Raw genomic sequence first — 72089 nt, forward strand, 5'->3', positions numbered from 1 at the left:
GAATACCGGACACGTCCGGTATTGCCAGACCAGCAAGAAATCAGTTAGCTCTTTTGTGGCTCAAATACTCAAAACTCACATGGGTTGGCTTGAGCACTTATGAAACATTATCTATCAACATGATGCATCCCTCTTAATAGTACAGCATACCTATTAAACTCAAGATCAAAGGAAAAAATGAATTTATACCACTTGAGTTGATCTCTTTTGAATTGATGCCATCCCTTCTAATCTTTATCAAGTAAGGGTGCTAACATGTTGATGTTGATCTTTTCACTTGAGCATAGCCATCTTGAGCATGTGACTTGATTCCATTCATCAAATTTGAATAATCCCAAATGTATCAAGTCACTTCCATCAAACACTCCAATAGTGATTTGATCCTTCACATCAATATGACAATCTTAGCTTGATTAGTACCTCAACTAAATGCAAGTACTTTCTTCTTCACCCTAGCTAGGTTCTTCGGCCACCAAGCCATCGCTTTCCCTTCACCCTTGCTTAGTACCTCGAAGCCTTTCCTTGCTATCTTCACCATCTCAAGCCATCAAGTCACATCTTATGTTGAATCATCCATTCATGTATTGTTATCTTTTTCATTTTAATTTAGCAAGCTTTAAATATGAGACCAATCCATATGCAATCCCTTATGCCTCATTAATTAATTCTTACAAGCTTTCTTTCACATAGAACATGGAAATCCCACAATAATTAAGTCTTTGCATGAATTCCATTTGTATTGTTGTCTTATGCTTGAACTAGATTGTTTACACAACAACACATCATTTTGGCTTTCATTAAGTACCTGTGAGATAACCTATTACCTGTCCACACTTAGCAAACGGGTTAGTCCTTTAATCATGTTGTCATTCAATCATCCAAAACCCACTAAAGGGCTAGATGCACTTTCAATCTCCCCATTTTTGGTGATTGATGACAACTTGATTAAAGCTTACACAAGGATATAAACATTTAAACTTTTGGGTTCAATGATTTATGAGAGGCTTCCCCTTAATATGTTCTTATGATTAGAATTCACAAGATGACCTCAAATGTCAATTGCACATACTAAAACATATAGGAGACTCCCCCCCCTAAATCATTGCATCCATGGGGTGCATGTGTGTGTGGCAAGGTGAAACCATGATGCATATGACAAGATATATCACACAAGAATAATTAGAAAGGCATCACATCAAATATTTTCATTCTAGCATACATAGTCCTTATGAAAATAAATATAACACATGTAATTCACATATAGCACTCATTACAAATTTTCTCAAGTCCAGAAACCATTGATATATAAATAAAGATCATGTCTCAAGAGATACATAGATAAAGCATAAGTGAGCCTCATCTCTCACAGGATACAATCTATCTCAAATCCAAGATACATCAATGAAGCTCAAAAATAAGAAACTACAGCCTGTAGTACATATCTTCAGGTACAAAGATAAGCAAATAAAACTATCCTGAAGCTTTAATCAGTCTCTCTCCCCCTTTGTCATCTATCACCACAAAGGTCCAACAATGACATACTAAGGACAAAGGGGCTACAAGCTATCACTGAAAGCTAAGATCACTCATCATCATCATCGTCATCGTCATCTGAGCGTGCAACACTAGCTGGACGAGAACCACCCACACTAGACGGGTCATAGCCACCGGAGCCATAGTAGCCACCACCACCAGTGAGGTCACTCCACCAGTTAGTAGCATAGTCATCTGCAGTGCTAGGACATGGCTGAGAGTGAATAGGCACATGAGCCTAAAGTGGTAGAGTGTCAGGGTGCTCAGGTGCCTGCTGCTGCTGCTGTCTCTGAAGGAACTCAACATACTCTCTATCATATCTGGCCTATTGCTGCTCCTCTGTCTCAGGCTCACTAGCTACCTCATCTAATAGTGGAGACCTAGGAGGATCAAGCTCAAGCCTAGAAGCAATTTGCTTCAAGGTTTGAGTATCCTTCCTCCTAGCCTCCCTCTCCTTCTATTATTGGGTCTAGATATCCCAGCACATCCCAAATATGGAGCTGAAGAGCCTACGGATAGGCGAGGGAGGACTGCCATGGCGTGAAGTAGAATGCGAAGGAGCACGTGGTGAAGGTGAAGCTCCTGCTGGTGCACCACTCTCAGGTGCATCTGCCTCTGGTGCTGCTGCTACTCCTCCTAGTCCTGCTAGAGATAACCCTGTCTCAGGCAGATCTGCAACAATCTTTAGGGCCTTGTGAATCTTGTCATACTCGAACATGTGCCCTGTCACCTGCTCAATCGTATGCATGATATAAGGAGCAAAACCACAGCCCTTGAGGGGCCTCTCTCCCACACTCCTAATCTCAGACCAAATAAAATCAAACACGCTGAAGGGCCGAGCATCAGGTGCCATCCTATGGAGTAGATTCCTAGAATAATCAACAATGTTGCCCTTGTCTCCACCCTTGTAGTCAATAGTATTCCTGAACATCCTGTCTAGGTATCTATAGGTAGGGTGAAGACCTAGAACCTTCCCCACTGCTCCTCTCTCACCACTAGGAGGATACATATATGCGAGCTACTCAGGAGGTAACACCTACTCAGTGTGGATCCTATCCCTCTGGAGATCATCCTCTGAGAAGCCAAGTTGGGCGGCAAAAACATCATAGTCAACACTATACCACTGGCCCTCAAGCATCCAGTGCATCCGCCTCTCATCCTCCTTAACGAACAGAGTAGCATAGAACTGAGCTACTACCTCTGTGTTCCAGTCATGCTGGAACTCCATGATCTCATAAACTCCTGTGCTCGGGCATATGGCAATGGCATGATCAACTGAGGCCTTCTGCAACTCTTTAATATATTGCCAGCCAATCCACTAAGACCTGGCAATCACTGGGTTCCTAGTGAGAATCACACTAGAGTAGAAGTCTAGGTGAAAGGCTATCTAGAAGCAGTGATCGTACTAAACCTTAGGTAAGCCCCTCGGATCAACCCTTCGCTCATCTCTAGCTCTTCTGGTCATACCCTTTCCCCTATAGTCAACTCTGGGAACATAAGAGGGCACATTGGGTAGACGTGTCTCTAGGAGACCATAATGCATCCCCTGACTAGGCTGGTGCTTAACTAGAGGAACTAGCTCCTCCTCCTCAATCTCCTGCTCCTCATCTGAGCTATCACCATCTGATCCTCTGTCAGTGCTCTTCCTCTTTCTTTCTTCTCTAGACTCCACTCTGAACTCATTAGTGTCAGTGTCAGAAGAAGAGCTCCATGACCCCTCTACATACTGAGCTGCTGCACTAGAGGTAGCCCTGGTAGACCTCCTACTGGTTGGTTTGAATCCAGGATGCATCTCCTGTCTCGCCTTCTTGTACTTCTCAAGTACTGGATCATGCCTATGCTTGGACCTCGGCTCCTATCGTCCACTCATGGCTGCTATCCTGTATCCAAAGATTTTCATAGAATTTTAGATACATACCCATAGCTTATTCTCGAATTGCGATTAGACATAGAATCTTTTATCCATGGTTTTACAATCATCTTGACATACAACTGCCAAAAAGTTTGCAAAACATAGATATAAAAGAAGCTAAGCCTAACAAACAATTCTAGGATAGGATTGAATAAAAGGAGAGCAGAGAGCCTGCTCTGCTGGGCCGTACCGGACACGTCTGATAGCATATCGGACACGTCCGGTAGCATATCGGACACGTCCGGTAGCATACCGGACACGTTCGGTATGGGCAACCAGCAACCCTAACTAGGGTTCCTTGATTCAAACCATCATGGATCGATTCCAAACTTTGGGCATTGCTTCTATATCACCAATGCAGCATATTGACCGAAGGAATTTCAAAATCATGCATTGACCATATAGATCAGACGAGGTCCATGATTAGGGTACCTTGAGAGAAGAGATGAGGAGGCATGAGAAATCCAAATCCCCGGGCCTTCAATCTTGATGCAAGCCTTCTCCAATGCGATCTCCTTCTCTCCTTCTACTTGGTGAAGTTCTCGGTCGCCCTAGGTGAGGAATAAGGGCGTTGGCTGGGTTGATTTGGAGAAGACAAGTCTATTTGGGCCGAAGGGGTATGCTTGGTTTTATAGCCCCACTCATACCGGACACGTCCGGTATATGCGGGCTCGCCCAATTTATTCCAAAATGTTTTTTCTCTCTTCCAATCCCCTTTTCTGTTATTTCTCAGTCCAAAAAGGTATATAATCTTGACCCAACTGAGTATCATTACTTTTCTTATCCAATGCCATAAATTGATTTTCTCTTTTCTAAATATTTGGCATATACAAGATTTCGCTTACTTGAGAGAGATAGAGTGAGACATAGTAGATTGTGGACTTAAGAAAGCCATGTCATGTGTGATTAGCCAATCAAACAATCAAGGAGAGCTATAATCATCACATGGCAAGGCTAGGTCACAAAGACCAAGATTCAAATAATTTTTCAAATTCACACCACCTACACATGCTAGTTATGGGTTTTGAAAAATATCTCTCCTATGTCACACAAATGCACATTCTAACATATAAAGGGCCTTAGATGCACTTACAATGTATGTATATAAACACATACCTTTGCCTTGAGCCCACAAGAATACCACTAAGAAGATAAATAGCATGATGATCTTTATGTTGACCTCAATTGTCAAATAATCATGCTAGATACTTTTTCATCCAAAGAACTACAAAGAATGCTAGATAAATTTGATAGCCCACAATGGTGCAAAATAGAAATTTAGCTCCCCCTAAATAAGTGCTTCAAGTAATTTGAATGACTTTCAACAAGCACTTTTATTATATTAAGAAATTGAGAGCCAATTTTCCATTTTGACCATAAACCTAATAAAATTGCCATATTTACAATTGAGTTCAAGAGATGCTCACAATCCACTTATTTTTGATAAACAACAAGCTTCTGAGTAAATTGAGGATATATGAAAATATATGGATCAAAGACTCAGTTGTAATCTTATTAGTGTTCTGGTTCTTACAATACCGGACACGTCCGGAATACTTAGAACAGAAGCACTATCTTTCTGTTCATGGCCATACCGGACAATTACGGTAGGTGCAGGACAGACACAATTAATTTACTGCTTGTGATTCTTTGTTTAGCTTTATTATTTATTGTATACTAGCATCTCAACAAATAAATTACTCTACTAGAGAGTGATCAAAAGCATCATATGGCAAAGTAAAATTTCTTTTAATTGAATCTAATTAGCCACTTTCATTATTTCACAAATGTACCTTTTTGTGAACTATAGAACATGAAATGAACAAGGTGACTATCCTAAAAGGTTTAGGTACTTGTTACCAATGGTGAGGATGAAATATATGATATGTTCATTTAATTATGTTTGGGTCAACCATATAAGGGATTATGATAAGAATTAGTTGATAGATTAAGTGAATATTGTCAAATTGCTTGCTCAACCACCCCAAAGGTTTCATCTCATCACCAAGTACCTACATTATTAACTTAGGCATGCTTTGGTACCCAACTCTTGTTGGGTCCTTTTGAGTTAGTCAACAAGTGCTTAGGCACCCAAATGGCTTTAGCACTAGTTTGTGGTGAACACATCACCTTACTAATGCTAACTCCATTTGTGGTCTTCCTAAGCATATCATGATAAACAAATGTGTTCGGCTTAGGTGAGTTACCATTTGGGCATTCATAGCTTGGATGCCCTTTTCTTTTACAAGCATAGCATATGCGGTCTTTGTTTGCTCTATGCTTGTTTTGCTTGTATGGACAACCTTGTGGCCCATCTCATTGCATTCATAGCATCTTCTTGCTGCAACTTGGGCTTCCTTTCTTGCCTCTTTATACATTGGGCATTTCTTGGTAGAAGCCTTTAGATTTGTGGCTTCAACCTTGTTGGCCCAACTCTTGTGTGGACACATAGCCCACTCATGTCCATACAATCCACAACCATAGCACATCCTTTTTCCATATTTCTTGCTCTTGGTTGGGTTGGCCTTGCTTGAGATGTGATTCTTTTGTTGGGCTTTGGAGGAAGCAAGGTTTGAACCCTTCTCAAGCTTCTTCACCATGTTATCACGGTTATCTTGAGAAGGTTGTGCTTTCTCCTTACCCTTCAACCGAATCACATCTTTCTTTAATCTTTTCACCTCTTCTTTGAGCTCTATGTTTTCTATGAGATTTGGCTCAATCAAAGATTGGCTTGCTTGAGGAGCACACTCATTAGTACAAGAAATATTTAATTGAGATGGTGTACTAGTGAGTGAATGTGTGAGAGGTTGAGAGAATTTTACCGATGTGATCACAACCTCATGAGCTAACTCCATTTGTGGTCTTCCTAAGCATATCATGATAAACAAATGTGTTCGGCTTAGGTGAGTTACCATTTGGGCATTCATAGCTTGGATGCCCTTTTCTTTTACAAGCATAGCATATGCGGCCTTTGTTTGCTCTATGCTTGTTTTGTTTGTATGGACAACCTTGTGGCCCATCTCATTGCATCCATAGCATCTTCCTGTTGTAACTTGGGCTTCCTTTCTTGCCTCTTTGTATATTGGGCATTTCTTGGTAAAAGCCTTTAGATTTGTGGCTTCAACCTTGTCGGCCCAACTCTTGTGTGGACACATAGCCCACTCATGTCCATACAATCCACAACCATAGCATATCCTTTTTCCATGTTTCTTGCTCTTGGTTGGGTTGGCCTTGCTTGAGATGTGATTCTTTTGTTGGGCTTTGGAGGAAGCAAGGTTTGAACCCTTCTCAAGCTTCTTCACCATGTTATCATGGTTATCTTGAGAAGGTTGTGCTTTCTCCTTACCCTTCAACCGAATCACATCTTTCTTTAATCTTTTCACCTCTTCTTTGAGCTCTATGTTTTCTATGAGATTTGGCTCAATCAAAGATTGGCTTCCTTGAGAAGCACACTCATTAGTACAAGAAATATTTAATTGAGATGGTGTACTAGTGAGTGAATGTGTGAGAGGTTGAGAGAATTTTACCGATGTGATCACAACCTCATGAGCTAACTCCATTTGTGGTCTTCCTAAGCATATCATGATAAACAAATGTGTTCGGCTTAGGTGAGTTACCATTTGGGCATTCATAGCTTGGAAGCCCTTTTCTTTTACAAGCATAGCATATGCAGCCTTTGTTTGCTCTATGCTTGTTTTGCTTGTATGGACAACCTTGTGGCCCATCTCATTGCATCCATAGCATCTTCTTGTTGTAACTTGGGCTTCCTTTCTTGCCTCTTTGTACATTGGGCATTTCTTGGTAGAAGCCTTTAGATTTGTGGCTTCAACCTTATCGGCCCAACTCTTGTGTGGACACATAGCCCACTCATGTCCATACAATCCACAACCATAGCACATCCTTTTTCCATGTTTCTTGCTCTTGGTTGGGTTGGCCTTGCTTGAGATGTGATTCTTTTGTTGGGCTTTGGAGGAAGCAAGGTTTGAACCCTTCTCAAGCTTCTTCACCATGTTATCACGGTTATCTTGAGAAGGTTATGCTTTCTCCTTACCCTTCAACCGAATCACATCTTTCTTTAATCTTTTCACCTCTTCTTTGAGCTCTATGTTTTCTATGAGATTTGGCTCAATCAAAGATTGGCTTGCTTGAGGAGCACACTCATTAGTACAAGAAATATTTAATTGAGATGGTGTACTAGTGAGTGAATGTGTGAGAGGTTGAGAGAATTTTACCGATGTGATCACAACCTCATGAGCTAACTCCATTTGTGGTCTTCCTAAGCATATCATGATAAACAAATGTGTTTGGCTTAGGTGAGTTACCATTTGGGCATTCATAGCTTGGATGCCCTTTTCTTTTACAAGCATAGCATATGCGGCCTTTGTTTGCTCTATGCTTGTTTTGCTTGTATGGACAACCTTGTGGCCCATCTCATTGCATCCATAGCATCTTCTTGTTGTAACTTGGGCTTCCTTTCTTGCCTCTTTGTACATTGGGCATTTCTTGGTAGAAGCCTTTAGATTTGCGGCTTCAACCTTGTCGGCCCAACTCTTGTGTGGACACATAGCCCACTCATATCCATACAATCCACAACCATAGCACATCCTTTTTCCATGTTTCTTGCTCTTGGTTGGGTTGGCCTTGCTTGAGATGTGATTCTTTTGTTGGGCTTTGGAGGAAGCAAGGTTTGAACCCTTCTCAAGTTTCTTCACCATATTATCACGGTTATCTTGAGAAGGTTATGCTTTCTCCTTACCCTTCAACCGAATCACATCTTTCTTTAATCTTTTCACCTCTTCTTTGAGCTCTATGTTTTCTATGAGATTTGGCTCAATCAAAGATTGGCTTGCTTGAGGAGCACACTCATTAGTACAAGAAATATTTAATTGAGATGGTGTACTAGTGAGTGAATGTGTGAGAGGTTGAGAGAATTTTACCGATGTGATCACAACCTCATGAGCTACCTCAAGCATGATGCTTGATTCTACTACTTCATCATGAGAGCACTTTAGATGAACATAGTTTGCTTATAGCACATTATACTTGCTTGATAGTTCATCTAGCCTTGCCTTGAGCTCAAAGTTTTCCTTCTCTAGTTGTGAAACACTAGAAGAGGAGTTAGTAACTAAAGCATGCTCAATTGACAGTTTTTCATACCTTTCACTTAGAGCCTTTAGTTCTTCCATCTTAGAGATGAGAAACAATTCTTGCTTTTGAAGTGATTGCTCTTGCTTCTCAATCTCTTCTTCAAGCTCATCATTCTTTTCAACTATCTTCATGATGATGAACTTGTCTTTGCGGTTGAGATGATCAAGGTTGTAGTTGTCTTCAACTTCAACATCACTCTCATCTTGATCATCTACTTGTGCTTTCTCCTTTTCTTGATCTTTCTTGTTACTCTTTTTCTTGCTTTTCTTAGCCATGAGACACAAGTGATGAGTATCATGAGATACTGAGGTTGACTCATCACTTGGTCGCCATCGGGCTTGAGCATCGTTGCAAACAGCTGCTTGCTGGTCTGCTGCCTCGGCCATACCGGACATGTCCGGTAGGCATATCGGACACGTCTGGTACATGCGGGCAGACAGTAGGTCATGCGCTGCTTGCACTTCTTGCTCTAGCTTGGCGCTCTTGAGGTCTTGTGAGGCTTCTTCGCTGTATGATGACATAATGGATATACTTTCCATTGACTCGATCTCAAGTGCATCATCACATTTGGATTTTCCATATAAATCAAAAGGTCTAGTCCAAATGAGATGAGCACTCTCCGGAGGTGGTTGTCCATTGAAGATTGCCTCATCTTGAACCTCTACACTCATTGTACTCAAAATAATATTAATAGCTTGAGCATTGAGTTGCACACATATCTCTTCTTCTTTTGACAAATTTTTGTAGTTGCTCCAATCAACTATAGAAAGAGGTATGCTTGCATCCACAATATGCTCAACAATAGGACTAATATCTCTAAAAGCATTGAGTACATGTATTGACCAAGTTAGAAAGTTTGAACCATCATTTTGGAGAAGCACCGGCTCCAACTTGATAGGCGTCGACATCATTTTCTCATTGCGGTGAAGCTTTAGGTGAGAACCTCGCTCTGATACCAATTGAATGGACCTAGGATGCCGCCTAGAGGGGGTTGAATAGGCATTTCTGAAAATTAACACCTTTAAATATAGAAATAATTAGGAAAGGGAGTTTCCAAATTGGAAACTTCAAATTAGAGTAATACCACCCTCACAAGTTAGCCACACAGTGTACAAGGTATAAAGAATATATCTAGAAGCTACAACCCTACAACACAAAGTTAGAACTATGAATAAATATTTTCAGCACAGAGCTCTAATATCGGACGTGTTCAGTATGAATACTGGACATGTCCGGTATGCACGGTTTCTGCAGAATAGCCCCGAACTTGCTCCTTTCAATTTCTATCTTCAAACCAAACTGTAGGTACCTACTAGAGATATCAATAAACACAGAAAACCTACACAAGAGCTAGAGCAACACAAATATCGAATGAAATACAAATTGAGAAACGATATTTGTTTTACCGAAGTTCGGACTCGTACGAGTCCTACTCTCCGTTGAGGGGGCTACGGGCGACCCAGCAAAGGTTAGCCCTAGAGGGTACCATGAAGGTCACTCTAGCTAGAGTCTTTTCTAACTCCTTTTTCTCCTTCCACTAGATGATTCCGAGGCGGCGGAATCGACCATTACAAACTTTTCGAGGCACACAATAAGCTCTCGGGTGCTCTCCGGCGATGCCTAACCATCTAGGACTAAAGAGTCCAAGAGTAACAAATGCGGATCATGGGATTGACAATATGCACAAGTGCTTAGGTGGTGGCTTGCTCTCTTTTTCAAATTTTCTCTTAACCCACAAATGGATTTTGCAATTTGTATCACACACTCACTAAGAGAGGGTTTAGGAGAGTTGGCAAGGCTCAAAGACGTGTGTGTATGTCAGCAGAATCAGCAGCCTCCAGAGGTGGAGGCTTAGGTGTATTTATAGCCCCCATGAAAAAACTAGCCGTTGCAATACCGGACACGTCCGGAATGCATACCACTGTTCGCCTAAACGGCCGTTTAGCCCGTTTACATACTGTTTAAACGCTACACGGTGGTACACCGTTTCTGTTTAATCAGTTGTTTTGACCATTTAAATGATTGTTTTCCCGTTTAAACACCCGTTTTGCCCGAATAATGGGCTAAACGGTAGGTGACCGACTGTTTACCGTTTAGCGTTTAGGATAACACTGATGCATATCGGACACGTCCGGTATGACTCACACTGCATCAATGGTAACTAAGTTACAATGAAGTTGTGAGGCGTCGGAACTCCTGATGAATGTCGGAACTCCCGACCGTTGGAACTCCCGACCCTCAGCAAATTTGAAAAACATGTAACTGAATTAAAGTTTGTGAGGTGTCAGAACTCCTGACATATGTCGGAACTCCCAATCGTCGGAACTCCCGACATATGTCAGAACTCCCGACCGTCAGAACTCCCGACCCTCAAGGCTTTTGAAAACTAGCCATTGGCCTCTGGTCATGCATACCGGACACGTCCGGTATGACCAGGACAGTGAACCCTCCAAGTCAGTTAAAGTGCAAGACGTCAGAACTCCCGACCCATGCCGGGACTCCCGACCCATGCCGGGACTCCCGACCATCGGAACTCCTAACTTACGTCGGAACTCTCGACGAACCAACCCGAGAACAATAATTTTACAGCTGCTGGACAAATACCGGACACGTCCGGTATTGCCAGACCAGCAAGAAATCAGTTAGCTCTTTTGTCGCTCAAATACTCAAAACTCACATGGGTTGGCTTGAGCACTTATAAAACATTATCTATCAACATGATGCATCCCTCTTAATAGTACAGCATACCTATTAAACTCAAGATCAAAGGAAAAATGAATTTATACCACTTGAGTTGATCTCTTTTGAATTGATGCCATCCCTTCCAATCTTCATCAATTAAGGGTGCTAACATATTGATGTTGATCTTTTCACTTGAGCATAGCCATCTTGAGCATGTGACTTGATTCTATTCATCAAATTTGAATAATCCCAAATATATCAAGTCACTTCCATCAAACACTCCAATAGTGATTTGATCATTCACATCAATATGACTATCTTAGCTTGATTAGTACCTCAACTAAATACAAGTACTTTCTTCTTCACCATAGCTAGGTTCTTCAGCCGCCAAGCCGTCGCTTGCCCTTCACCCTTGCTTAGTACCTCGAAGCCTTTCCTTGCTATCTTCACCGTCTTAAGCCATCAAGTCACATCTTATGTTGAATCATCGATTCATGTATTGTTATCTTTTTCATTTTAATTTAGCAAGCTTTAAATATGAGACCAATCCATATGCAATCCCTTATGCCTCATTAATTAATTCTTACAAGCTTGCTTTCACATAGAACATGGAAATCCCACAATAATTAAGCCTTTGCATGAATTCTATTTGTATTGTTGTCTTGTAGTTGAACTAGATTGTTTACACAACAACATATCATTTTGGCTTTTATTAAGTACCTGTGAGATAACCTATTACCTATCCACACTTAGCAAACTAGTTAGTCCTTTAATCATGTTGTCATTTAATCATCCAAAACCCACTAAAGGGCTAGATGCACTTTCAACGACGCTTACTCCTTTCAGCATCTTCTGAAGACACTCAAGCACCTCCTCATCAGTCAACTCAAGGGCAGGGACCATACGAGAAGGGTCCTCCGCCCTAGAGTACTCGAAACCATAATGTTCGCGCTTCTTCAAAGGTTGAACTCGGCGGTGAAGAAAACTTGAAATAATCCCGAAGCCAGTCAAGCCTTGCTGTTTTAGAGTGCAAATCCTCTCGAGAAAAGGCTTGATCATCTGGAGCTCGGCAGTTGTCACAGGGTTCTTTTCCCATCGGTCATTAACCAAGGGACCAGATCTAGAATGAATAGAAAGAGGGGGAATCAAGTTGGCAGCATAAAACTAGTCAGCACGACAATCCCTTACAGAATCAACTAGGTCATAGTCAAAGAACTTGCTCTTAAGACCTTGGCGAAACTAAATCCCGCAGCCACCAAGAACATTGGTGTCATCGCGGCGGGGTTGGGGCTTCAGGCGAAAAAAGTAGCGAAAGAGGGAAATAGAAGGAGGAATTCCAAGGAAGGTTTCATAAAGATGAACGAAAATGGAAAGGTGAAGAACAGCATTGGGAGCAAGGTGGTTCAGGCTAATCCCAAAATAGTTAAGAAATCGGTGAAGAAAGGCAGAAGCAAGAAGGCATAGACCGGCATGGATAAAGGAGACAAAAAGAATGATCTCACCAGGACTTAGAGCAGGGACCCGATGCTCGCTTGGAGCTCTCCAATCAGCAATACCCTTGCTCTAAATCAGGCCATCGCCGACGAGCTCGCGAAGCTGGTCTTCAGTTGTTGTTGGAGCTGGCCAGATCTTCTGAGCGGCCCTCATCGCCATGAATTCTTGATTTTCGATGACGAAGAGCGATGCTTCCTCGTCGACGAAGGTCACCTGGGACTTACCCATTGACTTCTTCCAACCCATATATTAGCAAAGGCAATGGGGCACTAAGAATGGAGAAGGCTAAGATGGAAGCGCTCAGACGACGATAGTAATGGCGGCGGTGAATTTCAAAGGCTAGGGTTTTAAGGCAAAGGCAGGGTACCAAAGAAAAGGAAGACAAAAGCCTTTAAATAGATTTTACACCGGTAAAAACGTGGCCCACTAGGCCCGTTTTAACACGGCATGAGGACGCAACGGTCCATTTACCGACGTAGCTAAAATGATGGACGGCTCAAATCCACACAATGGTACAGTTCAACAGGCAGATTTTAGACTTATCCATCCAGCACCACGGTGGAGTTATCATATTACTACAAAAAGAACTTATCAACATTAAAGCAAAGAAGGGTTACCTCACAAGGAGCGCAACAACCCGATCCTTACAGAAAGAACTCAGAAATCTTATCAATAACCGGGACATTAGGAGAATAAAGAATGACAACTCAGAAGGCAAGATTCTTTCCATTATAAATAGTTTCAAAAAATAGAAGATTACACATCTTACAAGACCCAACGAACTCGGTACCACGACAAGCAAAGTAGCAAAGAGGAACCCAGACACGACTAGGCTCTGGAACGACTACGTGTTCCAAATTGCTACTCGGTAGAACAAACCGCCCTCGGCTACACTGTTTTCTTCAAAGGATGAACGCAGTGCATCCAAGGCAGAAATCAACAGCACGGCGGGACAACGTGGAGTAGAAAAGGCCAGCAAGCATCTGTCTACCCAAGTCCGATGTGATGCTAGATATGGTGTTGATCTGCACCGGACAGTCTCAGAGCAAGCGACGAGGATCAACCCAGAACTACCAGATGAAGGATCGCATCCGACATCATAAGACTCCCTCCAACTACCATCACGTACTTCCAAGTACAATGCTGCTGCGGGATTAGCCTACCTCTAATTCCTATCACAAGACTCCCTCCAGCTATGGCAAGATATGCAAGAACTGTAAAATACGCCCGGAGGGCTGTTCTACTTCACAAACTAACATATTCATGACTACGGAGACTTTAGACCACGCAACAAAAATGCTCGATGAATCAAACAACACAGGAGGAGGATATTTATAGGCCAAAGAAGCAGTGCACATGGACCAGGAGCACCAGTGGAACAAACCTAACAAAGGACACAGTGAAAAGACAGAATTCAATGAAAGAGGACTCAGGCATGAAGGAACAGTACTCAAGGACAAATATATTCGAAAGGATATACCAACACTGTACAACTCGTGAACAAACAGCATTTACACTCAACCACTACCATACAACTACATCTGACAACAGCAGACTACCAGTGAATATGCCAAAACCCTGCATCTGAGCTCTTCCTGAACAAAACAACCCGGATATATGCTTGGGGGCTGCAACAGGAGAGGTTTTCAGTTCTTTCGAACAACCCAGATTCAAGATCCTCTAACTTTTTATTCCAAATAGGAAGAGGCTCAGGGGCTACACTCAGTGAGTACATTTTTTCCTTCAAAAAAGCGTACGTCACCAAGAGGACTACTTCAAGACAATAGTTTTTCAAACGACATAAGATTCAAGACCCTCCAACTTTTTGTTCTAAATAGCAAGAGGCTCGGGGGCTATACTCATTGAGTGTACTTTTTTCTTTAAAAAAGCGCACATCACTCAAAAGACTTCTTCAAGATAGACCACTTCAAGGCCACACGACAAAAAGAACCCGGACATAGATATATCTGAGCTCTTTTCGACAAAAGAACCCGGACATAGCTATATCCAAGCTCTTTTCGACAAAGAACCTGAGTATATGCTCGGGAGCCTTTCGACGAAGAATCAGGGCGATTTCAAGAAAAGACCCTCAAGCTCCTTGTGCCAAACAGCAAGAGGCTCGGGGTTACATCCAAATGAGAGTACTTTTTTCTTTAAAAAGGTACACACCACGCGAAGATCTCATGAAGCGCTACACGGTTTCGCTCAAGAAAGCACTCGGACGGCGCTGGTTCCTGCTCGACAAGACTTGAAGGAGCAAGACGAGGCTTCCAGAACTCAACCATGAAGTGCTCGAGGGCTTGTCGGTGCGGGACCCACGGGATACCCCGCAAGGAAGGGAGAAGATCTAGTCTAACTAGGATTCTTCCCCTGTAATCTTAGTAATAGTATTATTCTGTAATCCTACTAGGAACTCTCATTGTAAACCGACTAGGATTCTGACCTCCTGAGTATATAAAGGAGGGCAGGGATCCTAAGGACGGGGACTTTTTAGAACACAACACTTGACAATCAATCCAACGCAAAGGTTAACGTCGACTGGACGTAGGGTTGTTATTCGATCACGGTCGAGGGCCCGAACCAGGATAAATCGACTGTCTCTTGCGTTTAGCATCGAGTTCTACATACGCCGAAGCCCGAACAAACTGCCCCGAGTACCCCCGTGACAGGCTATCGGTAATCCAACATCGACACTATGCAGACAGATCAGATCAAGTTGGACGGTTACTGCCCTACGAAAAATATATGAATATATATCCTTTTTATAGTATAGGTACTGCAAGTGCAAACAATGATGGTAGACACGACATATACAAAAGCTAATGCCAGAGTACTCCTGTATCGGTAACATGCCAATGCTCCACCTGTAGCGAGCGCGCAAGAGGCCAACCATGCAATAATAATTTGGCCCGATCCACAGCTAGCAACAGTTCGATCGGGTCCAGGGATTGACGTTCTATACTCTATACTCTATACGCACGTGCAGTAGTTCCCGATTGAGCTCAGAAAATTCAGTACGAAGAGACATGTATAGGACCCAACGCATACCGGCACCTTAAAAATGAGCAGCCACGGAGCGTCCACGTCGTCTCCGCGGCCGTCGTTGCGTGCGCAAAACTGCAAATTACACCTTTTTCTTATCCGTTCCGTCATCCATGTACATACACGACGTAAAACCGATTTTTAAAACTTATTATTATTATAGTATATAAAGGCCGACATAATGCCCCTGGGCCCCTGCCGGACTGGGAACCAGAGAAGTGCTAATAAGCGCACGACATGGCGACGTACTGGAGGGTCCGACCCACCAGTCGTGCGTGCGACCAGCAAAAGGCCTATGCCGAGTGCTGTGCATCCATCAGTGCATCGCCCCTAGCACTTCATTTTCTGCGGCCGGTGCTACTGCGGTTCTTCCCTGTTACGGCAGAGATTCTCCCTCCGTGTGAAAAGGTGGTGGTGCGTACGCGAGTACCTGCCCCGTATCTCTATGTCCACTGTTCTGCTCCCAAGTCTCGTTAATTAGCTCGACCCCATGTCATGTATGAGCACGACCGTCAAGAAAACCGGCGGAGCGCGCATGCATGCCCCATGCCGGCGCCATGGCATCCAGCCGGCGCCCCGGAGGTACAAGTCGGCCGGGAGCCCCCCGTTTCCGGCGGATTATATTCGTTGCACGCAGTAAGCCGCGTGGAAGGCTGGAGGCCTGTGCTGTGCGAGGTGATGCGCCGATTGCTCCTCCACGCCTCCACACGCACGCACGGCCTCCAGCTGCTTGCTCCGCGGAGGCGTCACGTTGTAGCCTGCCGCTGGACTTGACGCCGACTGATCTGACGCGCGCGCATCCAATCCATCGCGCAGCGCCGCCACAGTCCCTGCTCGCGACTCGTGTAGCCACACGGACGCTGCTTTACACCTTTTAGAGTGACTGATCGGCCCGGCGCCCCGGTGTCTTTCGGGCTCCTTGACACGGTTCGGAATCACTGCCAGGCAGGCTGATCCAGGACTGCGTCCCTGCGACCATCAAGTGTCGCAACAACCGTTCGTGGAAGGTGATGTGTCCTTACAGCCGCTCACAGTACGAAAACAGGGGGGAGAAAGAGAGAGAGCGAGCAGCGCGAACTGTCCGGGTCGCTGATGAAATGTCACGGCTGTTGGTACAGGAGTAGGAGCCGCGTTCACAGCGTGGAAAGGAAGGGAACAGCAAGTAGTAGTCAACACAGGAGCAAGTTTTAGAATTTCGCATGGAAAGTGAAGCTGCAAATCATCAGGAGAAAACAACAGTGCATGCATTTATTTCATCCCCGAGCCTTTAGGGTGATTGGAACAGGGGAACAGCGAGAACACGAGATGTGTTCGAGAAATCACCTCACCTAGAAATGAAACTTGGAGTCATGAGTGATCCAATGTTAAGCTTTCTATAAAAGCCGGACCAAGGTCTTTGGTGTAAAAAAAATGAGCCATCCAATGAATTTTGCTGGGATGAACCCATGCCTTATTATTAAATTAACCCGTTCCATTCCCAAACCAGAACAAATATGTGGAGTGCTTAGTGAGAAGGTGATAGCCCTCACATAACAACCCACCTAGGGGATGAAGCGGTTTCCACAGGTTCAAGAGCCAAAATGCTCCCATGAGCACTGCCAATTTATTGGCGAGCGGAGCCGCTGCAAATATTTTTGCAGCTCCAAATCTGAACAGTATATTTCTTTACAGAATACAATGGCAACACGTCAAAAAGAAAACCCAGAGACAGGTACCCAAATTGCGAAATGCAACCGCTAATCTACAGCTCCAAATGTACAAAGAATGCCTAGACACCAGGCCCATTCTGTACCCAACAACTACTGTGCTGCAGGACGAACAGCCCAAGCATGGTTTCTGCAATGGCAGATCCTTCCTTTTGACGCCCGGCAGGAAGAGTATAGCTTCACCAATTTCAACCCTTGTATCCCTCATTGTCTTTGTGGCTGGATTTCAATGATCACCTCTAATGATTCCTGTGAGGTTGGACTGTTTTGTCTACCTCCAGCACGATCACGATGAATAGGAAGTATCCAATGAGGCGATCTATTGACAGAGCTCTCGGCATGTCCCAATATTTGAGGGAGGGTATGGAGGGGGGATGCTGTAGATTTTGCACCAGGTTGGTCCTTCAATGAGATCCGACATATCGGGCAAGTAGTTTGTTTCTGTAACCATACATCTATACATTCCAGATGGAAGTTATGTCGGCATGTAGGCATTATACGCAGTATCTCTTTATCATTGTATTCACCTAAACATATGGAGCACCTGTCAAAGGAAAATAAGGAACATATTATTTTCTTTTGAGTTACAAGTAAACATACCACATAAAGGTAACCTATGCAATTCCTTAATTTCCATGATGCTCATCAACAATCATCAAGTGGCAATATAGTTTTATCAGAAATATTTCTCTCTTAACTTGCTAAATTATCATATAGGATATATCTAATATAATAAGTCATGTGCTAAATTATCATATAGGATATATCTATTATAATAAGCCATGTGCTAAATTATCATATAGGATATATTAATATAATAAGTCATGTCTCATTTTAGATATCTCATTTCTTTCAATAACAGAAAAAAAGTTTGCACTACAACTACAAGCAATATCTGCTGGGCAAGAAATTAGGTGCTCGCCATGAAACTGCTAATATCTGCTAGTTGTGGCTGTTTACAAAATGATGCTAGTCAACTATTTGATGAATATATTCATCAATAAATGTCTTCCTCTGCAGGTACATAAATTTCTGTTATGGAAATAAAAAGTAGTGCATGTAGATGTAAATAATCAAGATTCTTTTTCTATCACAACTATGCAGTTGATTACTTATATGTCATGCACAATCATGAAAGATTACTGAATGCCATGTCAAGGATCAATTATCAGCCCTGCCCACCTTCCCATATTTATAAGAGACAAAATACAGACAAGGGGTAGCTGTACTTCTTGTTCAAGAAAATATGGTTCTACATTAGATAATTTATAAATACAACTAAAAATCGGTTGGTCGAAAAAATACAACTAGAAATCTGTCCATTTAAGTGCTTCACTCAGTTATAGCATCTTTACTGATATAAACCATGTAGCAGCTATATGCAGACAGTAATTTAGAACTTGTAAGTCACCCGGTAACAAAGACTAGAAATTCTGGAGGCTTTGATGATCAAGCTATATCACCATTTTAACTCATTGGTATACACGCTGATATCTTTTTTGAAAATAACAGGAGGGGGTTTCCCCTTACTTGTTAAATATTAAAATAAATAGAAAGAAGAGTGTGTGGAAAAGAGAAAGAAACACTGATATCTTGTGAACACTAACTGATATGTCACATGTTCTTTGCATCAAATTTCATCAGCAATCATACAAAATGGAATCGTACAAGTAATCCCCTCTGCCTCTGAGAATAGACAATTTGGGGAGCGATGGTACATTTGCAAACATGGAAGTAAATTAACTATAGAGCATGCAGTATGTACTTACTGGGCATCATCTTTTGAATGGAAGGCCTCAGAACTATAATTCATTGTAGGAATTGCAGCAACGGCAAAAGGATCCAACCCACAGCGGGAGCGTTCAATCTATTGAACAAAGCAAAAGGAACCATGTCATCTTTTAACACAAAGTCTTGTCTGGATTGCTGTAAGTAAACTGACACCAATGATCACCTAGCATAAACATAATGCTTGCGACACATACCATTTAGTAACCAACGATCACATAGCAGAAACATAATGCTTGCGAGTAGCGACACATACAATAACAACAACAAAGCCTTTTAGTCCCAAGCAAGTTGGGGTAGGTTAGAGTTGAAACCCAACATGAGCCCCTAATCACGGTTCAGACACGTCAATAGCTGCTTTCCAAGCACTCCTATCCAAACAAAGATCTCTAGGTATATCCCAACCTTTCAAATCTCTTTTTATTGCCTCCCCCATGTCAGCTTCGGTCTTCCTCTACCTCTCATCACATTGATATCTCGACTTATGACTCCACAATGCACTGGTGCCTTTGAAGATCTCCTTTAGACATAGCCAAACCACCTCAACCGATGTTGGACAGGCTTTTCTTCAATTGGTGCTACCCCTAGACGATCACGTATATCATCGTTCCGAACTCGGTCCATCCTTGTGTGACCACAAATCCAGCGCAACATACGCATTTCCGCAACATTAGTTGCAGGAGTTGCGACACATACCATCTAGTAATTTAATCCCTGAATTGTTTAGTCATCTCAAGCATCTCTTTGAAAACAATGAAACAAGCAAAGTAAAATCAACTTAATCTGAATGTGCAGGAGCATGTTAGAGTGGCTTCCTAGAGGTTCAAACTTTCAGATACCCAAGTTAAGCATTGATCGAAGTACATTCCTTGGTCATAGATAAATTTGTATAAAGATTTTGTTTATCGGTATTCTCGCAGATAAAGAAAGGAGCATATATAACGTGCATATCATGCCCTTTAGCTATGCACATCCATACGAATGCATGGGATTTTTTTTTAGAAGAGGGGACTTTTATTCTGGCTTCTGCACGAGTTATTCACTCAACCACTAATGCATGGGATATGAAAGAAAGCATAGAACATTGAGAAATAGTCAAATGGAAAACCTAATGTGCATGCTTAGTTAGTTATTTTTTTCAAAAGAAAAAACCCTTGCATCTGTCCACTTTCAATTACCAATGGAAGGTAGCACAATCGTAAACAGACTGATAGGACAAAATTCTGGCAGAATATGGACCTAAGTCCTAACTTATCACTAAAAAGACTTAAGATAATTTTGTATACATCATATTCACAGTTGAGAGAGATGATGCACATACATACCAGCCTATCAATTGAAACGACAGAATAATAATATGCTTGATAGTATTGTCCATGGTTCAGACAAATCAGAAGATAGGATAGAACCATATATGATGCCTAAATTTAGAGGGTGAAAATACTGCCAGATATTCAAATGTACAGTGTACCTAATCAAATCATCTTTGATAACCACACTGCCAGTCCAAATGCCATAACTTACAGGGCTAAAAATAACATTTTTCAATCTGACAATCTTATCACCTCCTGTGAATGTTCTCGATACGGACATCATGAATATAATAGTAAGTAACATGGTATTACCATGACTAATCAAATCGACATGGCCCATCTCAGGCTGAAATATTAGGTAAGATGGACTGTTTTCATATTCTGGAGATAGAGATGAATTAGACATCTGTGGTTATGTTTTTCATGTCAATGTAGAGACTAAAAGAGCTGACACAATATGGGACATAACTAATAACTGAAGGGAACGCATAGGAACAACTAAAGATGGCACAGTAGCTAGAAGGAACTCTGCGCAGAAAATGAAATCAGCATCTCATTGAAGAAATAGTATATCCAGTTATTAGTGAGAAGGCAGTTTGGTAAGTTCCTAATGCACCTGTGCCATGATATTTCCCTTCAACATCTTCTATAGTTCTATCCGCTGGTGGTGGTTGTTAAGTGCTTAGGATCATCTAGGTATAGATTAGTGGGTGGATTCATCTCTATTTGGTTCAAATCGATCTAGAAACATGACTCGGGAGAGGGAGATAGAGTAGAGAGAGAGATCCATACCTTCGGGGTTGCGTCGAACCCCGTCCCTCGTGCCCTGGCCCCCACCTCTCTCTTTATATAGCGCTGTGTGACAGGGGCCCGCCGACCAGTGGTCGGTTAAGCGTCCCCGATCAGGACGCGGTCAAGGGGTCCGATCGGCCGTTGGGCCAATTGGTGGAGATCAAACTAACATTCTCACGCTTGATCTCACCTTATGACTTAAACTTAACTTACTTACTTTATCTTTTTCCTATTCCATCACAGATTAGTGCATAGAGCGTGCTTCATCGTCACGGTCAGTTGCGATTAGATTTAACAGCTACAATGCACCTCTCTGTTTTAAAACAGATACTCCACTAGGCCCTTAGTATCCAGAAATCATAGTCTTTCCCATGAACCCATGTCGACTGTGTGTTCTCTGAACGCACTGGATGGTTAGCCTTTGGTAAGCGGTTCCGCAAGTACTTACTCGGTACTTATGTGCTCAATGCTTTCAGAATGATTCTGGATTTTCTCCTTTACAACATATAACTTAGTGTCAATGTGTCTGGCAGCACACTTGACCTGTTGTCTTAGGAGTTAACTTACTTTAAATGGTTATTGTTGTTGTCTACCATTGTTAAATCCGGGTACAAATTCCCTTAACCTCCTTTTGCCTATTCCTTAAGCCTCATGTCAAGCTATACTATGGTATGCATCACTGATGACACCACAACTGTTTCTTTGGAGCTTTTTTATAATAATACTCCAACTGCGAGTGTTAGCAACTGTTGTGGATTTCACTACACATCTCGCTAAGACTTAACATTTGTACCATCAACTATATGAGAGTACTTGTTCTTTCTTACTCAGCATGAGGCCTATGATATTTTGCAAAATTGCAAGACATTTTTGTTAGAATGTAATAGTAAGCCCATATTGGGTGTACGGCCCATTGGCCTTGTACATTGTAACCCTAGCCTATTAGGCTATATAATGAAGGTCACCCCCCTGATTAGGGTGTGCGGTGTTGTCTTACATGGTATCAGCCCTAATTACGGTCCTTTCCTTCCGCTCTCGCGCCTCCTCTGCCCGTGCGTCCTCCGTGAGGACGTGCGCCACCGCACCAGCCCGGCCGCGCGCGCACTCGCGCCGTCGCCAGCCCAGGCCGCGCACGCACTCGCGCCGCCGCCCCTGCCCCGCGTCGTGATCGCCAGGCCGCACGCCTCCTCCAGTCGCGCCGCCACGTCACGCGCGCGATTGCCGCTCCAGGCCGCCGCGCGGATCGCGCCACCGCCCTGTAGCCGCACCCATGACGTCGTCGTCGAGTTCCTCCTCCACAACCGGCGCCCTCGGCCCCCAGTCGTCCGGCACCATGGGGGACTCTCTCGTTGCTCCCTTCTTCGCCGCCTACGCCTCCGTCAACGTGAAGCAGCACGTCCCCATCGCGCTCAGCCTCGAGCGCCCGAACTACTCCAAGTGGAAGGCGTTCTTCACCGCCCTCTGCGGCAAGTACGGGCTGCTCGGCCACATCGATGGCACGGAGGCCGCGCGCCCGGCTGACCCCCTGTGGTCTCAGCCTGACGCCTGCATCCGCGGCTGGATGTACGGCTCCGTCGACGACGCCGTCCTCGACCTCGCTATGGAGCCCGATCAGGATGCGCGCGCTCTGTACGTCTCTATCGAGGCCCTGTTCCAGGCGAACAAGGAGTCCCGCGCCATCGTCCTCGAGCAGGAGTTCCACAACCTGTCCCAGGGCGACCTCTCCATTGACGCCTACGCCCAGCAGATGAAGCGCACCGCTGATGCACTTCGGGAGGTCGGCCACACCATCTCCCCCGCGCAGCTTGTGCTCAATCTTCTGCGCGGCCTAAACTCCCGCTTTGCCAACACCGCCGACATCATTGCCAACTCATCGCCGCTTCCCGACTTCAAGTCTGCCACCAACATGCTCCGCGTCAAGGAGCTCCGCCTTGGCACCGAGGGCAAAGAGGCCTCGGCTTCAGCTCTTGCCGCCTCCACCACCTCCTCCTGCACTTCACCGTCCTGCCGGTCCACCTCCTCTACACCCACCAATCGTGGGGGCGGTGGCAAGGGCAAGGGTGGGCGTGGCGGCAACGGCAGCGGTGGCAGTGGCGGTGGCGGGCGCAACCAGCAGCAAGGCGGCGGCTCCGGCGGGCGTCAGGCTCCTCAGCCGGCCGGCCCTTGGGTTTGCTACAACCCTTGGGCCGTCCAGTGGCCACCTCAGCAACAGCAGCAGCAGTGGGGTGCGCCACCTGTGCCTCCTCCACAGGCACACACCGCCTTCGCGCCGCCTCAGTTCTCCACTGCCGGCGGTCCTCCGGCTTACGGGCCTCCAGCCAACTGGGATCCGACCAGCCTGATCGCCGCTCTCAACCAGATGGCGGTTCAGGGTGGGTGCACCCTGGGTCATGGACAGCGGAGCGACATCTCACATGTCCTCCAACGACGGTATTTTACTTTCCCATCTCCCGTCGCCACCGTCCTCCATTACGGTCGGCAACGGTCAATCAATTCCTATTCTTAGTCGTGGCACTTCTCTTATTCAAATAGCTGATCGTCCTTTTCATCTTGATAATGTTCTTGTCGCTCCCCAACTCACTCGTAATTTGTTATCTGTTCGACAGCTTACTCGCGACAATAACTGTTCAATTGAGTTTGACGCCTCTGGTTTTTCTGTTAAGGATCTACAGACCAAGACGGTCCTCCTTCAGTGCAATAGCAACGGGGACCTCTACACCATTCCACATCGCATGCCACCTCGCTGCCATGTCGCCGTCGTTTCCCCGGAGCTGTGGCACTTCCGCCTTGGTCATCCTGCACCTGCCGTCGTCACTACTCTAAATACGCTATCAGCTATCTAGTGTAATAAAGCAGCTCGCCGCCTTTGTCATGCCTGTCAGCTAGGCAAACACGCTAGGCTGTCATTTGCTAGTTCGGTTTCTAGTACATCTGCACCTTTTGAACTTGTTCACTGTGATGTCTGGACCTCTCCAATTTCGAGCATTTCTGGTTATAAATTTTATCTCATGCTAGTTGATGATTATACTCATTATTGTTGGATGTTTCCTCTTCGCCATAAATCCGAAGTTCATGAACATATTGTTCAGTTTGTTGCTCACGCTCACACACAGTTCAGCTTTCTTGTGCGCTGTTTTCAGGCAGATAATGGCACCGAGTTCATCAACAATGCCACCGCTACCTTCCTGGCTAGCCGCGGCATCCTGCTTCGCACCTCGTGCCCCTACACATCCGCCCAGAACGGCAAAGCTGAGCGGATGCTTCGCACACTGAACAATGCTGTTCGCACGCTTCTGTTTCATGCCGCCATGCCTCATCCTATTGGGTCGAAGCTCTTTCCACCGCTGTGTTTCTGATCAACCAGCGGCCCTCATCGTCCATACATAATGGTATTCCCTATCATCTCCTTCACTGCAAAATGCCAGACTACTCCATCCTTAGAGTTTTCGGTTGCCTGTGCTATCCGAACCTCAGTGCCACGACTCCCCATAAATTGTCTCCTCGCTCAGCAGCGTGTCTTCCTCGGTTACCCTCCTTCCCAGAAGGGCTACCGGTGTCTTGATCTTTCCACTCGCAAGATCATCATCTCTCGCCATGTTGTTTTTTATGAGACTCACTTTCCGTTTGCGGCTTCCAAGCCCCGACCGGATTCTTTTGACTTTTTGTTACAGGATAGACTTCCCGCGCCTGCCCCGTCTACCTCAGACGTTCGGAACTCGCGGGCCTCGGTTGCGCCTGCCTTGTCTGCCTCAGACGATGCCGGCGACCCCGTTGGGTTCGACCCTGCCATCCTGTGGCACGGCGCTGCCCACCGGCCACCCCAGGCGCCTCGGCAGGCCATGGCTCCTGCACCTCCTCCGCCAGCAGGTGCCGTCGCCCCTGCCCCTGTCCGGCAGCGGTATGGCATCCACTACAGCCGTCGTCAGCATCCGGCACCGGCTCCACAGCCGCCGCCGGAGGTACCTCCGGCCCCAGAGCCGCAGGCAGTGGTGCCCCGGGCTCCAGAGCCTCCTGCGCGGGCGACTCGTTCCCAGACGGGTTCCCTGCCGCCGCCCATGCAGCGGTATGGCTTCACCGCGGCGGCCTCCAGTCTGGCTTCTCCGTTGCCGGGCAACTCTCGCGCCGCGCTCGCCAATGCGAATTGGCGCGCGGCCATGGCCGAAGAATACAAGGCGCTCGTGGACAATGGCACCTGGCGTCTTGTTCCTCGACCGCCTCGTGCCAACGTCATCACCGGCAAATGGGTCTTCAAGCACAAGTTTCGTGCTGACGGCTCTCTGGCTCGTCATAAAGCCAGATGGGTCGTTCATGGGTTCTCGCAGCGGTACGGCATCGACTACGACGAGACGTTCAGCCCGGTTGTGAAACCGGCCACCATCCGGGTCGTCCTCAGCATCGCCGCCTCTCGCTCCTTGCCGATACATCAGCTGGACGTGAAGAACGCTTTTCTTCATGGCCATCTAAACGAGACAGTCTACTGCCAGCAGCCGCCCGGCTTCGTCGACCCGGCGGCTCCCGACCACGTCTGTCTCCTGCAAAAGTCCTTGTACGGACTCAAGCAGGCGCCCAGGGCGTGGCACCAGCGGTTCTCCGGCTTCGTCCAGCGGTCCGGCTTCACTGCTTCGACCTCCGATGCATCCCTCTTTGTTTACAAAGCGGGTGCCGACATCGCCTACTTGCTGCTCTACGTCGACGACATCATCCTGACAGCCTCGTCGACCCCGCTTCTTCGTCGCATCACCGAGCTCCTTCACTCCGAGTTCGCCATGACAGATCTCGGGGATCTTCATCACTTCCTCGGGATCTCTGTCACGCGTTCTGCTGACGGCCTCTTCCTGTCTCAGCGCCAGTACGCTGTGGACCTGCTCCAGCGCGCCGGCATGGCTGAGTGTCATTCTACGGCGACTCCTGTTGACACTCATGCCAAGCTCTCTGCTACGGACGGCGCTCCGGTGGCGGATGCCACTCAGTACCGCAGCCTCGCCGGTGCGCTACAGTATCTCACGCTGACTCGTCCGGACCTCGCCTATGCAGTTCAGCAGGTTTGCCTCTTCATGCACGACCCGCGAGAGCCTCATCTTGCGATGCTCAAGCGTGTCCTGCGGTATGTCAAGGGCACCCTGTCCACCGGGCTTCACATCGGCACAGGCAGCATCACCAGCTTGACCGCCTACTCCGATGCTGATTGGGCTGGTTGTCCAGACTCTCGGCACTCCACTTTAGGCTACTGTGTCTTCCTCGGCGACAACTTAGTCTCTTGGTCCTCCAAACGACAGACTACGGTCTCTCGTTCGAGTGCGGAGGCTGAGTATCGTGCTGTTGCGCACGCTGTGGCTGAGACTTGTTGGCTTCGTCAGTTACTTCAGGAGCTCCACGCACCCATCTCTTCGGCGACGATCGTCTACTGCGACAATGTCAGTGCTGTCTACATGACCGCCAATCTAGTTCATCATCGTCGCACGAAGCATATTGAGATAGATATTCACTTCGTCCGTGAGAAGGTTGCTTTGGGACAGGTTCAGGTGCTCCATGTTCCATCGTCTCATCAGTTCGCGGACATTATGACCAAAGGGTTACCTGTACAGTTGTTCACTGACTTTAGGTCCAGTCTTTGTGTTCGTGACACTCCCGCTTAGACTGAGGGAGGGTGTTAGAATGTAATAGTAAGCCCATATTGGGTGTACGGCCCATTGGCCTTGTACATTGTAACCCTAGCCTATTAGGCTATATAATGAAGGTCACCCCCCTGATTAGGGTGTGCGGTGTTGTCTTACAATTTTCAACTCCATTCCAGTGATCTATATCTGGACTGGACTTCTGCCAAAATATCCCGGATACGTAAACTACGTCAGGGTAAGTTCTTACTTGTACTTATACACTCATCAAGCTTCCAACAGCTGAAGCATATGGAACCATGTTCATTTGATCGATCTCATATCGGTTCCTGTAACACTTAAAGTTCCCAAATCTATTACCTTTGACAATAGGAGCAAGCATAGGTTTACTCGCATGCATATTTTATTTCTTTAAAATCTTTTCTAAGTATGCCTTTGCGATAGTCCTAATACCCCATTTTCTTCTATCTCGATGAATTTCGATTCCTATAACCAATGACGCTTCAGCAAGGATCATTCACATAGGAAACTTGAGGACAAAACTTCTTCTCCAATGACAAATTAAGCATCACTACTAGTGAGTAGAATGTTATCTACTCACAGGATGTGGAAAATGAATTTTCCATTCTTGAACTTCGCATAAACGCTATTATCCTTCTCATTTTCTAATTGCAGCTACCCCTTCTAATTGTTGCTACCCCTATCAAATCTACGCCTAGAACCTGTCTCTGATACCATTGTTAAGTGCTTAGGATCGTCTAAGTGTAGATTAGTGGGTGGATTCATCTCTATTTGGTTCAAATCGATCTAGAAACATGACTCGGGAGAGGGAGATATAGTAGAGGAGATCCATACCTTCGGGGTTGACAGAGGAGGTAGAGGAGGAAGAACTGAGTGCGGTCCGGTAATGTCCAGAGGACGGCGGTGAGCTCGGCGAAGCTTCCCGTCACTTGCAGCAGCGCCCGCGATCGGAGGGGCTTCTAGGGTTCTTCGGTAGGGTCCAGCTGGCGGCGTCGAACCTCGTCCCTCGTGCCCTGGCCCCCACCTCTCTCTTTATATAGCGCTGTGTGACAGGGGCCCGCCGACCAGTGGTCGGTTAAGCGTCCCCGATCAGGACGCGGTCAAGGGGTCCGATTGGCCGTTGGGCCAATTGGTGGAGATCAAACTAACACCTACTCCACTATGCCAAGCAATTTCAGGTATCAAACACTTATTTGCCCCATTCTAATTTTATTTTTTAATCTGTGCTCTACACATTGACATTTGTGCATGATTCACTTTGCAAAATCTATAGGGTCCGTACCCTCTTCCAAATTAATATACAATCATTGAGTACCTTTTTCTATAAATTTGTCATCATGGATCATAAACGTATAAACTAACTTATCCTAGTATCTTAAAAGTTAAATCTTACTCTATTTTTTTTTAAAAAAGGGGGTCCTGTTAATTTATCATTCACCTTATCAAAAGTTCAGCCTCTACAAAGGATGTTAGATCAAAATGATATTCACATTTTTACCACTGCTCTTGAACCATACTTGCAAGCACACACTTTAGGTAACGTAATTAACGATTCGTTTGAATAACTCAGTACAGTACAAAGGATATCATCCTGCCATAGGCCTTTTTATATCCATACTTGCAAGCTTCTCAATGCTCACTTCAGATGGAAAACTACATATTTTTTCTCTGGATATAGTTCAAATGTAGCTCTATTCGTGCCACTCCACTCAGCCGTGCTCAAACATGTTTCACTTCCATTTTTCTCATTAAACCAATGCTTCCTATTATCCTTAATTTCATGAATTAAATGTCCTAAATGGCATGAGATTCCACTATACCTTTTTGAAGTATACAGAGTACTATATGTATTTCTACTACAAGGAATGCAGCTACCAGTTGCACATCTGTGTACCATGCCAGTGTGCTACACTGTGACAATGATTGTAGTGTCGTGCCTTGGCCTTCGCCACCGCCACAGCACCGCACCTGCACTGCTGCTACCTACGACGACCTAGCGGGCGCGTCACGGCTACCTCTACTACGACTCCAGTGGCCATGTCACGGTGGCGCCGTGGCCGTGACTGCGCATGGCGAGGTACATCACAAAGTCTCCCATCTAAGCTAAGTATTACCCACCGGTCACCTTTGGAAGTATTTGAGGCTAATTTTGTCGAGATATTTACTTGTTGGCCAAAAACAAGCCAAATTACAAGTCACATCACACAAATAATGCACATGTGAGTTTGCGACCTCGAGTTCAGTTGTAGTTGTAGCCCAATAAACATGACTCCTATAAAACAGCAATGTGACTGAAAAGATCGAACGGTATTCCAGTGTGTAAAATAAAAGGAAGTATTCAGTGGAATATTTTCCTGAACATAATTGGCCCCGTGCATAACTTGGGATCACCGGATCACTACACAACTCAAGGGTCGCTTCCGTGCTTCACAAACGTAATGATGATAAACACACGCTAGCAGAATAGCAGAGTAGCAAGTAGTGGGCGCTCACCGTGCGGTCGAGATCCGCGACGTTGCGGAACTCGACGTCGAAGTCGAACGGCACGGGTGGCTGCGCCAGCGCCCGCGCCGCGGCGACCGCGGCGGCGTCGGCGGCGTCGGCGTCGGCCCGCGCGGCGCGGCCACAGATGAGGCGCGCGCAGACGAAGACGATGAAGGTGGCGCTCATCCCGAAGCCGATCACCGTGGTCACCAGATTCAGCCCGGACCCCTGCATCTCCACCGTCCTACCCTTCCCTCGCCGCGCCGCCACGGCCGCACGGGCACTACCCGAAAAACGCACACGCGAAACAACAACCCGCGGCAGCACGCGACGGATTAAGCAACAACGAGCAGCTGCTGCGGTTGCCGGGGCGGCGTATAAGAGCGGCGCGGCGGGCGGCTGCTGGGGTCGGGCAGCAGGGGCTGGTGGCCATCGGCGCGGGGTTTGGGATTTGTCCTGGGATTTGCGTGGGCCGCTGGCAAGGAATGATGCGCCGCGGCGCGGGCGGCGGGAGTTGGCGGATTCCGGGAGATGGTGAGCGAGGTCCTGGGAGAAACAAGTATCTCCCTCGTCTCGTCTCCTCCTGTGCGTGACTTGCGAGGGTGGGGGTGCCTGCCTTGCGCCTGCGCGATGCTACTCGCCTCAGGCTCTGAGACGCCGGATCTGCGGCAGTGATGCTGCTGCTGCTGTTTTTCTGGCGACTGGGCCTGGCCGGCCCTGGGACCTTCGCTTCGACCGCGTATGACGCGCGGGACCGGTGTCACAGCGGGGTCAGCTGTCATGGACGGAACGTCTTGTGTTGGGTGCCGCGGCCGGAGCCGGTCTCGACAGGTAGAGGAGGCACGCGGGGCCCGCCGCGACGGTGTGGGGCAGGGCGAGCCGAGAACATGAGGTGCGCGGCGGGGAATCGTCCAAGATTTGGCAGTCGCCACTGCCACGCGAGCGGGACAGGGTAGCGGCGTTTGCGTGGTTTCACGGTCACTAAATTTTAGTCCATCTCACCTGAGACGTTCGGATATTATTTAGAAAAACTAAATATAAATTAATTATACAAATATAGATTAATTTACGAGACGAATTTATTAAGTCTAATTAATCGATCATTAGCGCATATTTACTATTGCACCATATTGTCAAATTATGAACTATTAGACTTAAAAAAATCGTCTCGTAAATTAGTCATAATCTGTACAATTAGTTATTTTTTTCGTCTATATTTAATACTCTATGCATGTGTCCAAACATCCGATGAGATATAGACTAAAATTTTCCTGTAGGGACCAAACAGCCCGGGCTGTATTTGAATCCAGCTACTAAAATTTAGAAGGTACGTCGGAAGGATGTTGCATAAGGTGTTCGAATACTAATAAAAAAATAAATTACATAATCCGTCAGTACTCCACGAGACGAAATTTTTAAGCCTAATTAATCCGCCATTAGCACATGTTTACTGTAGCAAAACATTGTCAAATCATGGACTAATTAGGCTCAAAAGATTCGTCTCGTAAATTAGTCGCAAACTATATAATTAATTTTATAATTAGCCTATATTTAATACTCCATACATGTATCAAAAATTCGATGAGACAACGACTAAAATTTAAGAGAGGCAACCAAACAACCCAAAAATGAAACGACGGGTCGCGACATAACAAGCTGGTAGTACAATGAACTGCCACCCCCAACTGTGGGCCTGTTTAGTTCCACCAAAATCCAAACTTTGGCACTATATAAAAAGAAGATTCTTCGTCACATCAAACTTATGGTACATGCATGGAGTACTAAATGTTGACAAAATCAAAAACTAATTGCACAGTTTAGTTGTACTTTACGAGACGAACGTTTTAAGCCTAATTAGTCAACGATTGCACAGTGAATCTGCCCCCGCCGAATCGGCCCACCTAAAGGAGGGCTTCAAAGCTTACCTAAAACAGCCCAACTAAACGAGGGCTTAAAAACTTACCTAAAACAGTAAAACGTCATCTTCGGAGCTGTCGGTGTGCTGTGTACAGTGTACTCGATGAGCTCCTATTATGGCCCAATATGGGGTTCCAGGATTTAGACCGGATGATTTTCTCTTTTCAAATCCTATTTGAGTGTATTATATTGTTACGGTCCATTTGACGATGGGAATTTAATGTTTTTGCTCTTGCTACATAGACTAACGATAACTTACCTCTCTTTTTATGACTTTGTGATTTTATCCTCATAATTTTAAATACAACTATTGTTGGTGAGTTTGTCCCTATTCTAGATAGAGATTAGTTGTGAGATTATTTTTTTAACAAACTAGGTAGCGTGTCCGTGCGTTGCTATGAGATAACTAACAATTTATACTAAAAACACACGGATCGCACGATAAGATAACAATACTGTTAAATTAAATACCAACGTTAAGTGATATTTAATCTAAAAAACAAAGTTTATGAATTTAACACAGTCATGGAGTGCGCGGCGTCGCAGGCTCATAAACTCTAGAGCTTCCAGAGATTGGATCAAATCCAACCTAGAGCCTCGGAACCCTGCATCTTTTCCTGGACGGGCTTCACTTCGGATGCATCGGTAGCAATATCAACGATCTCCAGTCGATGGACCCAGTCGTATGAATCCACATACAATGGCTCAGACATGTAGATTTTGTTCTCCTTGTACTTGGATACACTTGTTCCACTGAAGCTTTCACTGAAATGTTTAGACACGAACAGTGTCTGATCACCGATGTCCCTCACCCTGGACCACTCTGGCATATGGTCGTGGAGGTTGCACTTACAGATCGCACTGTTGTAGGTGAAGCTCTGTGTCTCGAGGAACGTGCTCACCATAGCACCCACAATGTTACAGCTTACCATTTGATTCCAAGTAGCTGTGGTGGCAGAGCCCGTAGGTGACGACAGCGATGGCAGCAGCGTCGTGGTTGGAGTAGCGGGCGAGGGCGAGGGCGAGAATGTCCTCTTGCTAGCTGAGGCCAGTGAACCGCCACCTCCTAGTAGCCGATGGCGCGACCGCCACCGTAGGGATCGACCGCCACCCCAACGTGGTAGATAATCATGTTTGGTTGTTTTGCATGAAGGAAAATCATAACCTCTTGATGAGAATAATTTCTTATTTGATTTGATTTGATTGATTGATAGTAGTTTTCTTTTGCATGCAAGAAAGTTATATCAGAACAGGCGTGATGGTCGCGCGAGGGAGCACTTCCTTTTGCATGGAAGGAAACTGTCATGATTGCCACCGCACGTGGGTCTCATACAAGGAAAATCAACAACTGTCGTGATTGTCGCATGGAGGTGGGATCGATCGCATAGGGTGGCAGACGGACGAACCAAGGCAATTGTCACTACCAAAACGATGTCCACACTTTGTTCTTTTTAGTTGTAGGAGAAGTTGTGAGGTTAACTGTCTGTCTCAGTCAGCCGCACAGGAGCGCAGGGAGCGCGGGCCATTGCGGATGCTGTTGGGCTTGGCCCACGCTGGAAGTAGAGGGAGGCGCGGTGGAAAACTAGGCCAGGAGAGAGGGAAGGGGTGCGGGCTGGCCTGCTGGGCTTCAACCAGATTCGGCCCAGCGTGGAGGAGGTGAGAAGGCCGAATTTGAATGGGAATTTAAAGCAAAAAGGAAAGGAGAGTTGGGTTGGGATTTGGAAAGGATTTGGCCCACACAGGTTTTGAAACTTTTGAAAAAAGAGAAAAGCTTAATCGAGGCTTAAACAAGTTTTATAAAATCATTTTTCATTCAATAAAATTAAATGCAAAGGCATGAATGCAACACCGTATCAAATTAATTTATAAAAGTTTGAGAAAATCACAATTTTCACTTATAAAAATTATCAACAACCTATCCATATCTTGTCAAATTTTAGAAAATTATAAAATCATTTATTTTATTTAGGGTTTTCTAAATTTTGGGGTATAACATGTGGTCGACAGACGTGCAGGACAAGGCGGCACATTTTGGACGAGGGACCTAAATTCTTGTTGCTAACTCCTTTCACTAAAGACGACACTACTATGCAAAGGTCTCTACTATTAGAGGGCGCATCCATCCATAGGCTCCCCGATCGTCCATTTTGGCTCATTAAGATGACTTCACAAGGTAACTTCATAAGGACACCCCTGAAAACAAACCAACACCACCTGCAAAGGAAGAATTTTGCTTGGACTTTGGAAGCCAAGGAAGTGTCCGAGGAAAATCATCTTTCGACTTACCAGCGAAGTGGCCCTCGAGGGTGCCGAACTGAAGAAGGCAGGGAAGACATATACCCTCAAAGGTGTAAGTGCATCTAGTCCTTTGGTGGGTTTTGTTGGACTAAATGACAACACGATTAAAAGCCTAACAAGTTTGCTAAGTGTTGAATAGGAATTTAATTAGATTGCATATACTTGGAGATATGATTTATTATATGATTTGAAGTGTATCAAAGATTCAACGATAAGGCAAACTTTATAGTATTCCATACTGTGTTGAAATGAAGACAAATGATGTATTGTTGTGGAAACAGTCTAGTTTAGGCAGAAGACAACAATGCAAATGAAATTGATAAAATGTTTTATATGTTATGGAATAGCATTGCATCATGTGAAGACAAGCATAATTATGAAGTGTAAATGAGACATGGGGCTATGCATATAGAATGGTCTTACTTGGAGAGCTTGTTTGGGAAAACAATGAAGATGAAGACGGATTTCATGAAAAGGATGTCAATATATGCTTATTACTGGTTCAAATCACCATGTGTCTTGGGATGGCTTGAGAGGGTGAAGATAAAGAAAGGGCTTCAAAGGATCAAGCAAGGGTGAAGGGCAAGCGACAGCTTAGACGTCGATGGACCATGATTGTGGTGAACAAGAGAGTACTTGCATTGAGTCTTGGCTCTAATCAAGCTATGGAAAGTCACATTATGAAGGGGGATCAAATCATTATTGGATTTTATGGAAGAAGTGGCTTGATACCATAAAGTGGTTGGAAATGGTTCAAGTCACATGCTCAAAGGATTGACACAAAGTTGGTTGCATCTCTTGGTGAATGAATATGTGAATAATGGCATATGAATACTACTGCAATCTCAAGAGGTTGACATAAATTTTATTATCACTATATGACCCCCACCCAAAAAAACATTCCTAAAATGATCGGATCTACCATAGACTAGTACATAAGACGTTTTATGCAAATCCATTTACACCGATGGTAACTTTACGTCAACCTCCTATACAAATGCATTTTCACAAGTGGTAATTTTATATCAACCGCTAGTGCTAGCTTTTGCCTAGAAAAAAGCAACTACATAAACCATTTAGGCTACATTAAGGCTAATGAAGTAGTTTAGAAGTAAATTGACTCTCCTAACACAACCAAGGCACTTACTACTTTTCAACACACCATAGGTCGAAGACGAGCGTGGAGAGGACAATGAAGGTGGGGGTTTTAGACATCTTCACATAGAAAAAGGACAAGCTTTTGAGGTCGCTGGCGGTAACTACGGTGACGGTTGGGACCACAAAGAACGTGGTAGGGAGCTTCAAACAAAGTAGTGATGCCATGTCGTCTTGGAGCTCGGGCTGCACCCCCACTCATGCCCTATGCTAGCCGTGCCACAAGGCCCACATTGGGGCTATGCTGATTGTGCATTGTCATGGATGCGTGTCTAGCCATTGCCTCTATGTTCTGTGCCCCGCATCACCAGGACTAGCGCCTCCATGCACTATGGCCTGCGCTACGGGGGTTGGGGCGCCTTCATGTTATGAGAAGATAGAACAAGAGAGGAATTGAATGAGACAAAAGACAGTCGTCATGGGAGAGAGATAAGGGCATTTTTGGTAGGGCTCCTCCCCTGCTCTGGCTTTGGCTCCGTCTCCTTCAGAGGAGCCCTACCAAAAGTTTTTGTACGAGGAGCTATTTTTTATGAAAAATAGAGGAGCTAGAGCCCTGCCAAACACGCCCTAAGACTGATGAGTATAGTAGAGAAAGAGCTAAGGATGGACGTGCGTGAGTCATGTGTTTGGAAGAGTGATAAGATGGATGAGTATTTGGGTTCTTGTGGTGGAACCTACCCACTCAAGTTCAAGTTCTCGACTTGGCATGGGTGTTCGCATTTTCCTGGATTTATTCTAGGATTTATCAACACTATGCTTTTAGTGATAGGCGACGTCCCCATCGATAGCGAAGCGCCTGTGGTGACTTTATGAATCTTGAGATCTACCGGCTTAGTCCTTTGGAGGTGCTCGTAGGGGTAGGGTTTGCATACATATGTTCATAGGGATGAGTGTGTGTGTGTGTGTTGTCGGGCGTCTACGTTGTACTGTGTAATTCTTTAAAAAAAGATGGATGAGTATTGCATTTATTATCGCACGTCCTTTTTTGACCACACATAACGTTTCTTATGAGTAAAACACTCAAATAAAAGTTATAGAACCTTTTGCTAGTGATAGAATACGATATCCACATTTTAAAACTTATTTTTTAGACGGAGATGCTTAAGTCATTCGTCACTAGAAATAAAGATATTTTTATAGATGGATGTTTTAAGTAACCCCATCTAGAAATCAACATTTTTTATCGATGGTGGTTTAAGATAATCACCAATATAAGGGTTTCTAACTGAGGAGTGGAGACGGAAGCTCGTGTGCCACGTGGTGACGGCCACCGGTGTTCACCCTCCATAGCTCCTCCCGCCAGCCACCACTGTGGTAGCCCGATAGCTAGCACCTCCCCCACTCCGACCCCCTCCACAGCTCAACTCAGCTCGTCCCCTCGCTGTGCCACCGGCTTGCCCTGACGCCCCTGCCTGCTTCCCTACTGCCTCCTCCTAGAGCGAAGGAGCCGGCCACCGATAGCCAGGTGGCGGTGGCGGCGCCCCTTTTGCAGCACCCCTCTGGTGACTATGTCTAGACCTCTGACCCTCCCCCTCGGTGGCTTCAAGCGAGGTCGATGGAGGAGGTGGAGGCATGGCTCCGCTGGCAGCCCGACATGGGCATGACAAAGGAGATGGCACCGCAAATAGCTTGATGAAGGCGGGATGAAGGAGGCGGCGCCGCGGTGCCATGGATAGCCTGTCAGCACCCACCACCATCACTCTAATACAGGACTCAACCTCAACATCGGCATCGACATTGATAAGCACACATGAGGTGTTTAACAAAATGCATGTGAGGTAAACAGTGCATCTTTGGCTATCTAGACTGTGTTTCTGATCTTTTGCCAACAAGATCACCAACCCCACCATGGTGACATGGGGTCCTCCTCTGATCCAATAGCTCGCCTAGATTTCTCCCACGGACATGCCTTTCAAGAGGAGGTTGATCATTGTTTTGGTAGCCTAGTACACCTTCCTTCTCTTGCAACCAAGGGATCTTTCTTCCTCCTGGCTACCTTCCATCATTTCCTGTTTCGCTTGACTGAAGATTCAGTTTCTTTGGCCCTTCAATCTTGTTTGGGTGGCCATGCTTGGGGTTTTCACATGTAATTTTTAAGTACCAATCACTTTCGCTTCTCTGTCTCCTACAGACAAGTTGGCTTTCATGTCTATTGTGGTAGAACCGCCCGAAATAACCCACTTATGAAGGCTCTTGTCTTGCACTAGACACTAAGCACCCCGAAGGTGAGCTACATCAGACAGTTCTGTCGAGCACACCCCATGAGAGAACTCGAAAATCTACATTTTTCAATAGGATCATAAATGGGAGAATAAAGCTTACAACATTTTAGCTATTTCTTACATCACTTTCCATGCAACATCAGAGTATAACATTTATTGTTTATAATCGTGGAATATAACCATGTTATCAGAGTTTCAGAGGAAATAAAATCATTTAATGACAAGTTAAACATTAACATGATGATCTGTTATATACATCATAACAGGTTATAAGTTTTTTCATTGTAAAACATTTTTGGGTGGAAGTTTCATTTAAACTCTATGCTCGCAATGTAAAGGAAATCCTCGCTGAGCCCACCAGGAGGTTTCCACACACAAGTGTTAGCTCCACATGTTCCTGTCACCTACAACAGGGTAGAACAAAACCTCAGTACTCAATTGTACTCCGTAAGGCTTACTCGTCAGGAGGAAAGAAAAGACTCCAAGGATATGTAAGGCTATCTAGCTTATGGGTTATTATATCTGTAAGAAGCATTACTAAGCGTGCATCCTTATATTTAATTTTATTAGCGGTCATCATTAGTTCATTAACTAACCATTCTATGTAAGCACCTGTGCTAGTTTCAAGTAGGTGGTAAGCAATCAGAACCATTTTACCATCTTTCATATTCTAGTTCTTACTACGGTGCTAGATCGTAGTCAAGTCATACCATATCACACGGCGATTCATGAACCAATGTATCCTAGCTAGGTACTCCAAAACACATGCCTCGCTTGTACCCCAGACATAAGTAGGACCTGTGGGGGTATTAACCCCTATACCCTTACGGCTAAGCTTGGGCCGGCCCGGATCGGTGGGTTCGGTCCACCAAAAGACGACGTGCGGCCTGGCCAACCTGATTGGAGTCCCACGCAAGGAGTCAAGGCGCATTTGGTGATCAATCAAGATTCTGGTCGGTTAGAATAGGAATCCTTATCTGGCCACATATGGCAATTGTAACTGGCTAGGATTAGTTTCCAAATCTATAACCCTGCCCCCCGGACTATATAAGGCGGGCAAGGGACCCCTCTAAAAAACATCTCTCATTGACATACAACAATACAAATCAGACGTAGGACGTAGGTATTACGCCTTCTTGGTGGCCGAACCTGGATAAAACCTCATGTCTATCTTACGTCATCGTCTTGTTTGTGGCTTGCGCATCTGTCTATCGACAATCTACTACCTTGGGCATACCCCTAGGTAGACTGCTGACCATATTTTGTCGACAGTGGCGCGCTAGGTAGGGGGTGTGCGTACTGCTCTCCAAGTAAACAAGATGGTCATCATCTCCGGCTCCATGGCTATGCCGAACAGCCTCACGTTCACCGTTGGCCAGATCACCTGGACCACCGGCTCTGACTACTTCATCGCCATGACCCTGGAGGAGGCGTGGATTCAGTCTGCGCCAACCACTGCTTCACCTGCATCAGCTATGGCTCCGACCATGGTGGATACGGCTCCGACCACGATGGATACGGCTCCAACCACGGTGGATACGGCTCCGACCATGATGGATACGGCTCCGACCATGACGGATACAGCTCCGACCATGATGGATCTGGCTTCGACCATGGTACATCTGGCTCTGACCATGCCTGCATCACCTTCAGCCACACTGACAACTCGTCATCCGCTTCCCTATTACAAAGGGAAGCAGATCGACAACACTGACCTGCTCGACTCCATCGATCGGGTTGGCACCAAACTCGCTGAAACCCTAGCTCTGGTAAGTACGATTCAAAGTCAACCTAATGAGCAGGTAACCGCTCCCCACAACAGATCTACTTGACCAGCTCGGACCAGTTGTCCTACATGACTTGGTACAGATCTCGTGGTCACATCGACTCCTGAAGGGCGCTCTGCTCGTCGCCGACCAGTCTTCGCGATGGGTCTCTAGCTCTCCGAGTATGAAGCCTCGACAGAGAACCACCAGGTCTAGCCCTATGGCCTATAAAACGCTGCCTCTAGCTACGCCTACAACCTACAACGCCGCTTGGATCTGTGTTTTATGCACCGACCTCGGCCAAAGCCACACAACTTCGTCAACATGATCTAGATTGAAGATTATCAAGAAGGATCTGTCCACACAGTCCAAGAGGGCGATTCTAGCTCCTCGTCTGGCACCGCATCTAATGCATTTGTCCACACCGAGCTTTAGCATCATGAAGATGAAGGCGTCACGTATGATCTGGATGTCCCAGACCACGCCCCGAGGTTCTCACAATTCCCGTCTTTCCTGCCAAGATGAGGGGATTTGGTCCATGTTGTCAGCAATGACGAACCGCCAACAGTTAGTGAAACAGAACAAGAAAGGACTGCACACGAAGCACGCAATATTGACCGGTTTAATCATCGATAAATCGAAGCCGAAGCAGACTAGGAGGCACGACGCATAAGGGTCTAGCCACGTGACCTCAATGATGCTTTCGATAGGGTGGGGGACAAACATGTCTTCAGGACTCCAAGTGCCAACATAGCCGTCGCCATGGCAATAATGCAACGGCTACCCAACACCCTAGAAACTCAAGCAGTTCATGATGAAATACAAGCCTATCTGACGGCTGCTATGGCCCTGACCGCGGAGATTGTAAACCAAGCTCGGGCTCCATCCGTCTTAGTCGAGTCAAGCCATAGCCGCCAGCACCCAAGTCGCTCATAGCCACTCAACCAACATGGCTCGTGCAACAACGACCCATCAGACAACCATCAAGGTGGAAACAATGGCCATGATGGTGGCTAGGATGACAACCGCCATTGGGACAACAACCGCCACAATGTCCGAGATGATAACTGCTAGGACAACCACAACAATCGCCGCGATAACCACGGTCACAGGGCTAATCCAGATGGCAATCGAGATCACCGTGATAGCAATAACAATCTCCGCCATTACCTCAGTGGACGCAATCTATGCGCTCGCATCAACCAGAGAGCCGATGATCGAGCATCCCACAAAAGTTATCGCCATATGGAATATGACACTACCCACGGCCCGCCGGGTTTGAAGCAGTTTACTCCACACCTTCGCCAAGTCATATGGCCCAAGAATTTCAAGCTCGAGAAACTTCAGAAGTACGACGGTAAGGAATACCCCGAATTATGGGTCATGCTCTATGAGACTACATGCAGATCAGCCATGGCTGACGAGCACATCATGTCTAACTATTTCCCAGTTGCTGTTGGCCATGCGGGTCACCAATGGCTAGTCAGCTTGCCGGCGAACTACTTCGACTCTTGGTAGGAGCTCAAGCAAGCCTTCATCGACAACTTCATTGCTACTTGTGAACAACCAGGCAACAAATACGATCTGCAATAGATTCAAGGTCGAAAAGATGAGCCACTGCGTGAGTACATCCGGCGTTTCTCGAAGATGCGCATCAAGGTCCCATCAATCTCTGACAACGAGGTGATCGAGGCTTTCATCACTGGCCTCCGCTTCCATGACGCCCTAAGGGACAAGCTCCTCTGCAAGAGACCTAAATCGGTCACAGCGCTCCTGGCCACCGCTAAGAAATATGCGGACACCGATGATGCTAAGAAGATAATTATTGAAGAAGCAGCAAGGGTTCCACGCTCCGACCACCCCCCATACCGCGACGACTACCACGACAACCATGGTTGGAACGACAATTTTGACCACCGCAACCAGCGCAACGACTCCCGCGACCACCACGACCAATGTAATCAATGGCGTAACCACCGTGACGATTATAGGAGCAAGCGTGCTCGGGAAGACGACGGCAAGGTCAACACCGTTAAAAAGGGTGGCGGACATCGTAACTATGAAGACGACTATGCCAAAGCATTGAAAGGGCCCTGCTAGCTCCATCCTAAGTCAAACCATACCATGAAGAATTGTTGTGTTCTCAAGTCTATCTACACGCATCAACAGGCTCCAGATACGTCCGACAAGCCCAACGACACAGGGGAACAGCGCATCGAGGATAACGACGACAACGATGCAGACCCTTGTCACAAGTACGTCAAGCTAACTGATCGCGTGTACACCATCATCGGAGGCAAAGTGTCCATCGAGACCAAACGAGAACGCAAGCTGCTCGCCCATGCTTGCTTGAACGTGGCCAACACCGACAATCTCCTCACCGATCCGTGGCTCCCTCCGTGGTCTCACCACGATATCTCCTTTAGCAGAAAGGACCAATGGGCCGCAATACCTAAGCCAGGGCATTTTCCCTTGGTCCTCGATCCTTGTATCAACAAGGTTCAGTTCGACAGAGTACTGATCGACGGTGGCAGCTCCATCGATATACTGTTCAAGAACAGTCTGCCCACCCTGAAGATAGCTCAGGCGGACCTCAAGCCATACGAGGCACAGTTCTAGGGTGTTCTTCCTAGACAGAGCTCTACACCTCTCGGGCAGATCACGCTACCTATGCAGTTTGGGACCCCAGACCACTTTCGCATCGACTACGTCAGCTTTGTGGTCGCTGACTTCGATGGCACCTACCATGCTATTCTTGGTCGACCGTTGCTCACCAAGTTCATGGCCATACCTCATTACAGGTATCTGGTGCTCAAGATGCCTACCAAGAAAGGAGTTCTAACCCTCCGAGGCAACGTATATGCAGCTTATACCTACGAAGATGATAGTTTCAAAATAGCAGAGGCTCACGACCTCTCTATTCGTATGGCCGAGACCATGCTCGACGCCAAGAAGACCTTGACCGACCACCAGGAGGTCCCAAAGCTCGAGGCTCCATGCAAGAACATCAAGTCCAAGGAGCACAAGGTGATCCAGCTGGTCGACGGTGATCCCAGCAAAATGGCCCTTATCGGGGCCAACCTAGATCCCAAATATGAAGATGCGCTCGTTAGGTTCTTGAGGAGCAACGTGGATGTGTTCGCATGGAAACCTGTTGACATGCTCGGTGTCCCTTGGAACTTGATCGAGCACTCCTTGAATGTCAATGGCAAGGCTAAACCTATCAAGTAGAAGCTACGACGGTTCGCTCGCGACAAAAAGGAGGCGATTAGGGTAGAAGTTATACGGCTTTTGGCAGCCGGATTTATCAAAGAAGTGTATCATCCAGAGTGGTTAGCCAACCCAGTTCTTGTACGCAAAAAGAATAATGAATAGAGAATGTGCGTTGATTACACTGATCTCAACAAACACTGCCCTAAGGACCCCTTTGGCTTACCTCGCATAGACAAGGTCGTAGATTCAACCGCCGGTTGCGAGCTCTTTTCCTTTCTCGGTTGCTACTCTAGTTATCACCAGATCGCTCTCAAAAAGGATGACCAGATCAAGACATCTTTTATCACGCCCTTCGGTGCCTACTGCTGCATGACCATGTCGTTCAGGCTCAAAAACATCAGGGCTACCTACCAACACGCTATACAAGCTTGCCTCAAAGACGAGATAAAAGATGACCTCATCGAGACTTACGTTGATGATATAGTTGTCAAAACCAAGGAAGCTCATACCCTTGTTGACAACCTGGAACACACCTTTGCAGCCCTTAATACATTCCAATGGAAGTTAAACCCAAAGAAGTGCATCTTTGGTGTTCCTTCTGGCATACTACTCGGCAACATCGTCAGTCATGATGGCACACGCCCTAACCCGGAGAAAGTCAAAGCTATCTTGGACATGAAGCCTCCCAAAAAGGTGAAGGATGTTCAGAAGCTTACCAGATGCGTGGCCGCCCTCAGCCGTTTTATATCAAGATTAGGCAAAAAAGGATTACCGTTCTTTAAACTACTCAAAGCATTCGAAAAGTTTGAGTGGTCGGAGGAAGCAGACGCTGCCTTCACACAGCTGAAACAATACCTTACGTCACCACCAGTCCTCACTGCTCCAAGAGAAGACGAAATACTCCTGCTATACATTGCGGCTACTAATCGAGTGGTCTCCACGGCCATGGTGGTCGAGCGAGACGAGCCCGGCCACGTCTATAAGGTACAGCGACCAATCTATTTCATTAGTGAGGTACTCAATGAGTCCAAGACCTAGTACCCACAGATTCAGAAGTTGATCTATGCCATACTAATAACATCTCGAAAGTTGAAATACTACTTCGTCGGATATCGTGTGGTGGTCATGACTGAGTACCCTCTGCGAGACATCATTAGCAACAAGGATGCGAATGGGCGCATTGTCAAATGGGTAATGGAGCTATGCCCCTTTTCCTTGGAGTTTGCAAGCTGCACTACAATCAAGTCTCAGGCACTCGTCGATTTCATCGTTGAGTGGACAGACTTAAGCACGCCTGCCTCTCCTGGATCCAACGAGTATTGGATGATGTACTTTGATGGCTCTCTCAACATTGATGGTGCGGGAGCAGGAGTCCTTTTCATGTCACCATCCAAGGAGCAGCTCTGGCACATCCTCAGGATTTATTTCCTAGCATCTAATAATGTCGTCGAGTACGAAGCATGCCTACATGGTTTGCGCATTATGGTTGAGCTTGGTGTTAAACGTCTCTACATCTATGGAGACTCTGCTCTGGTCATCAACCAACTCAACAAGGACTAGGACACAACCAGCGAAAAGATGGATGCATACTGCAAATTGATTAGAAAGCTAGAAGGCAGGTTCTATGGCATCGAGTACATACACATGGTCCAGGACAAGAATCAAGCAGTGGATGCACTGTCAAAGTTAGGATCATCCCGAGCAAAAATCCCACATGGTGTATTTGTCCAAGACCTGCTCACGCCTTCCATCGAAGAGGAAGATTCCACGGCAGTCAAGCCTCCAGACCAGCAATTGGTGGCTACGGTTCCGGCGTCAAGCACCGCCGAGCCCCCTCCGACCACTCATGAGCCTGACTGGAGAATACCTTTCATCAAGTACCTAACAGATGGTAGCGGTTACACTGATCGGACAGAGAATAAGCACCTGATGCATCGCAGTAAGTAGTACCTGCTCATCGATGGCAAGCTATGGCGCAAGAACGCAAAGGAGGAAATCTTGATGAAGTGTATAACCCAGGAGGATGGTGAACATCTCCTAGACCAAATCCACTCTGGCTCCTACGGCAACCATGTGGCCTTAAGAATGCTGGTCGGCAAGGCTTTCCGAGCAGGGTTCTATTGTGCGTCAGCAGTAGTCGATGCAGAGAAGCTAGTCTGCCACTATGAGGGTTGTCAGTTCTTCGCTAAGAGAATCCATGTACCAGCACATGAGATCTAGATAATACCAGCCTCCTAGCCCTTCGCATGCTGGGGACTAGATATGATCGGGCCCTTCAAACTGGCTCTAGGGAAATTTACATGCGTCTTTGTGCTGATCGACAAATTTTCTAAGTGGATAGAATACATGCCTTTGGTACAGGCATCCTCAGAAAAGGCCATCATGTTCCTCGATCAGGTCATCCATCATTTTGGCATACCTAACAGCATCATCACCGATCTGGGTACTCAGTTCACCGGGAACGCTTTTTGGGACTTCTGTGATGAAAGGAGCATAGTAGTAAAATACGTCTCGGTGGCTCACCCTAGAGCTAATGGACAAGTCGAGTGGGCAAATAGCATGATCTTGGACGTGTTGAAGAAGAGGATGTATAGAGAAAATGACAAAGCTCCTGGAAGATGTCTCAAAGAGTTACCAGCCATGGTCTAGGGACTCAGAACTCAGCCCAGTCGTAACACCGGCGTCTCGTCATACTTTATGGTTTACAGCGCTGAGGTAGTCCTCCCTGCAGATATAGCTTTCAGATCAGCACAGGTAGAGAACTTCGACGAAGGCAAGGCCAATGAAGTACGAGAGCTAGAAGTGAATAGCGCAGAAGAGAAGCGGCTCGATTCTTATGTACGTACGGCCAAATACCTTGCTGTTTTGCGCAGGTACTACAACAAGAACGTTAAAGAGCGGTTCTTTATGGTCAGGGACCTGGTCCTGAAGTGGAAGATGACCAAGGAGGGGCCCTTCATGATCAAGGAGGTCACATGACCAACATCTTACAGGTTAGCTCACCTAGACGGTACGGATGTACCAAACTCGTGGCACATCGACAAACTTAGACGTTTCTATGCTTAACTACTGAGATATGTACCCCTCTTGTACTTTCGATTTACTTCAATAAAGCTATTATGATTTCTCCGACCACTCTAAGGTGTCACTTCGACTTTTATGGTTATTCTAACTTAGCCAGTAAAAGCCAACCACCACTCCTTCTATGGTTTTCGGAGCAGGACCTGTCTCCGGTTCCTCCCAACATATGCATGGGATCCGCTCTCTACATTACGGGTGATCGGCAGGTCCCCCTTGGTTTGACTTGTCCACGTCTGCGTGTGCATAGGTCACGCACCTCACACTCTGACCACATGGCAAACTAGGGCCGCACAAACTTTTCAGGATGATGTGTCGAGCAAAATGGTACAACTAAACAGAATGTTATCATGTTCTCACTTAGTTACACCAACATAAGTTTCAAGCTTAAATACGTTTTATACAAAGCAAACAAGCTTATAATGATATACAGTTACGTTATTACAAGCTTGCCTGAAGAGGCCCAAGTTTACAATAACACAACTATGTCCTCCTTCTATAGCTCTAAGCCTATTACATTGGCTAGTCGAGGCACGCGGCAACTACTGCTCGCTGCTTCTGATATCCTACTCTAGTCTCGGGGACTCTTGTGCTAGTCGAGCTGAAGGGGATGGCCCCGCCGATGCCTAGCTAGTCGAGACCGTAGGCTTCATCGGTTGGCTTGCAACTGATGGCGTTTCCAGCTAACTTGTCGATGGTGTACCCTGTATAGGTGTTGTCCCACCTCCACACAGGTTAATGTCACCAATTATCTTTGACGATAGGTCCAGTTGGGCCATCTGAAGCTCCTTCGCCTTGTCTGGGTCTACCTCCTTTGGGTATCCAGCCTCTAGGCACTTGAGATCGATCAGGGGGTAGTGGGCACGCACCATGCTTAGCACATGGGCCCTAGTGTACTCACCCGCCTCCTTCACAAACTCTTGGAACCATCCCCATGCTTATTTGCATCTCTCGACTAGTCCGAGCTAGGGTGTCCTTGGCTCTTCCTCTGTGAGTGCCGGGTCAATAAGGTCGAGGACGGGCAAAATGCCAGTTGCCACTTCCTAGCACCGGTTCTTCCATGTGTCCTGATCCTCGGTGGCCTCGAGGCATCGTGCTTTCCAGCCGTCACGCTCTTTCATCATGGCTTCTAGATGCCTCTTGGCATTGACTTTTAAAACTGCACACCGTACAAGACATCAAATGTAACGGCACGACAAGATAAGGCGGGCAATAGAATGAGAAAGGTGGTTTGGAATACTTACTCTTCAGTTCCTCCTTCATTTTGGTGGTGTGGTCCTAGAGTTGAGATTGGTTGTGCGCCAGTTTCTCATTGTCCTCCTTTAGGTGACCACACTCTGCGGTCACACGGCTATTCTCCTCTTGGAGGTAGGTTACCTTAGCTTCTAAGCCTGCATTATAGCTGTCACTACCAACAATGCAACAACACGTGTCATACACGTGCTGTGATAAAATGACAACTTACTTGTTTTTTCCCGCTCTTTGTTATTGAGCTGGCCGACCAGGTTCTGGTTCTATGCCTCTCGCTTTGTCCTCTCCTGGTCGGCAACTTCAAGTTGGCGGTGCAAGCATTCTACCTTGGCCGCCAGTTCTCTATTGTTCGCCGTGATTCCCTCAATCTGGTCAAAACACCTCTTTCGGTACTTTGCGGTCTTCATCAAGTCCTGCATATAAATAAGCTAAGTCAGACAGTTCGACTACATAACAGGCTCAAGCGGTCAAGCCAAACATACCTGGACTTCTATCACCAGACGCTTTGCCGCTCGTTCAACTTTTAGGGTCTCTTTGACCTCTGGGATTTCTTCATGCATAACCCACTCATTGTTTCCCCAGCGTGACATGTATACATGTTGTCGTTTGTCTTGGGGATGGCCTAGGATCTCTTCGACTTTGTCCTCTTTGGCCTCTTGTTCAGGGGGCGGCGCTGGTCTAGAGTCTATAGTCTCCGCGACCACTATGGCTTTCCCACGAGCCATAGCATCGGCAAGCATGCTCTGTGCCAACTCCGGTTGCCGCTCCTCGGCTTGGTTTGGTTCCCTTGGCGCTAAGGTATCCGCCTCAGCAGGGTTAGTGCTCGGAGCACTTGTACTTTGCTTGGCTGTCTTCTTGACCAGCTGCTCGGGGACTGTCATCTGGCTGCTTGTCTGCTAAGGTTCCGATGGAATTTCTTCTACAGGTTCCTCCATAGCCGGCTGCTAAGCAGTTCTTTCCGCCAGTACTGGCGAAGCCGTGCCACACCCAGCTAGCTGGTTGGGATTTTTTATGGACGCCGACCTAATATACCAGAGAAAAGTTCAGAAGACAATAGTATTCAATACAAATTATAAGCCTACATCAAAGTTATAGATACTTATAGCTTGGAAGCACGGAATGACGTGATGAAGGAGCGTCTCTTCGACCGTGCCTGCTCCACGTGCTCGGCAGGTTCCACCGGGCCTTTTTCCACCACCGGTACTAGCATCGGGGTTTGGTGCTCGACACTTCCCTCGCTTGTCCTCTGCATTGTAGTGGTCGGTGATGTGATCACTGCTGGCATAGAGGAGCCACCCTGCTCTGTTAACCCCATTTGCCTCCTCCTCTTTCGAGGGACGAGTCGGAAGATGTCCGCATCCTCTGTTTCATCGTCTGAAAGGGGGAAGATGGCCTGGCGACGTTTGTTGGCAGCCGGCCGCTTGCCAGCAGCCCTGGCTATTGCATCCTCCCCAACCTCGAGTACCACCCAGTTGACGTCTTCGGTCCTGGCACTAGTCTGGGTGGTTGAGCCAGCAATTTGCGGCCAATCCACACCCGGGGGTGGAGACACGAACACTGTTGCCCGGTCACGACCATTACTCTGGGAAACATAAAGGAGACAACAGTCAATCTTTTTTTACAACATAATTCTATAGGTACAAGGAAGCATCATTTACCTTTGGGGGAGGTCGGGTCGGCTTGAAGGTGTGCTCGATGTTGTTTAGCCTGACATAATTGGGATTGGCTAGGTTGAATAGCTCCCTAATCCTAGCCTTGACTTCTATCTTGTCGAGCACCTCTTTCCTAGTTCTTGTTGGATCTGCGCTCCCCTGGTACTCGAAGCTAGGATGTACCCTCTTCTAGCAGGGCTGGATCCTTCGGCTGATGAAGTTCCTGATCATGCTTGGATCATCTAGATTTCCCCACGGGATCATCCCGAGCAGTTCTACGATCTGCTCCAAGTGCTTAGGCTTTTCTGACCAGCTGTTCTTCTTCTCCGGAATCAACCCCACATCGCACAGGGTGATCGTGTTCGGCTCTTCGTGGATGTAGAACCACTTCTTGTACCATTCATCCAGTGAGGTGTTTCAGGGGCAGTGCAGGTACTAGGCCTTCATACCGTCACGCAGATTGAGGTATACGCCTTCGGCTATCTTCGAGCCGCCACTCCCTTTCTTTTGCAGATAGAATAGATGGTGAAAGAGGTCGAAGTGGGGCTAGAAGCCACCATAAGCTTCGCAAAGATGGATGAAGGTGGAGACAAGAAGAATCGAGTTGGGATGCAGATTGCAAATCCCAATCTCGTAATACAAGCAGAGCCCCTGAAGGAAAGGGTGCACTAGAACCCCAAAACCCCGCTTGAAGAAATCCTCAAAAACCACAATCTCACCTGGTTGTGGATTGGGGAAGCTTTCTCTTTCCGGTGCACGCCATCCCGTGAGTGCCTTGTTGTGGAGCACTCCCATGGCGATGAGGTCTTCGATGGTCTGCCCATTGCTCCTTGACTTCCACCACTCCTTTGCCATGACTCCACCTTTCTTTTGGGTGTCTCTCTTCACCATTAATCTGCCCTTGCTAAGGGGGTGGTTGCGGTGGAGGGGGGGATTGGTGATTTTTGGAGGAATAGGGTTTGGCAAGAGGAAGAAGGTTGCGGCGGCGAATGACAATGGGGATCGGTAGAAAGTAACTTATCAGTTCTATATTATAAATAACCAAGAGCTCCATCGTTTTGTCCGCCTAAGATTCTTGGGAGACGTGTGCATGCGCCATAGATGGTTGTTTTCACAACCTCGAGATCTACGCCAATAAACGCGCCTCTTCGTTTCTAGTGTACGCGCCTCTTCGTTGATAATGTGAGAGGGCCCACACTGACGCACCTCCATATAGGCGCCAAGTGACTGTTTGCCAGAAAGAGTAAGAAGGCAGAGTGATGTGTTATATCAGTCTGCTTTTTTGACCAGACGTGGCAGATTGGACTTGATAGAGTAAGGAGATAAGTAAATACACCAAATAATAATACAAGTGGCGTTCATTTTTTCCCTGCATGTCTTGTGCTCAATGATGGACCAGACCACTGCCATGCTCAGGGATCGCCTAGACCACTGCCGTGCTCAGGGACTGCTCTAACCACTACCGTGCTCGGGGACTGCTCCAACCACTGCCGTGTTCGGGGACTGCTCCGGCTACTAATGTGCTCGGGGACTGTCCCGACCACTGCTCGGAGATCGTTCTTCTCGGCTACATGTGATTTGTACTCACATATAGTTGAGAGACATTTATTTAGACCTTGCTACAAGGCTCATACTTCGCCTTCCATCAAGCTCGGGGACTACATCGGTACGATGCACCTGCCGGTGCATCTCGTATCGCCTGCACGACGACTGGATTCTTAATTTCAATGGAAATTCTTTTTTAGACCCTGGCACCACGTGCCTGCATCACCTACTACTAGGCTTGGAGACTAAGTGGGCACACTTTACCTTGTGGTGAATGTGTTTGTTTAATTGACCCTTATGCTTTGACTGATTGTAAGGATTACTATCGTGCTCGGGGACTGTCCCGACCACTGCTTGGAGATCGTTCTTCTCAGCTACATGTGATTTGTACTCACATATAGTTGAGAGACATTTATTTAGACCATGCTACAAGGCTCATACTTCGCTTTCCAGCAAGCTCGGGGAGTACATCGGTACGATGCACCTGCCGGTGCATCTCATATTGCTTGTACGACAATTGGGTTCTTAACTTAACTAGGAATTCTTTTCAGACCCTGGCACCACGTGCTTACGTCACCTACTACCAGGCTCAGGAACTAAGTGGGCACACTTCACCTTGAGGTGAATGTGTTTGTTTTTTGACCCCTACGCCTCTGATGATCAAGGACGCTATGCTTCAAGACGCACTTACATTTCTGTTTAGAAATACAAGTGGGCACACTTTCTAGGACAGAAATCTTTTTCTTTTTTCTTAGGAGCACCATACATTCTTTGGACAACCTACTTCTCTGGTGACAACGGTGGTCAGAGATGTCAAGGACTCTAGCCTTACTTGTCGGAGAAGGTTAAAATGGCATGTCGCAGCATAATACATGGTGCTCGGGGACTAGCTATGGGGGTATTAACCCTATACCCTTATAGCTAAGCTTGGGCCGGCCCGGATCGGTGGGTTTGGTCCACCAAAAGACGACGTGCAGCCCGACAACCCTGATCAGAGTACCGCGTAAGGAGTCAAGGCGGATTTGGCGATCAATCAAGATTCTGGTCGATTAGAATAGGAATCCTTATCTGGCCACATATGGCAATTGTAACTGGCTAGGATTAGTTTCCAGATCTGTAACCCTGCCCCCCCCGGACTATATAAGGTGGGCAGGGGACCCCTCTAAAAAACATCTCTCATTGACATACAACAATACAAATCAGACGCAGGACGTAGGTATTACGCCTTCTTAGCGGCCGAACCTAGATAAAACCTCATGTCTGTCTTGTATCACCGTCTTGTTTGTGGCTTGCGCATCTGTCTACTGACAATCTACTACCTTGGGCATACCCCTAGGTAGACTCCCGACCATATTTCATCGACAGGACCAACCCACCACTCTCCTATCAAGGGGTCTAGGTCCCCGTCCAAACTTGTACTCCAAGCCCCCACACCTGAGTCCTAGACTCAGTGTGGTGCTTAGACCTCCACCATCCCTATCTCAAATCAGTCGATCCAGAAAGAGCCGGAACCCACAACAAGAGAGCAATGAGCCTTCCCACTCCCATAAGTAAGTATGTGCTCAGGATAATAAGTCTATGACCTGACTAGAATCTAATGCAACGAACGGTCCTCAATCGATATAGGCAGGACAAACGCAACCAGAGCCTCGCTCGGTTACCTAACCAAATCGAAATCCAAATCCAAAATATGGTCCTGCCCGATCTCCAATTATTATCCACATATATTCCATGTGATAGTAACATGATAATAGTAACAATAATATATTCCCTATCTCTCATGAGTGATAGACAATCACTCGACTTCTACCGTAGTTCTGTAGCATAGCAATCTACATGATCCTATCATACTAGTAAGTCTTATAGGATAAGGATATATATATATATGCAAGTGGGTTTCATTTGACTCCTTAAACTTAATGCACAAGCATAAAATAAAGTGCAGAATAATAGGGGTTATGCACTAGGGCTTGCCTCGGTAAGATATAACCAAAAGTTAGCATTCCATCATGGTGACACGATCATCAGGCACCATCTTTTCTGCTACTTCGAGCATCTCCATGACCCATCGTTGTTTCTATTATGATATACGTGGATGCAATGCATAGATATAAATAATCAACGACAACCGAAACTCTTAGAAATTCAATTATGCCTTGCAAACTAATGAGATAGCTCTAACATGCTAGGCTATGTATCTAGGTTGTTGAACTAGGCGCTAATTTCCCACATGTTTTAGTTATAAAATTCCTAGGTGTTTCGACATTTTATTGATTTAAACATATATTTTTGAACTAGGGCTCATTTAGCTACCTTAGCAAACAAATTATTATGGAGCTACAAAAATTACAGTGAGCACCTAATAATGTTAGGAATCTACTGTAAAAATTTTAAGGCCAAAACTATTACTAATTTGCCACAAAAATTCCTACAATTATTAATCTAAATGACATTAAACACTTTCAAATCATTTAATAAACCTTAGCATAAACACAAATATGTATAAACTAACCATACTATCAGATAGACAACATTTTTAGGAACTCAACAAAATTTATTTCACAATTTTTGGACACTTATATGAATTGATATTAATTATCAAAGATCAGCCCAAAAATAAAATGATATAACTATTTCTAATTTCTCAGGAAAAAAAAATCAAATTCGGCCTCGCGGCCCAACGAGGCATGGCCCACGTGCGGGGAAGCCCACACGCGCGCTGACGCATTTGCACAAAAGTCCCCACGCTTTAATGAAATCATGCGTCCACTATGCGCGCTATTCACATAGTAAGCAATTATGCACTAATGACCCTATAGTAATTCACCTTCGCATCGGGGAGCTCCTAGGCGCCCCCACGCTCACTAGCATGGTGGACACGGGCACTAGCCAGCCACGCCGGCCACCTAAGGTTCTCATCGACCTCCATCTACGGTCCTAGCGCCTACGCTAAGCGGGGGTATGGGAGCGACAGAGCTCTCGGAAACAGTGGCCACGGTGAGCAGTCGCTCCTAATGGTGGCATGACCGCTTCGGTCACCCTAGACCACCGCACAGCTATCTAGCTATTGTGAGAGCATCTTTAGCTTACCCTAGACTTAGCCGTAGCGTTCGTTGGAGCTAGGGAGTGGCGGAGAAGGCTGGCCGCGTGCGACCAAAGGGTGCGACGATGCTCTACGATGGCACCGCCGCGTTAGCTATAGTGTGAAGGCGGTAGAGGTTAGGTAGTGGTGCGCAGGGTGAAGTGAAGAGGGAGGCAAAACTTGTGATGTGATTGGTTGAATGTGAGAGACTCTAGGGGTGGATGACTGCTCTCGGCATTTGCCAATGCGGCCTTAGAGGCCCGGCGATGGGCAACTCCAAAATTGGAGTCTGTTGTGACATGAGTCAAGGCAGGGTAGGGTCAGGTGGCTAGACGACTCATAGGCAAAGCCATAGAGGCAGTGAATCGACATGAGGTGACCTGTATCTGTCGAATTTAAGGAAGCAGCTACGTCGACTATGGCGTCAGGGAAGAAAAAGCCAATGAGGGGAAGAGGTAGGTCTGGCTCAGTCTATCCTCGCCTTGGCGGGGTGCGGTCGACGCTACCAGAGCAACACGTACTTAGGATCCAAAGCCAAAATGTGCGTGTGCAGGTGGTGGGGTAGCATGGCATGCGTGGCCACGACACCGTTAATGGCAAGGCGATGGCGCGAGACAGCAAGGGCCAAACCCACGTGCTTGGAGATGCGACGGGCAGCAGCGTCACAACGTGAGACCGCGAGGGCAGCAGTAGCAGCAACACAACATGGTGATGTGATGATAGCGGCAGCGGCTACACTACGATGCGGCATGGAGGGCAGCAGTAGCGCGGCTACGGCGGCATCCAGAGCGGCAACGCGAGGCAGGGCAATAGGAACGAGATGGGGTTAGTGGCCCGCTGCGACCGGCCTCGACCAAGCCAAGGCGTCTTGACTGACCCAACGCGATGGCATGGTGCACGAGTTGCGACCAAGTGCATGGCGTGGGGTGGCCACGCGGTGACCGCGCCCACGGCGCCTGACCACTCGAACTATGACATGAACGAATTTTAAAGCTTCAACCATGACCCATCTAGCTCGGTTATGACCCAACCAACTCGGCCAAGCTAAAGATGGTATCTAAGGCTACTAGATGGAGCAAAATACTCGGACCAAGGCAGACTAGAGAAGAAAATATGGGCATGCCAAGTTGGTGCCACCAACCGGCACCCAAGACCCTAGACTAGCTGTCCAAACATCGTTTTCTCACTTTTTGTGTCAATTAATTGATGATCAAAACACATACCAACTAAACCAACCCCTATACCATTGAAAAGTACTTATTTTGATGCAACCAGCGGTACCAAAACATGAAACTAATGTTTAGGCATTTTTGTTAAAATTTAAACGACAAAATAGCATTGTCTATTATCATGTCAGACTTACCAGAATTCAATGTTCGATTAGTACTAACCTCCCCTAACACTTTTGATTGAATTTTTAAAAGGTTTAAACCTTGCTAGATTTAACTAACAATTGTACCATGACCTAGCCCATACTACATACTAACTCTTAGAAACATAATATCTAAGCACTTCCTAATTAATTTATCCAATATAATTTTCCAAAGAAGGATACTTTTAAACATAAGCTCAAGTGCTTGTTAGCAACGAAAATGACCCTTCTAAATTCCACATTTGATTTTTGACTTCCCAAATTACTAACTCGTAGTATTTATTGTCCAAAAATTACTATTGCATTTCCATCTACTACACTTACACTCTAAACTTTATTCAAGTACTACATACAGATTATATTTAACTTTTGTTTATAAAAATTGTTTTTCATGTTAGACAATTAAAGCTACATATTATATTTTTCTTATTAGGATTTTCACTAATAGTTTTACACACTAAATAAATTAACTTAGGTTTTTAGTTGGTTCCTCTCAACAAGAATAGTAAGTCACATAAGAGTTGTTCATCATTTCATGTGAGTTTTTAAATCTTAAAAACCGATGAACTCATTTCGGTAATTTTCTTAGACCTAAATCTTGGCGCTATACAAGCTCGTAACACCAGGGGTGTTACATCTATCACCTCTGATGGGTGATTACTTCTCAGTTTGACATTTATTTCCATCTTTGGAGTAATGGTACTCCCAATTGGGAGAAAGAGAAGCGCCTCTGGGAAGAAGAGTAGGAAAGAGAATGCTCTAAAGTGCTCGTCAAGAGCACTAAGAGATCTCTCAAAAAGGCCACCAAAAACATGTCACTTTTGCTAAAACACTGGTTAGAGTCCTCCCAAGATATTGGCTAAATCCCCTAGGGGTGTCCTCAGATCACCCCTGGGATGATCAAGTTTGGATCTCTATGTTGTGCCCTTCCCTCGTCCATTGATTGTTTGCTCCCAGTGTTTCATTGGTATTAATTTTGATGTCCATCTCGAGCATCGTGTTCTCTGCAATAGTTCTTCGCTCCCTGACCACATCTATGATCCTGTGCAGGCGACAAATTCTTTGAAGGCTTCCAAGATGCTTTCGAATTCAAACTCTTTGATGGGCTACAGTCATTGCTTGGTAGTTGGGCACTTGCGCTCTAAGTGCAGAAATGAAGTCAGATGTCTAGCCTGCCACAACTATAGGCACGTTCAAAGGAAGTGTCTTACCAGATTAGTTTGGATACTGAAACAAATCCCTAAACTGATCTTTGATTGCCAAAACACCCTACATTCTCACGCCGGAGTTGCTGAGGTGCCAGAGTCTGTGCCCCTTCCTCCAAAAAATAGTTGCAAGTGCCCCCAAAAATCAAAGAACAAGTGATTGTCCTACATCACATGGTCCTCCCTCAAGATCTTATTGATGTTGACCATTCAGACTCCTCTATGCACTTTCTTAGAGCTTTTGGACCAGATATCCCAATGGACCTTGTTGATCTGTCTTATGATGATAGCTCATCCACACGCGACACCACCTCGCCTCTGGATGAAGAGGCCTTCAAGTTCTTGGCAGTGAACAGGCTTTGCACTGATCAGCGGTTCCACAACAACCTAATTTTTGGTCGAAAGGATAAGCCTAGAGATATATTTTTTAGAGGTTCCACATCATCTAGTGGCCAAGCACTGATTACTGTTGATCAAAATGCTATTCAACCTGCTCTACTATAGCCAGGTACCAACCCTAGTTCATCACGTATAGGCATGGAAATTGTCCCATGGAAACCTGTCTTAGATGTCATGGTTCTCCAGCTCTGGCCCCTAATACTTGAAAGTCATCGCCAAGTGAGAATTGAAGAGAATACTACTCCTATCATTCTGTTAGGCATTATTGGGCACAAGCAAAGCCCAACAACTTTTGGCCTAGACAATTTTGAATTTCAAATGGGACAGATGTAGCCCAGCCTGCCAAGTGGAGCAATTCAGGAAAAGCGCCGAGAGCACAAGAAAGCAAACATGTCTCTTCCTGTATCTTCTAGCAGTTCAGTCACCCCAATGGTTGAGAGCTCTATCAGGCGTAGTCTATGGGTCAAATGTGCCACGGATGGATTCCATGGGGTCAACCGCATGGGTACCACATCCTCGCCAACTATGCTATTTGATCTTGCAAAACTTTTTACACAGATCAATGATCTTGACATGCTTGCTGCACCAATTCTTGAAGATGAGATAGATTCTGTTGTAAAGCACATGCCTATTGATAAAGCACCAGGACCAAACGATTTCAATAGATTCTTTTTGAAAAAGTGTTGGCAGTTCATCAAGGGTGATTTCTACTCTGGTAACGCAAATTTGGGGTGCATCAATACCTCCTACATCACTTTGGTGCTGAAGAAAGACATCCGTGAGACTGTCAGTGATTTTCGTCCCATTTCACTTATGAATATTACTCTCAAAGTCATCACCAAAATTTTAGCGGATAGATTGCAGACTATTATTCTAAAGATTGTCCATTAGAACCAATATGGGTTCATCAGATCGTGCATGATACAAGATTGTCTGGCTTGGAGCTATGAGTATATACACCAGTGTCACTACTCACGAAAAGAAATTGTTATTCTAAAACTAGATTTTGAGAAGGCGTTTAACACGGTTGAGCACTTAATGATCATCCAGATCATGACTCACATGGGCTTCCTAGATAGATGGTTGCTCTAGGTACAGACCAACCTTTCATCTAGATCATCTGTTGTGCTCCTAAATGGGGTACCTGGCAAGTTTTTCAAATGCAAACGAGGAGTACGCCAAGGTGATCCTCTATCTCCTCTCCTATTCATGCTTGCTGTGGAGCTTTTATAGATTCTAGTCAATCGAGCCTCTGCCATGAATCTTCTTCGATTGCCTATCCCATAGACAAGTGGTGACTTCCCTGTAATTCAGTATGCAGATGACACACTTATGCTTCTCCAAGCAGACGCCAGGCAATTGGTCTTTCTCAAAGCACTGTTGCACAGTTTTGCAGAGTCGACAGGGCTCAAAGTTAACTATAGTAAGTCTCATATGTACCCCATCAATGTCTCCAATGAAAGAATGGCACACTAAAAGGTCCTTATGTGGTTTTGGTAATTGAGTGACAACCTAGGTGGACTAATTATGTTTATGTAAGATACACAGATGATTAGTCCACAGGTATATGTGTGTGAGCAACATATGCCATGGAGGTGAAAATGGCTTGGAGATATTGCAAAGCTCACACATGTGATGATGAAGGAGCTTAAATGCACATGAGACATGACATTGAGTCATGTGATCAAGGTGGAGAAGATCAAGACATGACTTGTCTTGATGGACCAGTTGCAAGCATGAAGGGCAAGTTGGAGGCTTTGGAGCAATGGACCGCATGGCGGTGAAGCTTAAGCAAGACTTGGCGCTAATGGATGAAGGCAACGGTGAAAAGTGTAACACCCCTGGTGTTAGGCTTGCATGATTGCACTTGCATTCCATGAACATGAGCATCATTCATCCATTCATGAGCTTATTTTACATGAAACATGTTATCGAAACATTGCAACATATTGTATATTTCATGAGTGTTGTTTTTGTTTATGAAATGATTAGTGTGCAACACTCAAGCGCAACATGTGCAACTTACTTTAGTGGAACCTAGCTAGTTAGTACGATACAACAAGATCATGAAACATGTGAAACATGACCATGAAACAAATGTAACATTTCAATTATTTTTCATCGTTTCAGTGCATTCTATGCTTGATTCTTATGTGACCAATATGTGGTATGGCTAAATATATTGTTAAATATCTTAGCTATGCTTAGAAAGTCATTAGGAACAATGTTCATGTTGACCATTTTGCCTAATTAAGTTTTCAAATAATGGTTTGACTTGTTTTGACTCCTAAACTCTTTAGTTTGACTGTTTAAAAAGTATAACTTAGAGTCTATGCATGTCTAAGCAACCTAAAGCAAAATTGTAGCAAATTTTATAAGGATCAAAAGTTGTTTTATGACCAACTCATGAAAATGTGTACAACATGCTCTAATTGGTCCCACAAGTCAGATTTGTGGTGCTGACTCAACACTTAGAATTTTCTAAGTCAGAAATCAAATTCCAGTTTCAAATACTCAACTTTGGCTTGATATAACTTGTGATCCAGTGAGAATTAGGTCTTGGTCCTTTAACATGATTTGTAGCTGGTATTTAGAGCTATGAATTTCATTTATACTGTTTTCGCTGACATCCAACGGTTTAGGAGTTAATGGCCGGTGAAAACTCGCTGTCAGTCGCGTTGGTTAGCTGAATCAGCAGCTACAGTGCCGACTGGTTTAGAGAAGCACCGCTTGCGTGGATGCCACGCATCGCCGGTCGCCTGATCGCGCTAGGCCACGTGCCATGGGCTTCCTGACGTTGCTGGCCGAGTCTTGTAGCACCCCGCACGCCTGCCCGACCGAGTCGCCTGCTTCATTTGCATTTCTTCGCCTCCCACCGCGCGCAGCAATAGAGCCACTACAACTCCACCGTTGCCGGCCAACCTTCGCCCTTGCCTAGCTCCCGTGTCTCTGCAAAAATGCGTTGCCCAGTTCACCCAGAGCCTCGCCGTGATCCCCTCTACCACCTCCACCGTTCAATCGAGTCAGTTGAGTCGGGGTAAGCATGTATTCGTCGTTTCTTCGCCGCCGCCTCCATGGCCGCGCCTTGCCGGAGTAGAGCTCACCGCGGCCAACCACCACCTATCCCTTCTCGTCATCCGTTCTCTACTTGGTTAGCACCGTAGTAGCCTAGTGAAGCTCATACCGAGCTGGGTTGGGGCAATGCGAGCTTCACCATCGCCGGAGTGCTGCAACAACCTCGCCGTCGTCCGCTATTGCCGACGCCGTCGTAGCTAGGGTTTGGTAGCGATTGTGGGAAGGGCATAGATCGACGCGGTTCATCACGTAGAGCACGCTGGTGCCGCTGGTTTCATTAGGGAGCCACCGTCGGCGAGCTCGACCATCGCCGCACCGTCGCATGGCTGTCTCCCCTGTTCTGTGTCGATGACAGGCGGGCCCGACTGACACGCGGGTCCCGCATGTCAGTCGCCGAGCCGAAGGCGGGAGCCAGACCTGGGCTACGCTGAGTTGTGGGCTGCCGTGACCTTCGGGCTAGGCCCAGCCGTAGATTTAGGTTTTCCTTTTTCTTTGTTTTGTTTATTTGTTTTTCACAGATTTGTGTATAGATCCAAAAATGTGTAACCCCAGTTTGGTAGATTCCAAATGTTATGGTTCCAATTTTGTTGAGTTCCTAGTAAAGTCTAGTATTTAAGAAAAATATAACATCAGCACTTATAGTATAATTTTTGGATGAATTAAATAGGAACTTGAAATGTGTTTTTAGATGCATGCAAACTTGTTTGAATTTTATCTTGAGTTTCTGTGGTCAAAAAATTATGAAACTTTGTGGGTATGCTAGTCTTGCTTAGTAGAAGCTCTGGTAAAAATTTGAGAGTCATTGCTATGTATGGTTTTTGAGTTATAGATTTTCCTTTTATCATTGAGTAATACTTGTGTGAATTTTCATAATTTTTCTATAGATCCAGTAAAGGTAAAATTTGGTGAGTGCTATTCTTATGCTATAATGATACTAGGAAAAATGTGAAATCTATTGCTTGACACTTTTAACTAAGGTTTCCTATTTATGCCTTTTTAAGCAATTATGCCTTGTCATTTTTGTGTAGGCTATTTTACTTATCTAAATGCCCTGAAAATTTTATGATAGTCTACTTAGAGTAGTGCTATGCTACTGTAATTTTCTCAGATTTTTATGAGCACTAGAAATACATGTTGCTATGTAGCCCTAGTTAAAATGAAATAAGATAATCTTCCTTAATGCGAGTTTAGTTGATAATGTTCGCTTTGGTGTATCTTTGAAGCATCTTAATTTGCTGTGGTGATTTGGCATGTTAGTACCATGGTTGTCATAGTAGATAATAGTACATGTTCTTGGATGATGTTGACTACCTTGTAGAAGAGCTTTGCTACGACCTATACATGCTCCTCTACATTTCATGCACCATAATCATTACATGTCATCTCTCCTGATGCACCTCTGCATTAGCACTTATGCATCTGCATCATACAGGATCGTAGGAGGATTACAAGTAGCAGTTCAGGAAGAGCAGACCAGGACCGATCCACAAGAAGTCCAGGCACCGGAGGTGCCAGAGGAAGAGGAGCAAGGAGAGGACTTGCCGGAGTGCGTGGATCACCAACCTAGTTCGTTCGAACGAGGCAAGCCCCGGAGCATTATAAGTCTCCTACTTTATAAAAGCAATTTCTTTATATATATACATATGAGTTATATATTATTGCATTAAGTTGTAGGAGTTGATTGAAACCGTTGATGCATTTATTACTATCCTTGCCTACCTTATTACCTTTTCCCTGTTAGGTCAGGATTGAATAACTGCTTAGCCTTGCTTAGACCAGTAGCGATCGATGATACTCGATCACCTACATTATGGGTGGTTACTGGAAGAAATTGGCTATGGAAAGAATGATATCCTGGATTATAACCATATGTGATGGAAAACTAGAGACCGGACGGAAAAGTTGGAGGCAACCTAGACAGGGTTCTGGGGTGCTGTTAGTTTCCGTCTGTGTCGATTAAGGACCGATCAGTTGCTCGTCCCTCTTGTCATGTTGAACGCATGCCTCACATTTAGCTGGCCGAATAAAGTACCTTTCGACCGCGAAGCTAGTGGCACATTTCGGGCCGGGATCTACATGAGTGCGCGTATTGGTGCTGATGGGGGTATGACAGGGGCGCGAAGAGTGAGCCCAAGGGCAGGTGCGACCTGATTCCTGGCAGTCTAGGCGGTCCCTAGGTACTGTGGCTCCAGATTATCCCGCGGCTACCTAGAAAGTGTCATTGGTGATCTGTAGCTCACTTGATCGGTGGGTGTGGTTTGTGTGAGGAATAAATCACCAGCTGGTTAGGAATCGATTCGAATCGCCATCGCTCCTGGATAGTGAGCACTTGACTCGAGCTATGGCATCGTAGTAATTATTATGGAACAATGATGGTTATCTAGATGGTATGGACATGCTAAAGCTAAATTGGTAACTGGATGTTAATGGTTAATCATGTGATTGCTATAGTACATGTGCTTACCTAGATGAATAGGTTATAATAAAGATGATGCAAAGTATCTAAAATGATGTTTTCCAGGATAGCTTATGCTTTTCGCAAACAAGTTAGCTAGTCCACTAAAGAAAGCCTTGCATAATCCTTGGTGTCGTTTTATTGTGGTTTATGACGGGTAAGTCTAGCTAAGTACCTTCTCGTACTCAGGGCGTTGTTCCCATTGTTGTTGCAGATGGTCAAATGTACTATGGCTATTGCATTAACTGCCTGTATCCGGCGATGGGTGACAACTAGGACCAAGGGCAAATGGTCACTCCGTATCTCTCACCTGATGCTTTTGTTGGAGATGACTACCTACTGGCACTGTATCTGAACTAAAAGTGTGTGTGTGGCTTAAAAACTATTTACTTCCGCTATATTCAGTTGAACTCGGTTTGTAATAACTTTATGTTCTAAACTCTGATGTATCCACTGTCATTGTGAACTTTATGTAACAGTGTGACGGTATTTGCTAAACTTGTACTGATCTTGGTTTGTATGTCGATTGGTTTGAAATCCTTCGTGGTTTCACGGACTACCGGGTTATACGGGTTTAAGTTTGCCAAATTATCTGCTTTGGCGGAAGATTTTCTTACTTAATCTCGTATAATTGGTCGGTTCTGTTACAGCTGGCATCAGAGCAAGGTTTAGCAAGGTTACTATTCATGCATGTATTTAAAACAAAAGGGTTTTGTGTTACAAAACTAATTACGAACTTATAGTATATAGGTGTTTCAACCTTTAATTTAAAACTTAAGAGTGTGCCAGTGGTCATATCCTATATGCCCAGTTAAGGACTTTAGGTGGCTTATTTAAGTACTAACTTAGGGGGTCTTTGCATCATATTTCTATTTCGTCGCTCATACGGCGTGCTATTGTATGAGTGCCATTCACTTGAATGGTAATGAATGGATCCATTGCCTCTACGCCTCGGTAAGTGAGAGTTGTGAGAGCATGGTCGGACACACTGCCGATCTAGGGAAGTGCTTATATGATGCCGGATTATTTACATGCTATACGCATGTTTGTATGAAGGTATCCAATGTGTGGGAATTCCGTCCTGTAGTGACGATGCCGTCGATAGGACGATGTTTCGGGTAGTTGCTACCAGTTGTACGCGTATCTAGGGAATACGTGTAAAACGAGTAGATTACTTTACTGCTTCCATGCATAAATTTCATAATGTCAGGGGTTTGGGCTGAAGTGGATCTTTTGCAGGTACATAACAGTGCTATCGTGTAGTACGTATTAGCTACTGTTATGAGAGATCGCTGTATGCCACCGTCTATGCCGCTAGCCATTTTTATTTTTCTAAGTTTGTGAGAACGTACGGAACTGTGCATGCATCATGTTGTTACATATCATTCATGGCATTGTTCCTCCCCTTATAAGTTGATTATCTCATTTTGATAAAAATGACAACTTAACCTTGTTCTACATGGGTAATAAAACAAAATTTTGCTACAGATGGCCCGCACGAAGCAGACTGCCCTGTAAGTCCACCAGAGGAAGAGCACCTCGACGCCAGTTGGCCCTGAGGGAGCACCTGCACCACGGACACCTTCTTGAGCGAGTTTGGCATGCCGACCTTGCTTTGGAGAGTGCTCCATGATGTGGGGTAGCCCAGAGGGTCAAGAGCCGGTGTACTCTTGGAATGAGAGCCTAGTTAGCAGAGGATGGACTCGTAGTGGTAGATATCACCATTCCTGCTCTTGGTGATGCTCCTAGAGTGGGATGGTTGGCACTTGGAGTTTGAGGGTCGCACTCCTGTTGAGGGTGCAGAGGGAGCAGCTTTCTGTGTCATCAGGGACATCATGAGCAGATTTCCCAGAGAGCTAGCAGCAGCTCTAGCTGGCACTTTTCCTAGGGATGATCCTCGTGATGCTATTTGGGTTCAGCCTCATGGAAGTGCTTTGGTCAGAGGTCCAGCTGAGGGACAGGCTAGCGACAACCATGCTATGAGTGCTATGTTTGCCGCTATCAGAGCGTACGAGGGTCTTGAGTGTACCTAATGGACTTTGACTGGTTTGCGTGGTGATGATAAGCTCAAGTCAAGAAAGCAAAAGAAGCAGCAAGCACGTGCTATAGATAGCTTGCAAGAGCAGTTGGCTGATATGAGCTTACAGCGAGACCAGGCAGCAGAGAGAGGTGATAGAGCTATGCAGCGGGTGCATATGTTGACTCAGGCCAACAACAATGCAGACCGCATGATTGGACAGCTGGTTCAAGAAAGGAATGAAGCCTGGAATACAAGGAACCTTCTACGACAGAGGGTCGATGAGCTAGAGGAGTACAACGTCAACCTACACAAGGAGTTTCACGCGCTCTACAATGGGGTTGGCCCCTATGCTCCTCCAGATGTCGCTAGCATGGACATCGACGATGAGGACTGAGCCTATAGTTTCACCTAGGGGCGATGGTGATGTCTTCCGACCCCGACGACAGCCCCGAGGAGTAGTCTAGTGGCCTTGCGCTAGTGTGTAGGTCCTGTCGCGGTGACCTTTCCTTTTGTCGCTTGTAACCTGATGTATCTTGTTTCGAACTTATGAGACTTGGCATGTGATTGGAACTTGGCTAGTAATGTGATATCTGAACGCATAAAAGTCCAGTGTATGTATGCTGGCAACCCGGTTGTAATGGATGCAATGTGTGTGCTTAAGTAATCTAGTTAGTGATGTTGTGTTAATTGGAATGAATTATTGTGCCCCTAGTTTTATTGTATGAATTTATTCTCTCCTAGTGAATTCAGTATGGCATAATCTCTTTCCATTCACCTGCAATTTCTACAACATCGCCTAATGATTACTGTTGCTGAAATATGCAGATGCCGAACACTCGCACGCACCGTGTATGACGCTACTGAGGTAGGTGGTAGTGCTGCTGGAAATGAGAACCGTGAACCGCCACCACCTCCTCCACCATACACTGCGGAACAAGTTCTTCACACAGTTCCTTGGAAGTCAATGCAATATGGAGGGCATGCAGCAGAACATGGAAGCTGCATTGCGCCAAATTGCTAACAACACCCGCCGTGGGTTAAACCCAGGTGGACATGAAGCGAATCAGCATAGCAGTTTCAAGGACTTTATGGACACCAGACCACCCATTTTCAAGGAAGCTACAGAGCCATTGGATGCAGAAGAATGGATAAACACCATGGAAGATAAGTTTTGTGTTCTGAGGATGACAGAAGTATTGAAAACGGAGTATGCAGCTCATCAGCTGCAAGGCCCTGCGGGAATGTGGTGGAAGCACCACCGCACCACTTTTCCCCCAAATGCCCACATTACTTGGAGGGAATTCACTGAAGCTTTTCGTGGAACATACATTCCCCCTGGGTTGACAGAAATGAAGTTTGGAGAGTTTCTCACACTGACTCAAGGTACCAAGACTATGACCCTAGTACCTACATGCATTCAACAATCTGAGTCGCTATGCCTCTGACATGGTGAATACCGATGCCAAAAAGATTGCTAGTTTTCAAGAGAGGTCTGAATCCCTAAGATGATGAAGCACGTGGGTACTAACACAAGGACTGGGTTTCAATGACTTTGTTAGTGACTGCTTAAAGCAAGAGAAGAACAACAATGTGTATGCTACTTCCAAGACTCGCAAGAGAGCTTTTGAGTCAGGTCCAGTCCCAGCCAAGGGCCCCGATGGCAAACCATTCTGCGTATCGTTCGCCTGCCCCTGGTGCGAGGTTCAGGCCATCCCCAACATGTAGGAATCAGAATGCCCAGCAACCTCAGAGGAATCAGAAGCCATTCAAGATGGCTGGTGCCACAAGCCAAGACTGGACAATGGCAGTTCATTCTAGAGCTGCTACTCAAGTAAGAGGCCCAGTGTTTCAACTACAATCAATCTAGGGCACTTTGCGAAGTTTTGCCCATATCCCAAGAAGTAGCAGAATCAGTACCAAGCTCGTGTGCACCACACCACCATTGATGACATCCCTGGAAGGAGAACCCATGACAGCCAGTATGTTTTCTATCAACAATCATCCTGTAGTCGTTTTGTTTGATTCTGGATCATCTCATTCATTCATAAGTCAAGCATTTGCAAGAAAGTATGAGCAAAAGATAGTTGAATTGGAATGTACTTATCGGATCAGTTCAGTTGGGGCTGATCTATTAACTAATCAGGTAATCCAGGGAGTAACCCTATGCATAGCAAACAGGCAGTATAAGCTTAACTTGATAGTTATGCCAGGTCTAGTTCTGGATGTGATTATAGGAATGAACTGGATGAATAAGATGGGAGTAGTAATTGATGTTGGAGGAAGGAACATTTCTCTCAAGGAACCTGTTGGAGAAGGTACATTTCAAGTAACTTTACCTCAGGAGAATAGAGCTAGGCCAGTACAACTTGTGCAGTCCAAACTACACTTATAGCTAAGATCCCAGTAGTGTGTGAGTTTCTAGACGTGTTTCCAGATGAGTTACCTGGTCTTCCACCGAACCGAGATGTTGAGTTCGCCATTGAGTTAATCCCTGGAACACCACCAATCTCAAGAAGGTTGTATTGGATGCCTCCAAATGAATTAGCCGAGTTGAAGAAGCAACTCAATGATCTGTTGGCTAAGGGTTTGATTCATCCTAGTTCCTCAGAATGGGGATGCCCCACACTGTTCATGAAGAAGAAGAAGGATAACTCCTTACGGATGTGCGTGGACTACCGGCTACTGAATGTGGTGACAATTAAAAACAAGTATCCTTTACCTCAGATTGATATCTTGTTTGATCAATTGTCAAAAGCCAAAGTGTTCTCCAATGATAGATTTGAGATCAGGGTATCATCAGATCAAGATTAGGCCACAAGATATCCCCAAAACTGCGTTCTCCACCAGATATGGTTTGTACGAGTATCTTGTCATGTCATTTGGTTTGACAAATGCTCCTGCATACTTTATGTATCTGATGAATTCGGTCTTTATGCCGGAGTTGGATCAGTTCATGATTGTGTTCATTGATGACATTTTGATATACTCTGTGAATGAACAAGATCATGCCAAGCACCTAAGAATTGTCTTGACTAGACTCAGAGATCACCAGTTGTATGCTAAGTTTAGTAAATGTGAGTTCTGGCTGAAGACAGTTCCTTTTCTTGGTCATGTGTTATCTGAGAATGGAATCTCAGTGGACCCTAGTAAAATACAAGAGGTTATGGACTGGCAAGGCACCTAGCACAGTTCATGAGGTTCGAAGTTTTCTCGGATTAGCCGGATACTATCGCCGATTTATCCTGGATTTCTCAAAGATTGCCAAGCCGATGACAAGTTTGCTACAAAAGGACCATAAGTTCGCTTGGACAAAGGAGTGTGAGGCAGCTTTCTACACCTTGCGGAAGTTGCTAACCACTGCTCCTGTTCTGGCACAACCAGACATAGAGAAGCCATTTGATGTATTTTGCGATGCATCAAAGAATGGTTTAGGATGTGTCCTGATGCAAGATGGGAGGGTCATCACTTATGCCTCACATCAGTTGAAGAAGCATGAGGTTAACTACCCTACACACGATTTAGAGCTTGCAGGCTATTGTGCATGCTCTAAAGATTTGGAGACACTACTTGCTTGGAAATGTGTGCAATATCTTTACAGATCATAAGAGTCTCAAGTATATATTTACTCAGTCTAAGTTGAATATGCGACAAAGAAGATGGTTAGAGTTGATAAAGGATTATAATCTGAATGTGCACTATCATCTGGGAAAGGCAAATGTAGTAGCATATGCCTTAAGTCAGAAGTCACATTCTCTTGCTGTGCAACCATTGTTTGAGGATGGGTTCAATTTGTTACATCCTGCTGTGTTGCATAATATCCAGGTTAGCTGTACCTTGGAGAGCAAGATCATTGAGGGATCAGAAAACAGATAAGGGAATATTCTATATCAAGGAGAAAATACAGAAAGAACCAACCAAGCACTTTAGAGTGGATGAACAAGGAGTGTTATGGTTTAAGGACCGTTTGGTTGTACCGAAAGGATCGAGAGCTCAAGAACAAATTGATGGATGAAGCTCATCACTCTAAGTTATCTATCCATCCTAGGAAGTAACAAAATGTACCAAGAATTGAGATCCTCATTATTGGTGGACAAAAATGAAGAAGGAGATTGCAGCTTATGTTGCTCGTTGCGACACATGTTGTAGAGTGAAAGCTCTTCACATGAGACCCTACAGGAATGTTGCAACCTTTGTCAATACCAGATTGGAAATGGGATGATATAAGTATGGATTTTATCACCGGATTCCCTACCTCACCAAAGGGAAATGATTCGATTTGGGTAATTGTGGATCGCCTTACCAAATCAGCTCACTTTTTACCAGTCAAAACAACATTTTGACCACCTCAGTATGCTGAGAAGTACATTGCAGAAATTAGTCCGCTTACATGGTATACCAAAGGACTATCGTGTCTGACCGTGGGTCACTAATTTACCGCTCATTTTTGGGAGCATCTTCATAAAGGTTTGGGTACTAGCTTGATTCGTAGTACAGCTTACCACCCACAGACAGATGGGCTAGACAGAGCGAGTTAATGCTATTCTTGAAGATATGCTTAGAGCTTGTGTGTTGTCAGTCTAAGGGTTCATGGGAATCATGGTTACCTTTGGCAGAGTTCGCTTACAATAATAGCTACCAAGAGAGTATAAAGATGGCTCCATTTGAAGCATTGTATGACAGGAAATGTAGGACACCATTGAATTGGGTCGAGCCGGGAGAAAGAAGGTTTTACTGGAGTCGATTTTGTTGACTGATGCTGAGAAAAAGGTCCATATTATCCAACAAAACATGAAGGCGGCACTAGTCACGCCAGAAGAGCTATGCCTGATAAGAGGAAGGAGACCGCTAGAATTTCAAGTTGGTGACTACGTTTATCTGAAGGTCACTCCAATGAAGAAAGTCCAAAGGTTTGGAGTAAAGAGAAAACTTGCTCCTAGGTTTGTAGGACCATACCAAGATCGTAGAAAGGGAGGGTCCAGTAGCTTATAAGTTACAGTTACCAAAAGCAATGGGTTCGATCTTCCCAGTCTTCCATGTATCATAGTTAAAAAAGTGCTTGCGTATTCCGGAAGAGAGAATAGAACCTCAGAGTATTCAGCTCAAATCAGACTTGGAATACCATGAGCAACCAGTTCGAGTTTTGGACACTAAGGATAGAGTCACTCAGAATAAAGTGGTAAGAACATATAAGATACAGTGGAGTCATCACGATGATGGTGATGCGACGTGGGAAACAGGAGAGTATCTGCAAAACGCTTATAAAGATTTTTATAACGAATGGTTCATAACTCTAAATCTCAGGACAAGATTCTTATAAGGGGGGAGGGCTGTAACACCCCTGGTGTTAGGCTTGCATGATTGCACTTGCATTCCATGAAAATGAGCATCATTCATCCATTCATGAGCTTATTTTACATGAAACATGTTATCGAAACATTGCAACATATTGTATATTTCATGAGTGTTGTTTTTGTTTATGAAATGATTAGTGTGCAACACTCAAGCGCAACATGTGCAACTTACTTTAGTGGAACCTAGCTAGTTAGTACGATACAACAAGATCATGAAACATGTGAAACATGACCATGAAACAAATGTAACATTTCAATTGTTTTTCATCGTTTCAGTGCATTCTATGCTTGATTCTTGTGTGACCAATATGTGGTATGGCTAAATATATTGTTAAACATCTTAGCTATGCTTAGAAAGTCATTAGGAACAATGTTCATGTTGACCATTTTGCCTAATTAAGTTTTCAAATAATGGTTTGACTTGTTTTGACTCCTAAACTCTTTAGTTTGACTGTTTAAAAAGTATAACTTAGAGTCTATGCATGTCTGAGCAACCTAAAGCAAAGTTGTAGCAAATTTTATAAGGATCAAAAGTTGTTTTATGACCAACTCATGAAAATGTGCACAACATGCTCTAATTGGTCCCACAAGTCAGTTTTGTGGTGCTGACTCAACACTTAGAATTTTCTAAGTCAGAAATCAAATTCCAGTTTCAAATACTCAACTTTGGCTTGATATAACTTGTGATCCAGTGAGAATTAGGTCTTGGTCCTTTAACATGATTTGTAGCTGGTATTTAGAGCTATGAATTTCATTTATACTGTTTTCGCTGACATCCAACGGTTTAGGAGTTAATGGTCGGTGAAAACTCGCTGTCAGTCGTGTTGGTTAGCTGAATCAGCAGCTATAGTGCCGCCCAGTTCAGAGAAGCACCGCCGCATGGATGCCGCGCGTCACCGGTCGCCTGATCATGCTGGCCACGCTCCACGGGCTTCCTGACGTTGCTGGCCGAGTCTTGAGCACCCCGCACGCCTGCTCGACCGAGTCGCCTGCTTCATTTGCATTTCTTCGCCTCCCACCACGCGCAGCAACAGAGCCGCTGTAGCTCCGCCGTTGCCGGCCAACCTTCGCCCTCGCCTAGCTCCTGTGTCTCTACAAAAACACATTGCCCAGTTCACCCAGAGCCTCACCGTGATCCCCTCTACCACCTCCACCGTTCAATCGAGTCAGTTGAGTCAGGGTAAGCATGTATTCGTCGTTTCTTCGCCGCCGCCTCCATGGCCACGCCTCGCTGGAGCGGAGTTCACCATGGCCAACCACCACCTATCCCTTCTCGTCATCCGTTCTCTGCTTGGTTAGCACCGTAGTAGCATAGTGAAGCTCATACCGAGCTGGGTTGGGGCAATGCGAGCTTCATCGTCACCGGAGTGCTGCAACAACCTCACCACCGTCTGCTATTGCCGACGCCGTTGTAGCTAGGGTTTGGTAGCGATTGTGAGAAGGGCATAGATCGATGCGGTTCATCACGTAGAGCACGTCGGTGTCGCTGGTTTTGTCGGGGGAGCCACCATCGGCGAGCTCGACCATTGCCGCGCCGTCGCATGCCGTCTCCCCTGTTCTATGTCGATGACAGGCGGGCCCGACTGACACACGGGTCCCACATGTCAGTCGCCGAGCCGAAGGCGGGAGCCAGACCTAGGGCTATGCTGAGTTGTGGGCTGCCGTGACCTTCGGGCCGGCCCAGCCGTAGATTTAGGTTTTCCTTTTTTGTTTTGTTTATTTGTTTTTCACAGATTTGTGTATAGATCCAAAAATGTGTAACCCCAGTTTGGTAGATCCAAAGGTTATGGTTCCAATTTTGTTGAGTTCCTAGTAAAGTCTAGTATTTAAGAAAAATATAACATCAGCACTTATAGTATAATTTTTGGATGAATTAAATAGGAACTTGAAATATGTTTTTAGATGCATGCAAACTTGTTTGAATTTTATCTTGAGTTTCTGTGGTCAAAAAATTATGAAATTTTGTGGGTATGCTAGTCTTGCTTAGTAGAAGCTCGGGTAAAAATTTGAGAGTCATTGCATGTATGGTTTTTGAGTTATAGATTTTCCTTTTATCATTGAGTAATACTTGTGTGAATTTTCATAATTTTTCTATAAATCCAGTAAAGGTAAAATTTGGTGAGTGCTATTCTTATGCTATAATGATACTAGGAAAAATGTGAAATCTATTGCTTGACACTTTTAACTAAGGTTTCCTATTTATGCCTTTTTTAAGCAATTATGCCTTGTCATTTTTGTGTAGGCTATTTTACTTATCTAAATGCCCTAAAAATTTTATGATAGTATACTTAGAGTAGTGCTATGCTACTGTAATTTTCTCAGATTTTTATGAGCACTAGAAATACATGTTGCTATGTAGCCCTAGTTAAAATGAAATAAGATAATCTTCCTTAATGCGAGTTTAGTTGATAATGTTCGCTTTGGTGTATCTTTGAAGCATCTTAATTTGCTGTGGTGATTTGGCATGTTAGTACCGTGGTTGTCATAGTAGATAATAGTACATGTTCTTGGATGATGTTGACTACCTTATAGAAGAGCTTTGCTACGACCTATAGATGATCCTCTACATTTCATGCACCATAATCATTACATGTCATCTCTCTGATGCACCTCTGCAATAGCACTTATGCATCTTGCATCATATAGGATCGCATAGGAGGATTACAAGTAGCAGTTCAGGAAGAGCAGACCAGGGACCGATCCACAAGAAGTCCAGGCACCGGAGGTGCCAGAGGAAGAGGAGCAAGGAGAGGACTTGCCGGAGTGCGTGGATCACCAACCTAGTTCGTTCGAACGAGGCAAGCCCAGGAGCATTATAAGTCTCCTACTTTATAAAAGCATTTCTTTATATATATACATATGAGTTATATATTATTGCATTAAGTTGTAGGAGTTGATTGAAACCGTTGATGCATTTATTACTATCCTTGCCTACCTTATTACCTTTTCCCTGTTAGGTCAGGATCGAATAACTGCTTAGCCTTGCTTAGACCTGGTAGCGATCGATGATACTCGATCACCTACATTATGGGTGGTTACTGGAAGAAATTGGCTATGGAAAGAATGATATCCTGGATTATAACCATATGTGATGGAAAACTAGGAGACCGGACGGAAAAGTTGGAGGCAACCAGACAGGGTTCTAGGGGTGCTGTTAGTTTCCGTCTGTGTTGATTAAGGACCGATCATTGCTCGTCCCTCTTGTCATGTTGAACTGCATGCCTCACATTTAGCTGGCCGAATAAAGTACCTTTCGACCGTGAAGCTAGTGGCACATTTCGGGCCAGGATCTACACGAGTGCGCGTATTGGTGCTGATGGGGGTATGACAGGGGCGCGAAGAGTGAGCCCAAGGGCAGGTGCGACCTGATTCCTGGTAGTCGGGCGGTCCCTAGGGTACTTGTGGCTCCAGATTGTCCCGCGGCTACCTGGAAAGGTGTCATTGGTGATCTGTAGCTCACTTGATCGGTGGGTGTGGTTTGTGTGAGGAATAAATCACCAGCT

The 72089-nt window shown here is 45.5% G+C and overlaps 1 protein-coding gene across 1 annotated transcript; it reads right to left on the reverse strand.

Moving 5' to 3' along the window:
• Window positions 1-17368: 17368 nt before the first annotated feature.
• Window positions 17369-30275, reverse strand: LOC136477388 (E3 ubiquitin-protein ligase ATL59-like). Its single transcript, XM_066475541.1, has 3 exons — window positions 29540-30275; window positions 19287-19384; window positions 17369-18061 (listed from the first exon to the last, which is right to left on the reverse strand). The coding sequence occupies exons 1-3, from the start codon at window positions 29762-29764 to the stop codon at window positions 17722-17724; spliced, it is 663 nt and encodes a 220-aa protein (XP_066331638.1). The 5' UTR covers window positions 29765-30275; the 3' UTR covers window positions 17369-17721.
• Window positions 30276-72089: the final 41814 nt, after the last annotated feature.

The sequence above is a fragment of the Miscanthus floridulus genome, chromosome 8 (assembly GCF_019320115.1).
Source record: "Miscanthus floridulus cultivar M001 chromosome 8, ASM1932011v1, whole genome shotgun sequence".
NCBI classification, from domain to species: domain Eukaryota; kingdom Viridiplantae; phylum Streptophyta; class Magnoliopsida; order Poales; family Poaceae; genus Miscanthus; species Miscanthus floridulus.

What these genes read in the sequence shown, in the direction of transcription:
- LOC136477388 (XM_066475541.1), bottom strand. Translation starts at nt 29,764, where the DNA reads ATGCAGGGGTCCGGGCTGAATCTGGTGACCACGGTGATCGGCTTCGGG. An exon ending in TCGCGGATCTCGACCGCACG is followed by an intron (nt 19,385 to 29,539) that starts GTGAGCGCCCAC and finishes TTTGTTCAATAG; the next exon opens with ATTGAACGCTCCCGCTGTGG. An exon ending in CATTCAAAAGATGATGCCCA is followed by an intron (nt 18,062 to 19,286) that starts GTAAGTACATAC and finishes TTCCTTTGACAG; the next exon opens with GTGCTCCATATGTTTAGGTG.